The sequence below is a fragment of the Ylistrum balloti genome, unplaced genomic scaffold (assembly GCF_031769215.1).
Source record: "Ylistrum balloti isolate Yb309-2 unplaced genomic scaffold, AGI_CSIRO_Ybal_v1 Utg370440, whole genome shotgun sequence".
Classification (NCBI taxonomy): Eukaryota; Metazoa; Mollusca; class Bivalvia; order Pectinida; family Pectinidae; genus Ylistrum; species Ylistrum balloti.
Window position 1 is genome coordinate 178,215 of NW_026782294.1, and position 61,786 is coordinate 240,000.

Here is a 61,786-nt window from a genome sequence, read left to right on the forward strand (position 1 = left end):
TAACTGGGTCTCCGTGACCAATTATACCGGGAATGATAACCGGGTCACCATGACGAATTATACCGGGAATGATAACCGGGTCACCATGGCGAATTATACCGGGAATGATAACCGGGTCTCCGTAACAAATTATACCGGGAATGATAACCGGGTCTCCGTGACCAATTATACCGGGAATGATAACCGGGTCTCCGTGACCAATTATACCGGGAATGATAACCGGGTCACCATGACGAATTATACCGGGAATGATAACCGGGTCACCATGGCGAATTATACCGGGAATGATAACTGGGTCTCCGTGGCCAATTATACCGGGAATGATAACCGGGTCACCATGACGAATTATACCGGGAATGATAACCGGGTTACCATGACGAATTATACCGGGAATGATAGCGGGGTCTCCGTAACAAATTATATCGGGAATGATAACCGGGTCTCCATGACAAATTTGGACGGAAATACTTTCAGGGTAACTGTGACAAATTAAAAGGGATTGATAACGGGGTCTCCGTAACGAATTATACCGGGATTGATAACCGGGTCACCATGGCGAATTATACCGGGATTGATAACCGGGTCCCCGAGATAAATGATAACGAGAATGATATAAAGATATAAAATAAAACTAAACGGAATTAATAACCAGGTCATCGTAACACAGTATATCGTGAATACTCACCAGGTCATCGTAACACAGTATATCGTGAATACTCACCAGGTCATCGTAACACAGTATATCGTGAATACTCACCAGGTCATCGTAACACAGTATATCGTGAATACTCACCAGGTCATCGTAACACAGTATATCGTGAATACTCACCAGGTCATCGTAACACAGTATATCGTGAATACTCACCAGGTCATCGTAGCACAGTATATCGTGAATACTCACCAGGTCATCGTAGCACAGTATATCGTGTATATACTCACCAGGTCATCGTAACACAGTATATCGTGAATACTCACCAGGTCATCGTAACACAGTATATCGTGAATACTCACCAGGTCATCGTAACACAGTATATCGTGAATACTCACCAGGTCATCGTAACACAGTATATCGTGAATACTCACCAGGTCATCGTAACACAGTATATCGTGAATACTCACCAGGTCATCGTAACACAGTATATCGTGAATACTCACCAGGTCATCGTAACACAGTATATCGTGAATACTCACCAGGTCATCGTAACACAGTATATCGTGAATACTCACCAGGTCATCGTAACACAGTATAACGTGAATACTCACCAGGTCACCGTGATAAATTATACCGTGAATACTCACCAGGTCACCGTGACGAATTATACCGGGAATGATAACCGGGTCTCCGTGACGAATTATACCGGGAATGATAACCGGGTCACCATGAAGAATTATACCGGGAATGATAACCGGGTCTCCGTAACAAATTATACCGGGAATGATAACCGGGTCTCCGTGACGAATTATACCGGGAATGATAACCGGGTCTCCGTGACGAATTATACCGGGAATGATGATAACCGGGTCTCCGTGACCAATTATACCGGGAATGATAACCGGGTCTCCGTGACCAATTATACCGGGAATGATAACCGGGTCACCATGACAAATTATATCGGGAATACTCACCAGGCCATCTAAACAAATTATACATATTTCAATTGTTTTAAATTATTTACTTTTTAAAATACTTTAACGAAAATTATGTTAATTTCATTATGATAAACCAAATGAAGTGGATTTAAATGAGGGGAGGGACGAGGAATGAGTGTTGAGTTATACAGACATGATGCAGTTACTGGTCGTTTTGAAGAGACATGGCGAATCAATGAAGACGCCCGGATTTATGAAGGAGGCAATAACACCGCGCCCCCTGACGAGTCTTTTTCATTCCACTAGATGGGTCCCTACGTGTAAAGCACAATAAGTCGTGTAACGGTCTATTTGATGTTTCATATATATTCGTCAATTAAGTTGGGCAGACAAAAATGTTAAGCATTTTATGTAGAACAGGGAAAAGGGTAATTAAAAGAAACTTGGAGTGGTAATCTCAAAGGTACTGTATATAACAAATAGTTTTCTGAAACGATATCGATTTCAAATCTTAAATCGAAATCACTCAAATGATATATTCTTAAATTACATACTGGGGTGAGGATAATCCAGTAGTGTATTACATGTCTGAGAGCGAAATATCCCTATAATGTTTACTGTCTGTTAGTGAAGATATATTTATAATGTTTGCTGTCTGTGAGTGAAGATATATCTATAATGTTTACTGTCTGTGAGTGAAGATATATCTATAGTTTTTACTGTCTGAGAGCGAAATATCCCTATAATGTTTACTGTCTGTGAGTGAAGATATATCTATAGTGTTTACTGTCTGTGAGTGAAGATATATCTATAATGTTTACTGTCTGTGAGTGAAGATATATCTATAATGTTTACTGTCTGTGAGTGAAGATATATCTATAGTGTTTACTGTCTGTGATTGAAGATATCCCTGTAATGTTTACTGTCTGTGAGTGAAGATATATCTATAGTGTTTACTGTCTGTGAGTGAAGATATATCTATAGTGTTTACTGTCTGTGAGTGAAGATATATCTATAATGTTTACTGTCTGTGAGTGAAGATATATCTATAGTGTTTACTGTCTGTGAGTGAAGATATCCCTGTAATGTTTACTGTCTGTGAGTGAAGATATATCTATAGTGTTTACTGTCTGTGAGTGAAGATATATCTATAGTGTTTACTGTCTGTGAGTGAAGATATATCTATAATGTTTACTGTCTGTGAGTGAAGATATATCTATAGTGTTTACTGTCTGTGAGTGAAGATATCCCTGTAATGTTTACTGTCTGTGAGTGAAGATATATCTATAGTGTTTACTGTCTGTGAGTGAAGATATCCCTGTAATGTTTACTGTCTGTGAGTGAAGATATATCTATAGTGTTTACTGTCTGTGAGTGAAGATATATCTATAGTGTTTACTGTCTGTGAGTGAAGATATATCTATAATGTTTACTGTCTGTGAGTGAAGATATATCTATAGTGTTTACTGTCTGTGAGTGAAGATATCCCTGTAATGTTTACTGTCTGTGAGTGAAGATATATCTATAGTGTTTACTGTCTGTGAGTGAAGATATATCTATAGTGTTTACTGTCTGTGAGTGAAGATATCCCTGTAATGTTTACTGTCTGTGAGTGAAGATATATCTATAGTGTTTACTGTCTGTGAGTGAAGATATATCTATAGTGTTTACTGTCTGTGAGTGAAGATATATCTATAATGTTTACTGTCTGTGAGTGAAGATATATCTATAGTGTTTACTGTCTGTGAGTGAAGATATATCTATAGTGTTTACTGTCTGTGAGTGAAGATATATCTATAATGTTTACTTTCTGTGAGTGAAGATATATCTATAATGTTTACTGTCTGTGAGTGAAGATATCCCTGTAATGTTTACTGTCTGTGAGTGAAGATATATCTATAGTGTTTACTGTCTGTGAGTGAAGATATATCTATAGTGTTTACTGTCTGTGAGTGAAGATATATCTATAGTGTTTACTGTCTGTGAGTGAAGATATATCTATAGTGTTTACTGTCTGTGAGTGAAGATATATCTATAGTGTTTACTGTCTGTGAGTGAAGATATATCTATAGTGTTTACTGTCTGTTAGAGAAGTGTTTACTGTCTGTGAGTGAAGATATATCTATAGTGTTTACTGTCTGTGAGTGAAGATATATCTATAGTGTTTACTGTCTGTTAGAGAAGATATATCTATAGTGTTTACTGTCTGTGAGTGAAGATATATCTATAGTGTTTACTGTCTGTGAGTGAAGATATATCTATAGTGTTTACTGTCTGTGAGTGAAGATATATCTATAGTGTTTACTGTCTGTGAGTGAAGATATATCTATAGTGTTTACTGTCTGTGAGTGAAGATATCCCTGTAATGTTTACTGTCTGTGAGTGAAGATATATCTATAGTGTTTACTGTCTGTGAGTGAAGATATATCTATAGTGTTTACTGTCTGTGAGTGAAGATATATCTATAGTGTTTACTGTCTGTGAGTGAAGATATATCTATAGTGTTTACTGTCTGTGAGTGAAGATATATCTATAGTGTTTACTGTCTGTGAGTGAAGATATATCTATAGTGTTTACTGTCTGTTAGAGAAGATATATCTATAATGTTTACTGTCTGTGAGTGAAGATATATCTATAGTGTTTACTGTCTGTGAGTGAAGATATATCTATAGTGTTTACTGTCTGTTAGAGAAGATATATCTATAGTGTTTACTGTCTGTGAGTGAAGATATATCTATAGTGTTTACTGTCTGTTAGAGAAGATATATCTATAGTGTTTACTGTCTGTGAGTGAAGATATATCTATAGTGTTTACTGTCTGTGAGTGAAGATATATCTATAGTGTTTACTGTCTGTGAGTGAAGATATATCTATAATGTTTACTGTCTGTGAGTGAAGATATATCTATAATGTTTACTGTCTGTGAGTGAAGATATCCCTGTAATGTTTGCTGTCTGTGAGTGAAGATATATCTATAATGTTTACTGTCTGTGAGTGGAGATATCCCTGTAATGTTTACTGTCTGTGAGTGAAGATATATCTATAATGTTTACTGTCTGTGAGTGAAGATATATCTATAGTGTTTACTGTCTGTGAGTGAAGATATCCCTGTAATGTTTACTGTCTGTGAGTGAAGATATATCTATAATGTTTACTGTCTGTGAGTGAAGATATATCTATAATGTTTACTGTCTGTGAGTGAAGATATATCTATAGTGTTTACTGTCTGTGAGTGAAGATATATCTATAATGTTTACTGTCTGTGAGTGAAGATATCCCTGTAATGTTTGCTGTCTGTGAGTGAAGATATATCTATAGTGTTTACTGTCTGTGAGTGAAGATATATCTATAATGTTTACTGTCTTTGAGTGAAGATATATCTATAATGTTTACTGTCTGTGAGTGAAGATATATCTATAGTGTTTACTGTCTGTGAGTGAAGATATATCTATAGTATTTACTGTCTGTGAGTGAAGATATCCCTATAGTGTTTACTGTCTGTGAGTGAAGATTTATCTATAATGTTTACAGTCTGTCAGTGAAAATATATATATAGTGTTTACTGTCTGTGAGTGAAGATATCCCTACAGTGTTTACTGTCTGTGAATGAATATATATATATATTGTTTACTGTCTGGGAGTGAAGATATCCCTGTATTGTTTATTGTCTGTGAGTGAAGTTATATCTATAATGTTTACTTGAAGTTTTGAATGATGAAGTAGTACCGGTATGTGCCGTAAATTGGTGAAAATTTACCTCGTTGTTTTCTAACTCTTCTGATATGGGTAGTACATTGTTTACATAATAAACAGCAAGGGTTTAATTGTTTGCTATTAAATTGTTCTTTGCCACACGAAATCATACAACGTAAGCACGGTGATATAGAAAAACATGAAACAGGATATATTAAATAGTGGTTGACCTGTGAAAGAGCCGTACCATGAACGATAATGACAATACCACCTACTGGGTGGTGGCGTCTCCAGGTTTTCTAATTTGTGGTAGAATTTAATGTCTCATCCGTATAGTGGCTGATACTGTGTGTACAATTTCGTTATTTCGTTATGAAAGAACGCTAGTATCATCTTTTTTCTGTCTTTTCGTAGCGTCAAAACGACACAAAGAGCGGATCAAAGTACCTAAGGTCGCTAAAGGACGACCTAATTAAAACGATATTGCTCTGTCGCTGCAAACTGACAGAAAGGAAGACAAACAAACATATCACGATTATCGAATCCGTGATAACAGAGAGTATCCGAGATAATAGAGAATATCGGAGATAATAGAGAATATCCGAGATAACAGAGAATATCCGAGATAACAGAAAATATCAGAGATAATAGAGAATATCGGAGATAATAGAGAATATTCCAGATAACAGAGAATATCCGAGATAATAGAGAATATCGGAGATAATAGAGAATATCCGAGATAACAGAGAGTATCCGAGATAACAGAGAATATCCGAGATAACAGAGAATATCCGAGATAATAGAGAGTATCCGAGATAACAGAGAATATCCGAGATAATAGAGAATATCGGAGATAACAGAGAGTATCCGAGATAATAGAGAATATCCGAGATAATAGAGAATATCGGAGATAATAGAGAATATCCGAGATAATAGAGAGTATCCGAGATAACAGAGAATATCCGAGATAACAGAGAATATCAGAGATAATAGAGAATATCAGAGATAATAGAGAATATCCGAGATAATAGAGAGTATCCGAGATAACAGAGAATATCCGAGATAATAGAGAATATCGGAGATAACAGAGAGTATCCGAGATAACAGAGAATATCCGAGATAATAGAGAATATCGGAGATAATAGAGAATATCGGAGATAACAGAGAATATCCGAGATAATAGAGAATATCAGAGATAATAGAGAATATCAGAGATAACAGAGAATATCCGAGATAATAGAGAATATCAGAGATAACAGAGAATATCCGAGATAATAGAGAATATCAGAGATAATAGAGAATATCAGAGATAATAGAGAATATCCGAGATAATAGAGAATATCAGAGATAATAGAGAATATCAGAGATAACAGAGAATATCCGAGATAACAGAGAAAATCCGAGATAATAGAGAATATCCGAGATAATAGAGAGTATCCGAGATAACAGAGAGTATCAGAGATAATAGAGAATATCCGAGATAACAGAGAAAATCCGAGATAACAGAGAATATCCGAGATAACAGAGAGTATCCGAGATAATAGAGAGTATCCGGGATAATAGAGAGTATCCGAGATAACAGAGAGTATCAGAGATAATAGAGAATATCAGAGATAACAGAGAATATCCGAGATAACAGAGAGTATCCGAGATAACAGAGAGTATCCGAGATAATAGAGAAAATCCGAAATAATAGAGAATATCAGAGATAATAGAGAGTATCCAAGATAACAGAGAGTATCCGAGATAACAGAGAATATCCGAGATAATAGAGAATATCCGAGATAACAGAGAGTATCCGAGATAATAGAGAATATCCGAGATAATAGAGAGTATCCGGGATAACAGAGAAAATCAGAGATAACAGAGAATATCGGAGATAACAGAGAGTATCAGAGATAAAAGAGAGTATCCGAGATAATAGAGAATATCCGAAATAATAGAGAATATCCGAGATAACAGAGAGTATCCGAGATAATAGAGAATATCAGAGATAATAGAGAATATCGGAGATAATAGAGAATATCCGAGATAACAGAGAATATCCGAGATAACAGAGAATATCAGAGATAATAGAGAATATCAGAGATAATAGAGAATATCAGAGATAACAGAGAATATCCGAGATAACAGAGAAAATCCGAGATTACAGAGAATATCGAAGATAATAGAGAGTATCCGAGATAACAGAGAATATCAGAGATAACAGAGAATATCCGAGATAACAGAGAGTATCAGAGATAATAGAGAATATCCGAGATAATAGAGAATATCCGAAATAATAGAGAGTATCCGAGATTACAGAGAATATCGAAGATAATAGAGAGTATCCGAGATAATAGAGAATATCAGAGATAACAGAGAATATCCGAGATAACAGAGAAAATCCGAGATAATAGAGAATATCAGAAATAATAGAGAATATCCGAGATAATAGAGAATATCCGAGATAACAGAGAGTATCCGAGATAATAGAGAATATCCGAGATAATAGAGAGTATCCGGGATAACAGAGAAAATCAGAGATAACAGAGAATATCGCAGATAACAGAGAGTATCAGAGATAACAGAGAATATCAGAGATAACAGAGAATATCCGAGATAATAGAGAATATCCGAGATAACAGAGAGTATCCGAGATAACAGAGAGTATCAGAGATAATAGTGAATATCCGAGATAATAGAGAATATCTGAAATAATAGAGAGTATCCGAGAGTACAGAGAATATCGAAGATAATAGAGAGTATCCGAGATAATAGAGAATATCAGAGATAACAGAGAATATCCGAGATAACAGAGAAAATCCGAGATAATAGAGAATATCCGAGATAATAGTGAATATCCGAGATAATAGAGAATATCCGAGATAATAGAGAGTATCCGAGATAACAGAGAGTATCCGAGATAATAGAGAACATCCGAGATAACAGAGAATATCAGAGATAACAGAGAACATCCGAGATAACAGAGAATATCAGAGATAATAGAGAATATCGGAGATAACAGAGAGTATCAGAGATAACAGAGAGTATCCGAGATAATAGAGAATATCCGAAATAATAGAGAGTATCCGAGATTACAGAGAATATCGAAGATAATAGAGAGTATCCGAGATAATAGAGAATATCAGAGATAACAGAGAGTATCAGAGATAATAGTGAATATCCGAGATAATAGAGAATATCTGAAATAATAGAGAGTATCCGAGAGTACAGAGAATATCGAAGATAATAGAGAGTATCCGAGATAATAGAGAATATCAGAGATAACAGAGAATATCCGAGATAACAGAGAAAATCCGAGATAATAGAGAATATCCGAGATAATAGTGAATATCCGAGATAATAGAGAATATCCGAGATAATAGAGAGTATCCGAGATAACAGAGAGTATCCGAGATAATAGAGAACATCCGATATAACAGAGAATATCAGAGATAACAGAGAACATCCGAGATAACAGAGAATATCAGAGATAATAGAGAATATCGGAGATAACAGAGAGTATCAGAGATAACAGAGAGTATCCGAGATAATAGAGAATATCCGAAATAATAGAGAGTATCCGAGATTACAGAGAATATCGAAGATAATAGAGAGTATCCGAGATAATAGAGAATATCAGAGATAACAGAGAATATCCGAGATAACAGAGAGTATTAGAGATAATAGTGAATATCCGAGATAACAGAGAATATCCGAAATAATAGAGAGTATCCGAGATTACAGAGAATATCGAAGATAATAGAGAGTATCCGAGATAATAGAGAATATCAGAGATAACAGAGAATATCCGAGATAACAGAGAAAATCCGAGATAATAGAGAATATCCGAGATAATAGAGAATAACAGATAATAGAATATCCGAGATAACAGAGAGTATCCGAGATAATAGAAACATCGAGATAACAGAGAAAATCCGAGATAATAGAGAATATCCGAGATAATAGAGAATATCCGAGATAATAGAGAGTATCCGAGATAACAGAGAGTATCCGAGATAATAGAGAACATCCGAGATAACAGAGAATATCAGAGATAATAGAGAATATCCGAGATAATAGTGAATATTCGAGATAATAGAGAATATCCGAGATAATAGAGAATATCCGAGATAACAGAGAATATCCGAGATGATAGAGAATATTCCAGATAACAGAGAATATCAGAGATAATAGTGAATATCCGAGATAATAAAGAATATCCGAAATAATAGAGAATATATTTAAGTCCCGTGGGACAAAAATTACCGACGAAAATAACAAGAAATGTTTTGGTCACTTAAGACTGACCTTTTTTTGTTATCTTTCTTCTTATTATCCACGTGTTAAGGTTATTACAATCTGTCATTGAGGAAAAACGATTTTTTTTTCTGTTTGCTAAGAAAGAAAACGAAATGACACATATCATTTACGGAGTTAGAATATATCCCCACTGTCCCCCAAGTGTACATCTATGTGTGTGATTGGTATCCTGCCCAGGTAAGATGTATCTGATCGGATGTGTGGATGCTCATGAAGATAGTTACATAATTAATAGGTACATGCCACCTTAGTGACGTCATCAAAGTACATAATTGTAACCAGCTCTATAATTTGTTCTCAACCTGTGATGTATTACTATCACCATACCTTGTGATGATAACGAAGAAATGTAATGATAATTGTGTAATCAAATCATATAGCTACATGTATCAACATCATGACGACATTAAATTAACCATGTGACGACAGTACAATCCCGTATGACGTCATGGATTACAATTTACCTTGTTATGACACAAACATTCCCAGCGACAAAATCGGCATATAGTTATTAGTTTTATAAAACTTGGTTTTACCATAAAGGTATGTTATCGTTGCAGATGTTCACAGAAAATAGAGAACATCATTGCTAATGTTGCTTTATAGAAACTTCTTTATACTCTGGTCTCGGCATCTATGAGAAGTTACAAAATGTAGGCACAACTTCTTAGATTTGTATAGTACCGTGCAGCACTGTTATTCGTTAAAAATATTTGCACTTTCACCTAATCTAACGTTATATGTTTGCCTTGGTGCTTTACTTTTGCTCAGTATACACAGCTGATATCTCTCGGATCTGGCATTTTTATTTGCCTTCATCCCTCTGGACATTCATACCTAAATACGAAAATAAATCGCGTGTTATGGATCAATGCTACTGGAACGTGAATTTCCATGGAAACATCAAATATACACCAGCTGGCTATATCAGTGACAAGATAGCAAACAAATACAGCCCAACTGCACATCTATGGACAAGTCCAAATACAAACAGAATTATCCTGACCCATATACGACAAGGCTGGCTGAAACTTTGAAGATTCGTTAAACGACGATAATTGTTCAATGGACAGACGGACTACTGCCATCAAGCACTCTCCACAACATGCTTTCCCTAATTAGTAACAAGCCATATAACAGAAAAGCGTTGTCTCGACCCGAATGACTCTAAGCGTTACACTAACCTTGTCTTATGTGGAGTAATTCGTCAGCGTAAATGGTTTTATATGCTGATGTGATGTCTGCATCCATCAGGAAATCGAAAACACCTGTTAAAATATTCATGATGTGTTTTATCATTGCGAGCCCTTGGGTATGGAGGAGTCCTGTACGGACGGCCTTGTGATGGCACTTCTATGATAACTGACCCAGATGTCAATGTCTCTCGTTGTACCAGCTGCAATACGCAGTGATGTGCACGTTATCGGTGACGTAGGAACGGTCAGTTACATGCACTGGAGCGTAGTCCGAAAACGATATTATACAAAAGCTTTTATAGCTGGCATTTCATAACACTGCGAACGTGATGCGGAGATAACGATACGGACATTATGGCAGATGATGGCGTTGCTCCGGTTATCATACACAATCGCCATTTTTCATAAACTGATCATTTGTCCCATGTGTGTCCTAGAATTCCCCTCCTGTGTTCGCCTCGCTTGTTCTGTAACAAGTTAAACCAAGAATTTGCTCTTTTTAAATATCATTATATACGTACGCACTACTGGACATCAAATTACAACAGCTCAAGGTATATAGATTTTCAGATGAGTTACTGTTCAGCTTTACCAGGCAGGTTGTCACACCATAACTTTTTATATTCAGAACTGTGTTTACACTTAGAATCCATGTCATGGTTCCGATAGAAAGCTTGTGATATTGTATTTAATAAATAGCGTAATTGACGATGATGACACATACATTATAGTATGCATGCTAATTATGTCCTGTTTTAAATCATATGAGCCCGTTGATTAATATTGGAAGAGTATTGTTTGTGACCACGTGATAATGAACAATTTTTATTCTGTAACAATATCTCTCAAAAGGAAAGGTCAGACAAACAGATCGATATCACATTAAACATAAATAAATTGATCTTTCACATCTAAAACTCGGCGATTCTGCTTTACTTGATGTGGGTTGATTGTCATTTTAATGCCGTTTTTAGTTGTAAATTTACTTTTTCACATATGTTCAGTGTCCAATAGCATGTCTCATGGCTATTAAATAAAACAGCTCCGGCTTATGTAGGCCAAAAATTATGATGGAGTCGCCTAGTTCACAATTTGGTCAGTTTTTAATCTCAATAAAGCACAAACATAGTGTAAATATCTACATGCTCTCTGTTTTGTGATTAAGTACCGACGGAGACAAAGATACAGTGGATGTCTGCACTCAATGATGGGCACGCCAACCGTTTATGATATTATAGCATCGGGCACGACACTTCCGTTTTTTTATTATGACAAATGACGAATATTGACAATATAAGGAAGAATGATCTATGTATTGAAGACTGCAAACTACACTACAGTGCTCGCTGTCAATGTAGTGTCACATCAACCATCACCAGGATCACTGTACATGGACAACTGGCTTACGTCAACGCTCAAAGATAACTTAAATTAGCTAGCGTCATCAATCGGTAATGACTTAAACATAACAAGTTTTTCCACAGAGAACAATGTTCTTCCTTAAAAAGGGAAAAAGGGAATTTATCTATGGTATGTATGATTTCTTAAGTTATCGATTATAAGAAGTCCATACAAAAAGGTGGAAATATATCTGAAGTGAAACTGGTCAACAACAACACCCGATTTATATTTATCCCATGAAGCAACGACATCACCATATTAAATATGACAATATCAAGAGAATGAACATGGTTAAACCATAACACAAATTAAGGGGTAAACCATAACAGCCGATTCATAAGAACAAAAGGTAAACCTAGAATGGCACTGCATTGCTTCCTTTCACTTCCATCTTATCACTAATTAAAGATAATTGAAAGGTAATGTACAATAAAGTGCAGAGTTTATTGCAGATAAAGTTAAGGATTTATCTTTACAAAAGACTCAGAAGTCTCTTTTTCTGTTCATGTATATGAACTTTGCCGTGTGTCTCTATAGAGCTGTATGACCTCTGGCGAATGTTCCCAGGATTACAGAAACATGAACCAGGGGATCTAAAAGTGCTTTAATAATTGTTTTCGGCATAATATATCTTTATCTAGACAACATCCGTCATCACAACATCCTTTTTTTGTATTTAAAGGAGGAGTTCCTGAAAATCAATTAAAGACCGGTTGTTATTTTGTTATTTTTCGTACATGGACTGATAAAAAAGAATGCGAAGTAAACTGCAAGCAACAAAATACGCAATCAATCTTAATATTTTAATCAGCTATTTCAAAAGCCTTTTCAAAATCTCGCCACTCGAATGCAATCTCAATTGAACCGCAGTGCTGCGTAGTAATACATGTATCACATTCTCACTTTGTTGCAGTTATCGTACATGTGTGCACACATACGGAACAGCTGCTAGCTAGCTCTATACGTCACCTAGCAACAAAATATCCTTCCGAAGCACAAGTTTAACTTAATTATTACAAAAATGCTTAAATCAGGTCTTCAGACAATCACTTTCATTATCATTGAATAGGAAATAAGATATTTAATATGAAATAGGCACTGCCTAAAACATTTTGAACTGCCAGATCCATGTCTGCACTGCAGCGTGTTTTTAAAATTTGTTTTATATTTCGCAAGATTTTCACAAAACATCGGCACATACACATGTTTCATCATCATCATAATCATCATCATCATCGTCGTCGTCATCATCATCATCATCATCATCATCATCATCATCATCATCATCATCATCATCATCATCATCATCATCATCATCATCATCATCTTCTTCTTCTTCTTCTTCTTCTTCTTCTTCTTCTTCTTCTTCTTCTAAAATACAATGCATCATCATGATTAGGCGGTGGTTTGGTGGCACAGTTGTAACACACTGGTCTTTCACCTAGCCGTCATGAGTTCGAATCCCTGAAGGGGTACGGGTTTCCTCCCACAGTTAGACTCCTCGCATGCTTAAAAAGTTTGATTTTATAAGTTGAAATATTAAAGTTTCTATATGTAAATAAGTCATGCAAATATAATCATACAACATGAAGACAAAGAAGAACAAAAAAGACAATATAACGCAAAGCGTGACATTATCCCCGTGCCCCGTTGTTTAAAAGTTTTGAGTAAAGGGTAATTACCTTGAACGGTTTAGAGAACTGGTGTGAAAAAAGGTAAACTTGGCTTATCAGTTTCAATGGTAACAGAAAAAAGGTATTTAAATGGTGAACTTCCCCAAAGCAAAAATACTATTTGCTTAATGAGTGTAAAAGTTTTAAGCAATTAGCTTGAATGATTTCAGAGCATTGGCCTAGAAAAACTGAAATTTGTTATGAGGGTTATCTGTTTCCATGGTAACAGTAAATGTATGGATAAAGTCTTTGACAATATATCTTGACTATAAAAAAAAATGATAAAAAAATATCTTGAAAATAAATGTACAAGATTTTTTCCCTTTCAGAGTTACACGGATTGCAGAGAGGACATTTTATCATCTTTGCTTAAAAAAAAGAGTTTGTAGTCAAAACATAGTGAAAGACAATTTAGTTTTTAGTAGGATTTGTCAAGGCGGTGTTTATATGTTTAACCAGTTTTCATTATTGAAATTAGAATGCTCTCATCCATCGTTTTCTTTTCTTTGCCATTGAGAATTTTCGTTTTGTTAATTAACAAATCATAAAATGCTTTAGAACCTTTTAGTTTTTAAGCAATGCTGACTTGTCTTGTAAACAGGGTAAAGTTGTAAACACTGCTGAGACTATTCTGTTAAACATTATAATTCAGAAAATTACCATAAATATATATATAAATGAAATTCTTATCATTGTATCTTAAAAGTGTTTGCTAGAAAATTTTTAAATATTCAAATGCTTAATTATAATTAATTTCAAACCGTTATCGAAGGAACATCCACGTCTGGCAGTTTGAACGTAGTTAGGAGACGGAACAGGTTTTACGCCAAATCGGGATCTTTCGGCTGCTTCCGTGTAAGAGACGTTGTATTTCTCGATCACGGATTGTGACGAAAGCTCCCGAAGGTTAAACCGGAAATAAGGTACATCAGAGAACAAACATGCTCTGGGCCAGTATTCATGAAAACATACTCATACTCAAGCATAGATTTTGTCCTCAAACAAACTTTTTTTATAATTCGCCCAAATCATATAAAATAATACAAATGTCAAATATAAACATGGAATATAACTTTGACTTGAAACGCCTTCAATTGTTTTTGTCAGTCGTATTTACTCATTTTTAACTTATACAAGACATAAGGCTTGAGCACAAAATTCTTTCTTGAGCATGATAATGGTTTCATGAACACGGGCCCTGATCTTGAATGGAAATATTTGTTATAAGCGTTTAAAACCATTAAATTATATGTTTGTTGAATTAATTTGAACTATCTAAGACGTTTAGGATGATTTCATTTCCACAGTCATGAAAAAAAGGATACTTTGTCAGTCAAAATCATTTTAAATCCATTCAGCTGGTCGACTGTTATCATTGCGTGCTGTGGTAAGTGAATTGTGGGTAATGAAGTTCCAGCCAAACTTCCGTTTAAAGTTGATCGTATGGGCAATTTGTTGTAGATGAACTACCACACACAATACCACAAAGCGTTCGCTGCGCTCGCTATAATGAACCATTTTCGAAAGTGTTCTTAAATACGTGTTGTATCGTACAGCTATTAAAACACTGCGACTTTGTAACTTGGTCAAACCTGAAGCGTTTCACATAAGGTTGTCAGATCTACCGTTTCGAAAAAAGGACACGAAAATGGCAAAATGTGAATAGAATCATACTCCATACTCCAATTCAATAAAACTAGGACAGAATATGAACAAAAGGGAGCTTTACACGAAGACTCGTGAATGAGTACATGGAGAATAAAGCCGGTTGTTCAGGAAGAGTAATCATTTTCAATTTCGTCGAAGACATTCGCCATGTTAATTTTGATCAATTCAACCAACAAACTAGTTTCAAATAGCGCAAAGAAGTAGAATATTTGTTAATGAAATATATGTGACGACAGTGAAACTACTCCATGATTGACATCAACCTGAATTTCTCAAAACCCTGTAATGTAACTTTGGTTTTCAGTTGTCGACATCTTGGGACTCCTTTAAATATCAAATTAATTACAACATCATATATTGGGGACGAAGGGTGTTCTATCAAAAAACGCACACAAAATTCATAATAGGGAAATTGAAATGTTCAACGCTTAACATATGGGTTGATGGAAACCTGTTCCTGTTGTTTTCGTCGTAGGAGAATATCGAGATAACGACTGGTGTAGAAAAGACTATGTGTCTTTGATTTCCAATTCTGGTGGGTATATATTCTGTACGTGGACAAGGTCAATAAATCTCTTATTGTTTAAAGCCGACAAGACGTCATCAATACATCTGAAAGTGAAGGACTTTGCGAGGTCTTTAATACGTTTTGATAAGCTCTTCGACAAAATGAAAACAAAAACAAGTCAGCCGAAAGAGGATCACAGCTTTTCCAATAAGTATAGCAATAATCTGATGGAAGATCTTTCAACCAAACTCGAAGCAGATATTGTCGGATAATTTTCATGATTTCGTCCTCCGTATATTGGAATTTTACGTAGCCTGTAGGCTTAAACAAGATGAGAATGCTGACATGAAATCTGAAGTGAAAGTCACGACACAGGTTTCAACACATTACGGTAGGGCCAGGAAGCCTGGACCAAACTCAGCACTGGATGCTAATTCGCCAGTGGCCGGCGGTTGATTTGTCATATAATAATGCACATGGCGTTGAAGAGATTTCAGATTTTCTTACCACTCCTGGACATTTTTTGATATTATAAATCTGACTGATAGAGCATTTTACATAAAATCTGATATGTAAAGATCATGTGTTTCAAAACTGTCTGCATTATAATGACATTCTCGTGTTGATATATTAAAGAGTTGTTTTACGTGTAATATGCATCACATGCAAAGCAGACATTTACAGCAATGCTATAAAGCGATGCAACATTCAATCTTTTCCCTCAAAGCAAAAGCACACGACCCTCTCTTTTAATTTGGGAATGAAATTATCGGAGTTAACTAATTACATTGAGTCGGAATTACGTCAACATATGATGGCTCGCTAAAATCGTGTATTTGTTTTCTTTTTCAATTATCGTATTATAATTGTTTCAAAATTACCATATCATACAGGTACTATTGTGAAAGTTTCAAGATTATAATACTTGACCGGACAGAGATAAAACATGGCCATCAGGTAGAGGATTACAATCTGGCGATATATCTCACCACTAAAACGAAATAGTAGGAGAGTAAATCAGGTGTGTGTGGACACATCTTATATCGATTGGTATATGTCTTCTCCCACAGTGTCCTGAAATGTCCTAGACAGAGAAAATAGTTTGTTACAGTTTTTCCACTGAAATATATAAGAAATATCACAGTGATAAATGTGGGTTTTTTCACTTGAGAAAAATATCTTATTTTTGCTTTTTCATAACACTTATAAATTACATCAATGAAAAGAGAACAGAACACGGAACATTTTATAAACTGACAAATCGTCAAGCCCGGTAAAAAAAAAAAAACACCACACATACACTTATATACAAAACCAGAAACCTTAAAGGGGCGTTTTCTAATAACACGACCTTCAGTTTCATGATAAATTTTCATTTCTATGGAAGTCAGCAAACTATGAAAGCAAGTGATTCAAATGCACTCGTGAAAAATACTACAGTATTAGATATACTTGTGAAATATATTTGTTATTACTGAATACAATATTAAATATTAATATGTGTATCATTATAATAGTGAAAACAATTTGACTGTTTGTTGTTCTGAACCACTAAAACAGTACACCCAGTATGCAGAGATCAAAACAAGAACCATTTGCGCCCTTTATAAAAAGTTGTCCACCATGCTAAGGTAGCATGCTAAAATCAATCATTGGTATTAAAGTTGCTTATCATCATCTCGGCTAGTTATTAGTGATGATGATTAGGGTACTAAAATAAATGTTTCAAGAGCTTTACTATCGCTAGTCGTGCTTTCGTATCAATACACATTAACCATTTATAGTCTTTTACTTCAGAGTCGAGTTTCATAGTTGGTGTACACATCTGATTTTGTCAGTAACAAGCTTAAGGAGGAATGTGAAGGGGTTTAAAACAATGTAAGCGAACGAGATGACAGGGACGAACAATTGTAATGATGATGACAGGAAAGATTTGTTGTCATTGAGGAGCGTGGAGAAGAGCCGTCAGGGAAAATGAGTTATTGGGAATGATTGTTAGTTTTATCATCACCATATCATTTACATAAAATAAAAAAGCACAACCAGTGGCTCGGTCAGGTATTTTTCATGTAAAAATTTAGGGATTCAACATGATATTGATATGAATTCGATTTTTTATTATTTTTTTTTAATCTCCAAAGTAGCATTAAACCTATATTTTCTGGTGTATCTGTACCTGGAACATGTACCACTGTTTCTTGAGAAACTGCTCAAACAATGCAAAGAATACATTTACATCGACCTGATTTACATGTAAATATTCTATAATCAAAACATAGCACCCATGATTACGTTGTCTGTATGAAAGGATATTTAGTGCCTAATACAGTTTGTGAATCTGTCATTACAAACTACAATGGTAGATAGACTTTCATGTATTCCACTATTGAATATATCTGAAAGTATATTACAAGATACATATAAGGAATTATAGTGATAAGTGTATGACAGCAAGGAGAAGCCGACATCAAATCAAAGTATATAATTTGCTATGCACACTGACAGCAACATATATCTATAATTAAAGGCGTAATATCAAAGATCTGCGTTTTGACATACTTTGTTACCAATAATGGTACTTTCCCCCCTTAAGTGGAGCGAAAAAAGGTTAACGTTTATTCATTGCTATGATACTTCTGTTGAGTACCTCTCAAGATTTTGACACAAACAAAATTTTGTATGAATTATTTCCCTATATAACATTAGGGTAAAAATAAGTACATCAATCTCTCTCAATTCAAGTATGACAATAATTTCCAAATACATATTTGCAATCAAAGCATAGAGTCACTAAAGCAGTTCAATTTCGGAGCATTGTCAAAATAGGATTGAAGGATTTTTTTTATAATTCCTATATCTTGGTTGTCATGAGATTTGATGCTATCAAAACAAACTGAAAATTTACATTTTGTATTCTTTTTTCCTTGTTATTATGTTACTTTTCAAATAAAAGTTAATTTGTTGGTAACAGAAAATAACCAAGATTACTTGTTATTCACAAACAATTAATCAAAGAAATGTTTGGCCTTTGAGATTCAAACATCCTTAATTCTATAATTTCATTTTTCGTTTATTTCTCGTTGCGTTGTGTACATGATTTAGCATTAAGCCGCGCTGAAGAGTCTTAGAAGGACGAAACAGCTGTGCTATGCAGTTTAATTTATTATTTGGCCTTATTTTATCCGAATTCTAAAGATGTATTCATATAAACTCTATTTCATTTGTGTTCATTGTACACTCCAGTAAGAAAATTACGTTTGTATGAGAGGGAGGGGGGGAGGGATCCAGCATAACACCACAACACTGATATAAAAGGGAGTAATTATTGTCAGCTTGATGTTCAAAACTATGAAGTCATGTCAATAAAAATCGTGTTTTCGAATGAACGATAGGAGGAAACTATACTAAAATACACTAGTACAGAAGAGCATTGCCATTATCTCCGGTAAAAGCGAGAGCATTGCATACCTGCTGTTCAAATCTTTAGTACATGAGAAATTCGCAGCATTTTCTTCAATCATTTCCAAACAATAGTACTTCAATTGAATTTGTCACTTCACTATAAACACTTTAACGATGTCGAGAGAAAAAAAGGACAAAAATGTAAGAGGAAGTGTTGATTGGTTTCATTCCCATCATCACATGTACATCGCCCTATTCTCAAATTGGGAGAAAATAAATATATAAAGTTTGGAGACAGAATGGTCAAAAGTAAATATTTTAATGTACAGTATTTATTTTCGTTGCCTTTTTTTAAATATAAAGTTAGCATGGTTATTCCAATATCCATTACTTGAAACAGTATACTGAGATGTACCACGTGACTTCAGTAATGTTAGTGTTATTCATAGTTTTCTTTCTTACTAAAATTAAGTTCAGTTTTGTTAAAGATTAAAATCGAACATTGATGGATGTTGTTAATGATAAAAATGGCAAATATCAGCATCTATTGCAAGGATATCAGTTTTAAAGTAGAGTATCAGCTGCAAATAAGTTTATGATAGAGTTATTGTTATATTATCATTACTGAATATGAGGAACAAAAGAGGACCAAGTGTAGAACTTTGTTGAACACCAGCATTAACGTAATAGTAATTTAAGGGTTTTTTCATTAATAAGAACTCGTGGTTTCCTGTTACGAAGATAATATCCAAACTTTAAAAAGTAAGGACCTTCAAAGCTAGAAGACATTGTCATAAATCTTTATGCCTAAACCCTGATTGATAAGGTTACAACAGCGAATGGGTATGTACAATGTTGTAAACATAAAAAAAGCAACTCAGTGGTTTATTTAAGTAATATTGTCGGAGATGCTTATAAGTCAATTCTGTGCTACTTACCCTTTCAATGTCTATGTCAGCAATGCTACTTGGACCTCGACAATTTGTAGTTGACATGGGCTAATGTGCGGCTCCTACTGAAACATAACACATTTTAGTGTGCCAGTTGTATCATTTGTATTGCTGTGTTAAATGTACCTTTGCTACTTATTGCTGTGTTAATTGTACCTCGGCTACTTATTGCTGTGTTAATTATACCTCGGCTACTTATTGCTGTGTTAATTGTACCTCGGCTACTTATTGCTGTGTTAATTGTACCTCGGCTACTTATTGCTGTGTTAATTGTACCTCGGCTACTTATTATTATGTTAATTGTACCTCGGCTACTTATTGCTGTGTTAATTGTACCTCGGCTACTTATTGCTGTGTTAATTGTACCTCGGCTACTTATTGCTGTGTTAATTGTACCTCGGCTACTTATTGCTGTGATAATTGTACCTCGGCTACTTACTGCTGTGTTAATTGTACCTCGGCTACTTATTATTATGTTAATTGTACCTCGGCTACTTATTGCTGTGTTAATTGTACCTCGGCTACTTATTATTATGATAATTGTACCTCGGCTACTTATTGCTGTGTTAATTGTACCTCGGCTACTTATTGCTGTGTTAATTGTACCTTGGCTACTTATTGCTGTGTTAATTGTACCTTGGCTACTTATTGCTGTGTTAATTGTACCTCGGCTACTTATTGCTGTGTTAATTGTACCTCGGCTACTTATTTGTGTTAATTGTGTTAATGTGTTAATTGTACCTCGGCTACTTATTGCTGTGTTAATTGTACCTCGGCTACTTATTGCTGTGTTAATTGTACCTCGGCTACTTATTGCTGTGTTAATTGTACCTTGGCTACTTATTGCTGTGATAATTGTACCTCGGCTACTTATTGCTGTGTTAATTGTACCTCGGCTACTTATTGCTGTGTTAATTGTACCTCGGCTACTTATTGCTGTGTTAATTGTACCTCGGCTACTTAATCGTGTGTTAATTGTACCTCGGCTACTTATTATTTTGATATTTGTACCTCGGCTACTTATTGCTGTGTTAATTGTACCTCGGCTACTTATTGCTGTGTTAATTGTACCTCGGCTACTTATTGCTGTGTTAATTGTACCTTCAGCTACTTATTGCTGTGTTAATTGTACCTCAGCTACTTATTGCTGTGTTAATTTTACCTCGGCTACTTATTGCTGTGATAATTGTACCTCGGCTACTTATTGCTGTGTTAATTGTACCTCGGCTACTTATTGCTGTGATAATTGTACCTCGGCTACTTATTGCTGTGTTAATTGTACCTCGGCTACTTATTGCTGTGTTAATTGTACCTCGGCTACTTATTGCTGTGTTAATTGTGCTACTTATTGTACCTCGGCTACTTATTGCTGTGTTAATTGTACCTCGCTACTTATTGCTGTGTTAATTGTACCTCGGCTACTTATTGCTGTGTTAATTGTACCTCGGCTACTTATTGCTGTGTTAATTGCTACTTATTGCTGTGTTAATTGTACCTCGGCTACTTATTGCTGTGTTAATTGTACCTCGGCTACTTATTGCTGTGTTAATTGTACCTCGGCTACTTATTGCTGTGTTAATTGTACCTCGGCTACTTATTGCTGTGTTAATTGTACCTCGGCTACTTATTGCTGTGTTAATTGTACCTCGGCTACTTATTATGTTAATTGTACCTCGGCTACTTATTGCTGTGTTAATTGTACCTCGGCTACTTATTGCTGTGTTAATTGTACCTCGGCTACTTATTATTATGTTAATTGTACCTCGGCTACTTATTGCTGTGTTAATTGTACCTCGGCTACTTATTGCTGTGTTAATTGTACCTTCAGCTACTTATTGCTGTGTTAATTGTACCTTCAGCTACTTATTGCTGTGTTAATTGTACCTTGGCTACTTATTGCTGTGTTAATTGTACCTCGGCTACTTATTGCTGTGTTAATTGTACCTCGGCTACTTATTGCTGTGTTAATTGTAACTTATTATTATGTTAATTGTACCTCGGCTACTTATTGCTGTGTTAATTGTACCTCGGCTACTTATTGCTGTGTTAATTTTACCTCGGCTACTTATTGCTGTGATAATTGTACCTTCAGCTACTTATTGCTGTGTTAATTGTACCTTGGCTACTTATTGCTGTGTTAATTGTACCTATTGCTGTGTTAATTGTACCTCGGCTACTTATTGCTGTGTTAATTGTACTACTTATTGCTGTGCTACTTATTGCTGTGTTAATTGTACCTCGGCTACTTATTGCTGTGTTAATTGTACCTCGGCTACTTATTGCTGTGTTAATTGTACCTTGGCTACTTATTGCTGTGTTAATTGTACCTTGGCTACTTATTGCTGTGTTAATTGTACCTCGGCTACTTATTGCTGTGTTAATTGTACCTCGGCTACTTATTGCTGTGTTAATTGTACCTCGGCTACTTATTGCTGTGTTAATTGTACCTCGGCTACTTATTGCTACTTATTGCTGTGTTAATTGTACCTCGGCTACTTATTGCTGTGTTAATTGCTACTTATTGCTGTGTTAATTGTACCTCGGCTACTTATTGCTGTGTGGCTACTTATTGCTGTGTTAATTGTACCTTCGGCTACTTATTGCTGTGTTAATTGTACCTTATTGCTGTGTTAATTGGCTACTTATTGCTGTGTTAATTGTACCTCGGCTACTTATTGCTGTGTTAATTGTACCTCGGCTACTTATTGCTGTGTTAATTGTACCTCGGCTACTTATTGCTGTGTTAATTGCTGTGTTAATCGGCTACTTATTGCTGTGTTAATTGTACCTCGGCTACTTATTGCTGTGATAATTGTACCTTCAGCTACTTATTGCTGTGTTAATTGTACCTCGGCTACTTATTGCTGTGTTAATTGTACCTCGGCTACTTATTGCTGTGTTAATTGTACCTTCAGCTACTTATTGCTGTGTTAATTGTACCTCGGCTACTTATTGCTGTGTTAATTGTACCTTCAGCTACTTATTGCTGTGTTAATTGTACTGTGATAATTGTACCTCGGCTACTTATTGCTGTGTTAATTGTACCTCGGCTACTTATTGCTGTGTTAATTGTACCTTCAGCTACTTATTGCTGTGTTAATTGTACCTTCAGCTACTTATTGCTGTGTTAATTGTACCTCGGCTTCTTATTGCTTTGTTAATTGTACCTCGGCTACTTATTATTATTTCAATTGTACCTCGGCTACTTATTGCTGTGTTAATTGTACCTTGGCTACTTATTATTATGATAATTGTACCTCGGCTACTTATTGCTGTGATAATTGTACCTCGGCTACTTATTGCTGTGTTAATTGTACCTCGGCTACTTATTGCTGTGTTAATTGTACCTTCAGCTACTTATTGCTGTGATAATTGTACCTTCAGCTACTTATTGCTGTGTTAATTGTACCTCGGCTACTTATTGCTGTGTTAATTGTACCTCGGCTACTTATTGCTGTGTTAATTGTACCTTCAGCTACTTATTGCTGTGTTAATTGTACCTTGGCTACTTATTGCTGTGTTAATTGTACCTTGGCTACTTATTGCTGTGTTAATTGTACCTCGGCTACTTATTATTATGATAATTGTACCTCGGCTACTTATTGCTGTGTTAATTGTACCTCGGCTACTTATTGCTGTGTTAATTGTACCTCGGCTACTTATTGCTGTGTTAATTGTACCTCGGCTACTTATTGCTGTGTTAATTGTACCTCGGCTACTTATTGCTGTGTTAATTGTACCTCGGCTACTTATTGCTGTGTTAATTATACCTCGGCTACTTATTGCTGTGATAATTGTACCTCGGCTACTTATTGCTGTGTTAATTGTACCTCGGCTACTTATTGCTGTGTTAATTGTACCTCGGCTACTTATTGCTGTGTTAATTGTACCTCGGCTACTTATTGCTGTGTTAATTGTACCTCGGCTACTTATTGCTGTGTTAATTGTACCTTCAGCTACTTATTGCTGTGTTAATTGTACCTTGGCTACTTATTGCTGTGTTAATTGTACCTCGGCTACTTATTGCTGTGTTAATTGTACCTTGGCTACTTATTGCTGTGTTAATTGTACCTCGGCTACTTATTGCTGTGATAATTGTACCTCGGCTACTTATTGCTGTGATAATTGTACCTCGGCTACTTATTGCTGTGATAATTGTACCTCGGCTACTTTTTATTATGTTAATTGTACCTCGTCTATTTGTAAATGCGGAGACATATTGCAGTGGTAATTATACCTCGCTTTGTGCTCGTACCTGTAATGTTGGCATAGCATTTAGTAAAGTGATTGGCTATGTTTTAGGAGTACCAGTCTTGTTTACGGAGACGCTTAAAGGCTGTCATCATTATAGTAAAATATGGCCAGGATATAGATAACAGTTACCGTTTTTCTGTGTAAGACATCCACTGATACTATCTAATGTTGATCGTGTATATATTATCTTTATATATTCCCATTTAATAGCGTCTTTGTGTCGAAGAGGACAGTATGACATGCAGTTCCAGAACACATCGTAAAATAGCTACAATCTAGATTATCAATAACGTTTTCGTTAAAACTATCTTCCTATAAATATCACTGACATTAGCAGAGCCATCGCAGGATTCTTATTCGTTTCCATAACGAAATTAGCGAAGTAAGACGGGGATGTAATGGAGGTGGTAGGACGAGGGTATAAATCCACATCAATATAGAACACCAGCTCGGCACGCCGCCTGTACAGATCATTACCGTGGAATATAATCGCATCAATTTCAAACCAAATAAACAGGAGAATCGGAAAAACAAATCGGAAGAAACACTACAATGATTCAACGAGGTCATTGATCGATTGTTTGAACTTTGAAAAATTCCAAGAGTACAAATTCAAGGTTGTAAATACAATTGTGTGTGTTAGTTTGTTAGCGACGATATTGTTAGGGCAATGGTGGTAGTCCCCGGGGGGGCCGGGCCACGTTATGTGGTCATAACATAGCGCGTTACCTCCCTAGAGAAGGAAGCAAGACGTATTAACCTTTTATCGAATGCATTGTTAACAGTTATTGTTCGATCGTCTTTGGAAATTGTGTTACAAATCTTCCCGCTTAACATCCAAGTGTCGACACGACGGGTCAAGTGTACAGTTCACAACCAATCATGGGCAGATAAAAGACGGTAATTAGGAAAGAGAGTCAACGTTATTAGAATTTATAGCTGAGTATTGACGAATTAACTAGGACAATATAGAGAACATTAGCCAAACTTCTTAATATAAATAATGTGAAAATAAAAGGAAAATGTCAGCAATGCTCTTTTGATGAATTATATAATGTTTTCGTCTAGATTCAAGCGTTACCTCTAGCAAACTGGTGTAGATTTCTAGTTCCACAGTTGTATTATCATTATTGAATTTAGTATATGTACCTTTTAACTGGTTTGGATTTTTAGTCACGCAGTTGCGTTCAATAAATTAGTATGTGTATCTTGTATATTGTGTGGATTTATAGTATCACGGGTGTGTTGAGCAATTTAGTATGTGTAAATTATAACTGGTTAGGATTTCTAGTTTCACAGGTGTGTTAAACAAGTTAGTATATGTACCATGTAAATGGTTTGGATTTCTAGTCACACAGTTGTATTTAACAGGTTATATTTATATGGGACTTGTTCCTAGTTTTAAATAGGCACCTTTGTTTGAATATAAAATGTTTCAATTGATTTAAATTTGAAATAATTTGTAATCATGTGATGTTCAACTTTCTGTTCCCTAGTACTTCAATTGTGTTTGTGGTACGCTATGTAATACATTTAATGTGCAGACAGATAATTTGATTAAAAAGAAGTATACATGAATAATTTGAAATCTCCTAAACCTTTTCGTATGCTTTAATGATAATAGGACTTGTAATAAATTACTTGATCTTTATCTGTATCGATCGCAAGCATGAATATAGGTAAGATTTATCTCCAAATGTAGATGATCTTGGTACCGTGTTTATGCTATATGCCGATGACAGAAAATAACCTGTTGGTTGCATTTGATTGCCACATTCAGATAAATGGACCACAATTTAGGTTTTTATTTCTACAGACCTTTGATATTGGCATGAAGTTGTAACAATAGATTTATCAAGGGTAATGCGTTATCCTCATCATTCTATTTCTTATTTTCCTTTTCTTTTTTTAACGTTGACAATGACTCAATTATATATTTTACTTGTGTACGCTATTGACGTTATCGCCTTCATTGGTTATTGTCACTTTGACGTTATACCATTAGTGTGACTACGGAATGCCATCTTCTAAATCCCAGGGTTAAAAAATCACTTTAGTAAGGACACGCATATCAAAAATAAAATAAAAAAACTGGTTCCTAAATTCGCTTTGAAGTTGAAATAGAAAACTGAATAGGTTGAGTATATAGCTTAGATTAATTTTGGAGAAAGAATGTCTTCCGATTCGATTGCTGTGATATCTTGGCCTACTACAGGGAATGTAGAATGCAATACTTTATATTATTTATTAAAATTTACATCATTGTTGAAATGTTGGCGATTCAATTCCACTTGTATGTTCTTTCATTAGCATACGTACTTTCAAACAAGATTGCAGAGGAAACCATGATGGTTTCTCACCGCTCAGAAGAAGATGATGTTGCTAACCTAATGCGGGTTTACGACTTTCTCATAACATTCGTCGCATCGTTGTCCCTTGGGACACATGACAACGGAATCGCATCTCCACGTTACGATCTCCAACTAAAAAAAAACTTCTCCAATTGCGGTGTTCGCACTGAGGACATGTAGGCACTTTAGTGAACAGCAAAGCATTCATAAAATAAGAAACATTTTTTTCACTACAGAAATAGTGTGAGTGAAGAAATCCATTCTCAAGACCCTCCGTTCTCGGTAACATCCGTCACAACGAATGTGAGTACCTACACACCGTCGCCATCATCGTATCAAATTGTAAACATGACAACATTAGCAAAAAATTAGCTAAGTTGTAACCAATAAAAACAACCAAAAATAGTTTAAGGATAATTCGAACATAAAATATTAAGTATTGTACAATTTTATGTCATCATGTACATTCAAGTCATGTTTATCAATGAAACTGAATAGTAATGAATAACTGTATTTATGATAAAAAGCGCAAGATTTTCTTTGGCTACAGTCATGTGTGTTTCTGTTCGTTTATTGTACAAAACATATCGACGTCTTATTCCATCTGCATTCTTTATTGGTATTTTATATTGCTTGTTTCCTTATCTTTGTTTTCTTTTTGTATCATGTTGTATGAGTATAGCCGACTCCTAAATTATATGTAACACTGAAGTTTAGATAAATAATATTTCTAGTTGATCTGTATTCTCCGCATTGGATTTGTCTCTACATCTGTTTAAACGAACTCGGGAAGAGAATGGACAAACCATTAATATCTCTCGGCATTTTAAAAAAAAATAATTTAATTGAGTGAAATCTCTTGAATATTTTTGTCGCATGGGATTGAACTGAAGAAGGATTTTCTTAATTTGTTTAAACAATCTCTTTATAATTAAGATTGAAAAGAGGAGAAAGAGATGTTGATGGTGATTATGTTCAAGTCTGTGAACATCGCTCCCAGGGATATGTGTTTGATATAATGATAGTGTTGGATCCACACAAATAACTAAGGGTCAGTTTATTGAGAACATTGTTAAGCAGAGAAATAGCAAAGGTTTATAAAGCCATTTAAACATAGTGGATATCTAAACAGAAAGCTTTATGTATGCAAATGTTGGAATTAATAGAAAACGAAATACGTTGAATCTTTTAAAATAAAAAAAAATTCTTTTTGTAATTTTGTTTTTTGTAAAACAGCAGTTCGAGATTAAACTAAGTTATTAAACAGTCAAAAAAGAGCTGTTTATACTATAAACATATAACATATATTGAATAAAATTGATAAGTTTTAAAAAATGCAACTAAACCTTCAGGCAGAAACGAAAGCGTAACAATAAATCAAATGAAAGTATTAGAACCAACATCGAAGTCAAAATAATATCATCACCGACAGATATAGTTACTGACAAATTCAAGTTTCGGGTTCAAGTTTAGCTTAAGCAATACATAGAACTTTCTACAGAATGAAAAGTGCTACAATAAATGATGGTTTTAAACGCTTTTGGTACTTTGTCTTCATAAGAGACAGAATTATTGTAATAATTCAAAAGACTAAAACCCGTGTATTAAATATTCCCTTCTTTACCAGGACACATTAGTGGGAAGGCATATGTAAACAAGAGGTAAACGAAGTTAAGTATCCAATATAACTCACTACATTATCACACACATAATCTTATAATCATAATATATTTTTCTATTTGTTTATTTCAATAATATTTCACATTTGAATTTCTCAAAAAAAAAAAAAAAAAAAAACAACTACTACTACTTCTTTGTTTCAAATAAGATATTTCAAATTCAGTTAAGAAGGAAATATTTGGTTGGAGGTATACTTTCATATTTGTTACGTTATGATTGCTACATAGTAACAACTTATACCTTGAGAATATACGACAGGAAGTAATTTCTAAAACCTAAAAGAATATATAGAAATATGTGCATATGCCGGCCTCCTTCATGTTCTACTTTCGGATGTGCGACTATTTTTGAAGAACAAAACCTGGATTAGAGACGTATTATCATTAGAGCAATGAATGTATTTTTTAGCCTACAATCTGTAAACAGTTTACAAGCATTCGAAATATTTTGTATGAAATACAAGTATATTTAGTTTGAAAGCACTTGCTGAAAAAGATTTTGAAGCATGTTAATTTTCTAACATGCATAACAATATAGATTTGTATCGATTTATTGCAAAGTCGACTTTTCATTAGACATTTAACAGAGATAATACTTTTAATCTTATATATAATGTATTTCAATTTATTTTCGATGGTTTTATTTCAGTATCAGAATGATAATATTTGATAGAGGGTTATTCAAATTAGTAGGATTGTACAAACAATATCTTTTTGATGTAAATTCTTAAATACTCAATGCTCAACAGAAAAAACATGTTTCATACAAGTTAAATGAGGCAATTGGTGAAAAATGCAAAAAAAAAAAAAAAAAAAAAAATGATATGGAACATACACTAAGGGCGAACTGTTATCATCTGGATGTTCACTCATTCTAAAAGTGAAAAAAAAACCAATAAAATCTTACATGTGAACAGAATCATAATCCAAAATAAGTTTCAATTCATCTCAAAATAATTATATAATAAAATAATAATACAAAGAGATACATAACACAGGAACTAATAGCAATGCTAATGAATGAATATAAAAACAAATAAAGGAAATCAGATCTATAGCATTAGAGTTGCGATACCTATCACAAATGTGTATACCATACTTTCAAAATTAGAAGTGTGGGTTTCTATTGATATCTTAAATAATAAGAAAATTTGAAATTGCCAAACGTCTCTCCTAGTGATTTTATAAAAACTAATTGGATCGTGTTGAATAAATCAACAACTGATAATCTATTGAGTGGAAAGTACTGTCTCCTCTCTCTATTAGTTTTATCATTATACAATTTAAATTCTACATTAGCAAAATAATAAATAATGGGTTTATAGTAAGATTTTCCATGATGTAAAACGTGATATAAAAGACAAGGGAAAATAATGACCATGTTCTTATATGTTTTTGGACATTGCAACACAATTAAGGAAGTAAGACATCTTTTAACTCGTGCCCTGACCGGGCCTCAAACGCATGATCTACGGCACCAAATCACCTAGCCAAGATATTCCAATGTTCAACTGAACAAAATAAGAAAGTCGCAAGTATTTTAATTATCATCATGCACTCCAACACTTAAAATCTTTTGAAAAAAAGACGACAAATGTTTACCTTACAATGTTCCTAAAATTTCAATTTTTTCACATGATACCCTTTGTTCTATTTCACCAATAAGACGACAACCCGAATTAAAATTGGTCATCAATATTAAACCCATATGGCTAGACGGTATTTCGTTTAAATATGCAACCTAGCGATAAAAAAAATGGTAACAGGCCTTCTGAATAAAACGGTCACACGAGAATAAATGTTCACAAATAAATTTTTGTGTTCTCGGACATCAGTTAAATAAAGCCTTAATTTCTTCGTTTCGCTTAATCTTTCTTGGATATTGAAAATTTCAATATCTCACATTTACCTCAAATTTATTCTTATTCTGAATCTGGTTGGAATTCGACTATAAATTAAGACTCTGTTGACACGATGTTGTTTTCTCTGTTAATTTTGTATTCAGTGTAAGGATATCTAAAATTAAGTATATGTAATAAGTAGACATTGCATTATTTCAAGAACGTTTATTCTTTTTACTTTTTTTGGATTTTACATCACCTTTCAAGAGAAGCCGTTTTCATATAAACGAAACAGTACATTGTATACTTAACATCGGTTCATATTATCTTTGATATTAGTGTCGAAATTGAGATCGAAATAATTTGTGATTTGAAGAATTAATCATTGAATTGTTTCACATTTACAGAAATTGCACTTTACCGAGAGAGAAAAAATACAAAGGTCATCTTATAGGTAGGAAAGTGTCGTTTTAATTATCATTAGAAGAATCAGTAATAAATAGACTTTTGGAACCACTCCCTACTGTTGTGAAGAATCAAAATCTTCCTTAGATTTTAATTTTCTTAAGAAAAGCATTACAGTATTTAGAAAAATGATTACCTTAACTTCAATTTGGTTTTTTATGTTAAAACTTTATCTAAGGAATTTTCTCAGAAAAAAGAACGTTCATGATAGATATACTTTTGATTAGAATAATGCAGAGCAATAAAGAAACATTATAACTATGTAATTAATAGCTCTAATTATTTGTCGACCCAGTGAAAAAATAACGACTTATAACTTTATGTCATTTTAAAATTTCTCTATAAAATGTTTAACACCACGTGCTTGAATTATGAGGATTTTTTTTTCTTTCGATATATGATTTCCGTTTTCATATTTTGTGCAGGATGTACTGCCAAACAACCACTTTCATGCGATGTTGGTATTATATAAAGTAGAAGCGCTGTCCATTATAAATCTCGTTATTGATACAGTCGTAATATGTCTTACTAAAAGTAAACGGAATTATAAAATTGGTTTGTCCATCTGGGGATTCTTTAGTGATGATACCGGACTAAATAACCAAAGTCGAGAAGTGAAAAATCTAACCTGCCCTAAATACGTTCTGTTATAGATGGTAATGTGCACGTCCCATAATTAAATCAATTTAGAGGTTTTGGTCAGTTAAAAAAGGTAAAAGATAAATAAATAAAATTACTGATATTTTAACTTTAATTTTATAAACAATTGTAGTATTTGTTTCCCTCGTCAAGAGTAAAACTGTTGCCTTGTCCTCCTGAAATGTTTTAATAATAATATGGACCAAAAGGAAGGGAACCAACAGTTTAGGAGAGGAAATATCTGTTTTATAAAAATGTCGAAATATAAGTCTTCCATGAGATATATATTATCGATATGCCTATCAACTTAATCGGTAAAAACACAAGGAATATCTTACGGACGTTTTTAAATGTAAACATGTTGTGGTAAATAAATAGCTTCATTGTGAATGGTTGATGAAAAAGCAATCTGTAATACCGTCAAACGAAATAAGATATATGCAGGCTATGGAAACGAAGACGGTGCGAACTCCCATTTTCAAGGATGAATTGGTCAGTAAATCAGACAACGATGTAATGACGTTAGCCTGTATTTGAATCAGCGATGGAATACGGTAATATGTTGCCGATTCAAACATGTCGTACATTACATAGAAGCGATGAATGCCGGTCTCAGTTTAATCTTAAAGGTTCTAGACACGCCTGATTTACATCGGCATCAGTGAGCTTTATCCTGTTCTGAGGTTTGATAGAGTTCTTAAAAGACGCATGTATAGCGCGTAACTGCCATGGCCAGCCGTAAGAATCGATACGAGCCCCTCTCCAGGGGCCAGTATAATAGTTATAGCTATAAGGTTTTGTAACTCCCAACCTGTAAGTCTTACATACTGAACACGGATAATGTAACACTATAAAATCAAAATAACCTCAACTACGTCTAGTTTCAAAGTTGCTACCGATGTTAGAATCCCCGTTGCTAGGCAATATTGAAAACAAAAACCGACACGATTGTCACAAGCTGATAGGTAAAATGGAATGTCGAGAAACTGTTGACACATAATTATTCAAAATAATAATATTTTGGAGATAGGTTCTTATATCATATATCTATACTAACGTGTTTTATAATAGCAATACATACAGCTAAGCAATGAAAACATGCATATAGAAATATTGCATAATTTTGTTTTCAAGTATAAATTATCTTGAATGTTACGAAATGTGAAATATCTAATTATCGAAGTTATATTCATATACCGAAAGCCGTATATTTGTATCTAAATGCTTTGTAGACAGTTTTGAATGCATTGTAAGCAGATTTGAATCCACATTAGAAATAGTATTCTTGGTAAATAGCCAAATGAAATATGATACAACACAATTTCTATACTTAAGCATATAAATATTGATACAAATATAGATAGCGTGATAATAGTAAATTGATGGATTAAATTCCACAAATACCATTGAATATTTCTAAAATTCTCAAAAATATAATTTCAATTTTTACTATGACCTACCTCATACTTGATTGGTATGGTAAAAAACCAAGACTGTAGACTTTACTCCTGTAAATGCAATTCATATTGACAATGAGTTAACTGAATGTCACATAGCAAAATTTTAATTTTAATTTAAAATTTAATAATTCATTAAAATATAATCTTGACTCAACTTTTAAAGATGTTCCCTATTTTCTGGAAAACTTCATCGGCAAAATAAAGGACTTTATCTCATCTGAACGTATATAATATAAATATAATGCGTAGTATAACATGTAATTAACTTACATTTAATTTTTATAAATGAAAGACGATACAAAAGACACACAAATGGAAAGCATCTTTCCATACAAATTTAAGAATTAGTAATTTAATTTATTAAGTTGAATCATACCATAGTTCCGTCAGTGATGCTAAGGACCTATTTCTTTAATTCTTAGAGATGACTGAGAAAAACCCTACGTGATAGGAAGAAATGTTAAAATGTAGATTGATTTGGTTAATAATTTAATCTATCTCTTATTTATTCCACGGAAACCTCTTTTTCTGCTCATTATTTTGATAATCAACAAACCAGAGTAAATTGGCTTAATATACATTGAATTAATGCATGATGTTGTTCAAAAGTCAGTTCTATTCAGTGTTTTGCAAGTGTTAATTTCTTAAATATGCGCTTGAAATAAGGGAAAGAGGAAAATGAAAAAATGCAATATTTTAAATAGAATACCGCATTGATATTTATATTTTCGTTGGTTAATCAATTTCAGACGGATGTCATAATTCCTGCACAAATTATAAAACACCAATTTGATAGTCCTATGAAGAAAATAGCATTAGTTTTTTGTTATGCTTTTGTACATTTCTATATGGTTAATATAAACTTTATTTTATTCCATAACAACATGCGAATAATACATAGCAAAGTATACAGAGGAATTGGAATTGGAAACAAGTTAAACAACTTATATACATCCTTTTCTATATGGTTGGCAAAACTGTTCGCTCCTTAAGAATATACGTCATGCGGATTTTGAAAATTAAAATTCCATTTGTCATACACGTTCATTATAGGCATAAGAGCGATGTACAAGATTTATTGTTCCAATTGATCCTAAGGATTGTTCAAAAGACACACAAGTGGACATACCTTTCGATATAAATTTAGAACAAGTACAGACTTATACACATGTAATGATTTAGATTTAACTTTAGCAAGGTTTGAATAAAATGTTTTTGAATTACTAACATAAATACAATCACAAGCCTCTCTATTTCGTGAATTCATTTATAACAAATGTAGACCTAATGTTACATCATCATTTGCTGAAAAAAATAATCTTTACCATAGATCTGAATATTCCGATATTTTGGATTAATAAAAACTTTATTTTATTCCATAAAAACACGCTTATAGCATATACAATATAATTTATTCTTATTATCTTTATATAATTTGTTTACTCTTTTTTGCGGCAAGTTTAGGATATATCAGCATAAAAGGAAGTTTATTTCACTGCTACTTGAATTGTCAATCTTGAGACATATAATTTCTGTTTTGCTGATTTTAAAGAAACTGTCATTAGAATTGTACATTGAACTGCGAATGCAACTTGTGAGCTATTCGATCGTTGATTGCTCTTCTACATGTTTGCTTTACAAAATTTATTCAGTCCCAAACAAGAGTAAGAATAATGGTTTGTACAAGACAGTTGTGAAAAGCACATGCAGCATACATAGACACCTCAACGACGCTATAGGAGAAAAGCGTGGGAAATCGAAATACATTTAAAAAAGCTGATCCCTCATCCAGAAATATTATCTAAACAAATTCTGTAGAGAATTGCAATGAGTTTTTCTTTTTTGAAATTTTTTGATTTCGGTCTCTTAATTTCTGTTTTCAATTGTATTTCTATTTTTTTTTTCTCAAATTGATTTAGCTTACTTAAAGATCACTCTCTGTTTCTTCTACAATTATAAGATGTGTTTACCAGATGTGTGATTATATGATGCGATGTTACGAGTAAAACCAAGTTCGAAAATAACAACAAATGAGAGGTAGTTTGCGAGCATTTATATCCTTTTTATTGAGTGATGGGCGTGTGGTGTCTAGTACTGTATGTTGGGATACAATACATATAGGCGTAATTGATATATTAATTGTACATATCCGTGTTCGTTTGTGTATGTATTAAATGGGTTTTTTTGCAAAATACGCGCATGTCATTTTTTCATTTCCATAGTTAGTCTTTTAGATACTAAAACAATATTGATAAGATAAAATAATACTCGATAGATTATCGAAATAAACAAATAGAAAAGATATAATCATAAATTTATTGAGATGTAAAAGCCCAGCTTAAGTTTCTGATTAATGAACTTTATTTCCTACAAATATAATACATATGTATGCGTTAGATGAACGTAAAATGTATTGAACAACAAAGAGGTATAGAGTTGCATTTTACTTACATTAGATGAATGCATGCGCTTTGCTATTGTTCATATTTAGTATAGGATAAAAAGTGAGAAAATGAACGATTACCAAAGGAAAAACTGAAAATGCTATGACTCCACGTTGAGCATTGACGTCACATTTCATAATAAAAATGCAAAATATGAAACCAATACTTAAAATAAAAGATTATCGATCTACTCTCCTTAAAGAAACAAAATAAATAAAAATGATAATCAAAAAAGTACAAATAAGAATAAACTGTTATTTGTAACCTGGTGTTTAGTTTAAAGGCATTCTAATGGTTATACCACAGAAAGTGTTCTTATCTTAGTGATGTCATCTTCTCAATACATAATTTGTATATAATACATAATCGACAGTGGCAAATATCGTATAACAACAGCTACATGGTACGTGTTTAAGAAAAAACTTTGATAAAAAGGACGAAGCATGATGAAAGAAAAAAATACAGGATAATTATCATGTAAAAGTTGACTTTTGGTTTGGAAGTTAGAGTTAAATTATTTCAATATATTTCATTTTCTATATCTTTATAATATAAAACTTCATTTCCAAGTCTATGGCGTTTAATGAACATAACAAAACGTATGCCCTGAGAAATGTGTACGACGATATTTTAATTTTGCAAAATGAATGCATTTGTGTCTCCTTGTAGCAAACTAACGGATTATTGTCATTACACTTATAAATAACGATAATCATTGAATCTTCTAATAAATCACAAAAATTGAATATACAAACAAGTCAGGAAATTGGCATCGAGGGTAACCTTATAACGATTTTAATATTTCAATGCTTGAAATTTATTTTACTAAAAAAAAATCCTTTAGTCATAAATATATATATATATATCTACCGCCAGCTCAATAGTGGTTTCGTTAGGCATTGTCTACATTTTTTTTTCTGTTTGAGTATCCAACTTGTGCTTTAATGCATATTTGCTGCTTTGATTCCGGGTTAAATCTCTGTGTTTTCTTCATTATGCATACGTATATTAGCCAAATATGTTTAAAGGGACTTTGATGTCTGCAATACCAACAAACATTGTTAGTCGAATGTATCAGATGAAAAATCAAATGTAATATTGTTCAGTGTTACATCAACGATCTGGCTATTTTTATTCTTTTATGCGTTAGTCGTGATTTGACTAAACAGTATACTCGTGATGAGAGTCGTCGGGTAGCTCAGTACAGCTAAAACCAGATGTTTAGATGATATTCTACAAAAACAACAAGAAAATGCTTAGGTGTCAATCATATTCATAAACTCGAAATCAATACATTTAGGGCATAATATTAACAAATAAATTGTTTTAACGGAGAAGATCAAGAAAAAGTTCAATGAGAATAAGACCTAAATATAGCGAGGGATTAAAATGTAATAGTCCAAAGTGCCCTCACTGACCATGCGAGTAACAATTGGTACCAGCCTAATGAAGAATAATTGTGATATTGTGTGAAAATGGGATGTTGGGATTACGACGCCAAATATCTTATTTCAATCCTATTCAGTATTTTTACGTACAATGGATACAAACTATTTACGGTGGTTGCTAGATGAGGGGTGTTATGACAGATTAAGTTAAATATATAGGCTGACGTTGTTGATATTTTCCCAGACATCACGGGTGATGTACATCTTTTCAGGTAGTGATCATGTGGTATCTACACATCACTTGCCTGTAACGCGTATTCCTCACTACAGATGTGGGGAGAATTTGTAAACTAATTGGCTGGGTCGTCATGGTGACAAGCGATATACGATACCATACACAGGTAGTGTTATTGTACGAATGTTAGCGCCAGCGAATTAAACCAGGTACGAGTCGTCTATTGGTCATGTTACGCAAAACCACGAGATCCGCTCGTGACACCCGTTTCTTTCTGATTATATTACTATGGCAACTAGGAGACGAGGGAAGAGAAAATGATATCTATTCTTACATATGGAAAGGCAGAAATACGACCGAGGTTCACTTCAGAACGCAGCTGACGACGCTCTACTGAAGGATAAGAGCACGAAACAGCAATAGCTTATGAGTGAGAGTTCTATTTGCTATTAAATTGCCAACTGAATTTTGCAAATAGTTTTCAAGTATCGAAATGTCAGATAAGTTTTGTGAATAAATACAGTTTCGAATCTAATTATCTTGTATAATTTTTATCTCTTTGAATACTGTAAAATAATATATATATAAAGGTTAACAACAGAAGCAGAGAACACGCATTGTTTCCTTGTGTAACTTAAAAACTTCTTTTGAAACGTTCAAAGGAGATACACGTGCATATCAAAGCTAAAACAGTATTTACAGTGTAATACAGACATGAAAGTCCTGCATTCCGTGACAGACGAAAAGTCGTAAAATGCACAACATAGCATAAGCTCTCTAGTTTGCCATTGAAAATTCTAAATACTTACAGAGCTACATATATATGAACATTGTATACACATGTAATATATAGCGAACACCTTGGAGTTTGAAGGTGAATGACAAAACCCATTATGATAACGATGATGTACACGGTTGAATAGGTGTACAAATCTAGAATAAAAAACTGAGTTTGTTATTCTTTATTATATCATAATCAATGTCATTGCAAACAACAAACAAGCAGTTGTCTGCTTTATTTACGACCAAGTGTAAGACGTTGCTTTTATAATACAAAATACATACACGTGTGTTATACCATTTAAACTCTCAGACAGTCTTTCATCTGCAAATAGCAAACCTTCAAAAACCAGTATGCAGTATATGTTGATAAATGCCTATAAATATTCCAGTAATTATCTTTTAAGATTGTAAATAATTGTAATCTTCTAATGAGCCTTGTAGCTCTGCTCTCTATACACGCGTAAGGACAATAATTCTGTACAGGAAATCTTATTTGCTTCCTCATTAATACCGATCGAAACGCTATATCATTATTATGATAACAGCAATGCGACAGACAGACAGAAGTATGAGATCGTTTTTCTGTGTCTGATTAATAAAAATATCCGTGAACAATCATTCCTACAGGTGATTTTACCTCTCGGTATCATCGACTCTCATAACGCTAATTATATTCACTTCCATACAATTACAAGGTACCCTTCCAACAGCATGACTATTTTCCAACCTACGAATACCGCACGGAGTTATACAATAGACACCACCATACATACCTTCCGGCGTAATGAGCGGTCTTTCCGGCGTTGCTTTGGCTCTTTCAAAAGCCTACCTTGATGATAAATGTCTTTAAATTGGAGATAAGGTCACGAAATTATGATTTCTCAGATTCTGGATTCTAATTAAGCTGTTTAGTGCAACATTCAAATCGTCAGTACAGCACAATGACATCGTACAGAGAACGTCCACCTGAGAAATCCACGCTGACGTCATGTTGATTTCCTATAGGTGCTTCATAATAGGTATATATCAGACTGACTCGTCAAATCTTCAGCAAATGGTATACTTAAAACAAGAAGTATCTCGGAGATATTTCTATTTCATCAGTGTCTACTGTAAATCATTGAGAAATCATAAGATGGCGTAGAATTTGCAAGCTAAACAATTTACGATATTACATGGAGTTTTGAGGTTTGATAACACCTTATTTTGACTTAATTTGTTAATACAATAAACATCCTACACAATGGAAATAAAAATAGGTGTCTAAGGCACTAACCTTTATGTCCCACTCGATATTGTATCCATGATAACACCTTTTGTATTTACGTACTTCTGTATAGCAATGATTGGTTGAATTATTGTTAAGCTTTATTTTCTGTTAACAGGAAATTTGAATAATTCAGTATTGTACATGTCTTCCTGTCAGATCAGCTTTTAACATATAACTTCATTTATGTGTGTACATCTTGTTTCCATCCATTGAAAGAGAATTATCGTCAGGTAGTAATAATTCAACATTATTGTTAAATGATAAACCGTGTAAGAACCTGTTATATTTGTGACCACGTATACCTAATTCGGACAGGACAATATCTCGCCAAATAAATAGTCATCCAAAGAACTGCACTGCAATAGTAATCGGACGAAATATATAATTGATCTTTCGGGTACTAAAGTCGAAATACAGAGGTGTTTCCTATCTGTATAATTCTTTGTTTGTTCAAGATAGGACTTTAACAGAGAGATGGACAGAATTGATCAAGCATTTAGTGTAAGGGTACCTTATTTGTCAATTTAAAAATGTCATAAGTGATTGCTGATCGTGAAAAGTTTGCCTATATAGTGATTGATAAAGGTTTAGTCAGAATTCCTGGTAACGATACGCTACTCAGAGGATGATCGTTATACACTGTATAAACATTCTGATGTATATCGATAGGAGATTGTACAAAAGACACACAAGTGAATATTACCTTTCAATACAAAGGAAATACCTGTATTAGATAAAATAGGAACAAATAATGAAATACACGGCATCGTCCAGCTATTTCGTCCTAGTACTCGTCAGTGATGCTACTTCATACAGATGTTTCATCCTTCTAGGACTCATCAGTGATGCTACTTCGTCCAGTTGTTTCGTCCATCTAGGACTTGTCAGTGATATTGAGGGTCCACATTCTGATACCTTGGAGGCAAGTGAAGAAATTCAAAACTGATCGAAAGAAATGTCAAAACCTAGATGGAAAGGTGCACTAGTCCCAAATATTTCAATGAATTTCGTAGTTTCCATATATCTGATATTTTAAAAAGTAAGCCAAGTGCAGATGCGTTTATAAAACTAGATCGTTTTAAGAGCTTGTCTCCCATAAAAAAATAATAAAAAGTAGCGCTTATGACCTATTATTGACGGTAAAGAATTATATATATCACTTACATCATAGGGACTTGGTAACAGTTGGGACTTCCTGCCAAATCCCTGTGGATCATATCATTCATAGAGACCAGGGATACTGTATAGGGGTACCAAAACGTTAATCAGTGTCCAGTTAAACGGGAGTTACTTAAGGAGTGAATTGATAAAGGAGAAATACATATTTAAAGCACGGGCGTGATGGGCATTTGAAAAAGGAGTGTGTGGGACCAAATGGGAGTTATGGACCTTGTGCTTGTTTGTTTGACTCAACATCACCTCGGGTATGAATTCATTTTCAGAGGTAACATGTCATGTTTGATGTTATTTAAACCTTAATGTTGTACATAATTGTTTAACTTGTAAACATGTACATGTCTTCATATACAATGTATGTCATTTTGTAACCTTTCCAATCTGATTTGATTGCAAATCTATATAAGGATGTTAGTAAATGTTATCATGTACATGTACAACTAGATATTTAATGATGGGTATGTTGCACTAATCTGTCCTTCTGTGAACGTATACATTACTTTCAAACAAGTATATGGAAAATTACACTGCTTATTGTCTGTTATTGAACCCTAAGCCTAAGTAAGGCACCAGATTGTAAATGCCATGGTGTAGATGGGATTAATCACTCCTGCAATCCACCAGTTCTATCACATAATCCACCTATGAATTATGACACAATAAAGTGATTTGTAGCAAATGATTTCGACATCCATTTTTTTTTACATTAAAACCCGTCAAAATGTCATTTTACTTTATGTGATTAAAAAGATTAATTTGTTTTCATTTCGTAAGAGTTATGAAATTCGTCTTGACATTTTAGTATCACTTTTCCATCTTCATGTTTAAGTTTTCTCAATCATTCTTCTTGTCCAAATGATCATCAAAATGAGGCATGTTGTTCTTAATAGTATAACTCCATTTTTGACTCAAGTCTTATATACAGTTTGCTTAAAATAGTTTTTTCTTTTCTCGTGTTTTCATATACTGTAGAGACATGTTGGGCCACCAAATATTTCTTTGGTGTTCTGTAGCTAAACTTGCCATGTAAGCTAAACATTAGGCTTTATTGGATCTCATACAATGTATATAATATAAAGAAAATAAATAAAATAAAATAATGCAACCGAAAGTATATGGTAGCAGGAAACAGTTAATTTGCATTTTCCCTGAATTTATTGGTCATGCTTGAGATATACAGGTACAATAGTTTGGTTATGAAAAATACACCATTACATGTATATATATATATATATAAACTACATAAACTACATAACAATTACATTAACAGTAGAGAGATAAAATTTGTGTAATTCAAAACTTTCTTCTGTTTTCTGACATGCGATTATCATGGTTACCAACTGAAAAAATGATAAAATGCAAAAATACTGATAATTCAAGCCTAACACTACAGCTTTATAGAAGAAATTTATTTCTAAACACCTGTCTTAAAATCAATAACACTGTTATGGTTACAAACTACTTATACTTCAGCAAATTCCAACTCGGAAATCCTTCACAACATGACCACGTGTATACACTATAAAAATCACTGCTTTTAAAGCTAGTTTTCGGTGCGTAGACACAGATTCGTGACTGCCCAAATAGTAATCTCTAACAGAAAGCTAAAATTTTACTTTGAAGAAAAAATGAAACTCCACATTGTCAACATCAACATGACAAGACCAATTTTAGCAAGGATATATTTTTTTAGATTTTAATTAAAACCTTTGTATTGGGGTAATTTAATGAACAAAATTATCGCCATGGCCACACAGAGAAACAGTGTACTGCTATCTATGTAGTGTGTCATCGGGAAAATATGGGTCTGATCTCCATTTTTTCTTATTTTATATACGGCGCGCGTACAATTGTAATATTCGCCGTACACAAAATCCGTGTAAGGTACATGTTTCCTATAACTGATATTCTTGTTGATTTTTTAACTAAAATGAAGCTTAAAGGAAAATGGTACGTGTATAGAGTATTGATAAATGCTGTGATTTTTTGGACAAGCGATCATTTTGGTACAAACGTGAACCATTTAGAGTTTGCACGTGATCACTTTTACATGTTATGGTTTACCGGTATAGGGATTATTATAGTTCCTCTATACCGCACTCTGTATCCACACATAGAAGATAACACAACCAAAAGAAGATTTAATTGTAACGTTTCGACAACAACACGGTAATCAACTTCACCAGACAAATGAGCAGCGTGAAGCTCACAATTCCTTATCTCTATACACTATTATTCGCATTGATCATGTGTCTGATGAAAGTGACCGTGTAGTCATAGAAACGACACATTAATCTCCCACTTGTTGTATTTTAAGAACTTCTATTTTATTGACATCATGAACCAGACTGAGAAAATGATCCGCAACTTCGTATATTAATTGTTTTATCATTACAAAAGTTGCCATTATATTTTCCATGCTTCGACCCTGGCCCAATGCATACCATTTAAAGATAGTTTTTGTTTGGGACGATACAACTTTTTTTTTTCAGGGAGACTTTCAAAGTTTTGAAGATCTAATGGTAAAAATAATGTCACTACATAGTGTAGACTCGGTGAAATTGATCTCGAAAGATACTCATAAAAGATAAAATATTCATTAATCTATTCTTGCTTAAAATACATAGACCCAGCTAGGACTATTTTTGTATTTCAACAACAATATCAAAGCGTTCCATTTCATGTGTATAGAGTCAGGTTTTTCAATGTACATACACCTGTACCATAACCAATATGATGTTTTCCGGAAAACAGGGCACGTTACTGCTTTCTGACTTACACTACAAAGTCTGAGTTGTTTCTGCGTTTGTTGTTGAAACAAACGAGACGTAAGCGTTTGTAAAACATTGAAAAATTGAAAATTTCATCAGAACTCTGCACATTGAGGTGCCTAGCATACGAAGTAAATATTACAGCTGTCTCTCTCTCTCTGTTTTCTGCAAAAGATCTAAAGGAGAGTAAGTTTCCATCATCAAGGTATATATTTTAGATGACTATGAAAATGCTACAAACTATTTGATAGCAATCGATTATGTTAGGGACTTTTCCTTTAGCTATTTGTATGAAAGTTAGATCCTAGTGCCATTTAAAAAATAATAAATTATGACAAAGATATCAGTCGTTATAGATGTGAAATTTATATGACTAATTTTAGACCGGGCATGTCCGAAACAACGAAAAGAATGTAGCGCTTGAACAGACACTGATAGGTACTGTCATATGCTTGCTACGCTGTGTGATGTTTTTCTATTATTTTCTTTTACACTTTTAATACGCAAACTATTTCTGTCTAACGCTTAGTTATGCTACTTTCATTGACATGTTATAAACAAATAAGTACTTTGTATTTACTTTAATTTTCACATTCCAAACTTTGCAAAAATATGACATGTGTCCGTTTACTTTACAATAAGCTTAAACAGGTTATATATATTGTATGTTGAGGAAATGAGAACTGAGAAACAAAAGTGATATCTTTTGGATGTGGGCATTATGCCAAATTGTGTGGTCTTTAAAAACGATTGTGGTGAATTTATATATAAAAAAAAAAAAAAGAATCATAACAATCAAAGTATACTTGAATTTCCACCTTGTTTGGTGATTTGTATATATCTTCCAGTTTGGAAGGCGAGAAAAAATACGATGTCAGTTCATATTGTATGCAAGTAAATCCATCCTGTTTTAACAATAGCTTTCACATGCTGTACATCAAACTAATAGCACCATTGCATTGTCACTACTTTAAAGGAATGATTTCCTTTGAGAAACCATATGCCTTTGATGGTGGATCTTTAATCAGCCATACATGATACTTTACAATCTTGATCAAGTATGTATTGGAAATAAAGAAAACACCGGGTCCTGTACTTGTGATTACTTTTTTCATAAATATAACTTGTGTATATATATTTTTTTATTATTTATACGCACAAATGAGATAGGCATAAATTACTTCTATCCACACTTATATACACACAAACACTAATGACAGTTGTAATCAACATGTACAGTGTACATTAAGTAGTGATAGAGTGACTGGCTAGGGACTGAAGAATTACTAGTCTAACCACAGTGGTGACAGGCTGTTTTTCATGACTCCTTCCTATTACACTAGAACTGAAATGATTGGTAAGGATATTTCATTGTAATGATAACATCTGTTTTTGACAGGTATTTGAAATCACAGCTATCAATCTTTAGATGACTGCCATGGAGTTCCAACCTGTTATTATGGCTGCTGGTCGTGGGACAAGAATGAATTACCTTACCTATGCCAAATATCCGAAGGCCTTGCTTCCAATCGGCAACCTTCCTATGATACTGTACCCTGTTTACATGCTAGAAAGGGCTGGCTTTGAGGGTATGTGTCTTCATGTACACCATGTCATTTCTGCATTTTATCAGATTTTTGGCTTAATATATAAATACTGTTAAATAAATATTCAAAATTAGGAAAAGAAACATATTTTTTTTAAATAGAATCCTGTAGATATTACATAATGTAAGAAAGAGATAATTTCCCAAAATGGTTAGTTACTAAAGATGAAATGAAGGAAGAGACAAATTGTCATATTGTACTGTATTTGTCAAGAAATCTCTATGATATAAAAGTGTGTGTATATACATATTTTACCATTTACAGAGGCCATTGTTGTAGTCCTTGATTCCCAGGCAGCAGAAATACGTAAAGCCTTAGTTGGAGTGAAGCTCAGATTAGACTTGGTGAGCATACCTGATGCAAACTTCTGGGGCACTGCTGACTCCCTGAGATACCTCAAGGACAAAATCAAGGTAGTCATTCTTTCATAGTATTGTACCTTATAGAAATGATCAATGAAATCTGACACCGTAATTCTGCTAATGTTCCCATGAAAGTTTTTCTTTGTAGTTTAATATAGGTACATATGTACATGTGTTGTAGCAGCACATTTTCATGTTGTAAAAATCAATATCCTTTATGGTAAGGTTCAACAATAACTAAGTAATCATTTTTGTTAAATTTTAATTAAGACTTAAATATTTTTGATAATATTTGAAACATATCATAAAAGAATTAAAAGTAGTGATTGGACAATGAACATGTATAATTCATTAAACTAATTGTTAAATCTCAACTGATCAATGATTAATTATAATTTTTATAATCAATGATCAATACTTTTAGGCAAAACAAATTTCATATTACGCATAAAAAAGATGCACATTTCTTATTGAAATTCTGGGTTAGTGAAATATTTTAGATGGATATTACAGACATTGAAATATTACTGCAATGGAGAAAGCATTCACTTTTCATGGATATCAAACACACAGATGATTGTTTTAATAATCGTCTACATTGGATAGCCTATCCAATTCTAGTTATTAATAGGAAATGGATTTGTATTGGATTTGCAATAATCAATCAGATAAAAACAACAGCATTACTAATGGTTGATGGTGAAAAAATATATGTCTTGGTTGATCATGGATAACAAGAGTCTTTGCTTTTGGAAAACAAGGTTATCATAATCAATTAGAAATACCAGCTAGGTGTATATGAAGGGAAAAATCAGATAAAAGTTAATCACAGTGTAAGAGAATGCTGCTATAGTCTGTTTTATGTATGACTTCACAGAGAGACTTGCTGATCATCAGCTGTGACCTGATAACAGACATTTCCATCCATAAAATAGCCAACATCCACAGGAAGTATGATGCAACAGTGACTATGTTGCTGTCTCCAGTTCCTTCACAGTACAGAGATGTTCCCACCCCTGGGCCAAAGGCAAAGAAAAGATCAGGTACCAACAGAATGGTCCACAATACTTTCTTTCCGAAGCTAGTCATAGTATACATGTACATGCGTTATAAATGTATATGTATGCAATATCTATAAGTAATGACATATTATTAATATCGTTAATCTGAAACATTAGGCAACAGAAGGCTAATCTACTTCGGGGCGGGGCCAAAGAGGGTTATTTGGTAATATTGATTAATGCAACTTCTTCTCTGGAATTAAGCCATGAATATCACTTATATTGGACTGGAAGCATTACTGGGTAATGGGAATTCAAAATTGTACCAATGATGGGCTAACCCCTCAGAGTACTTAGGGTTGGGGCCAAAGGGGGGTAGTTTGGCTGTGTTGCTGTGAACATCTTCTTCAGTAGACTTATGCATGGTATATCACTCTTATTTTATAAGAAATTTTCAGGGATGGTAGAGATTGATTCAAAACTGTACAGATGAGGGGTAAAGGGCACTCAGTTTTGAATGTAACAGTTTGAAGTGAAAGCTTAGATATCCAGGTGAGCAATACTTGCTCTATGTGCCTCTTGTTTACTGGAAGAGCTTCCTGAAAATCATAATCACTTGAATGATTTACATGAAGCTATGATAAGTGTTGTCAGAAGCAAAAGCATTGACATGATTTAGATCAACTTGGTGTCAAAATGATCTCATTGTCTTGTGATCTAGAGTGTATCTACACTTCAGTGATTACAATCAATGGGAGACCATGATATAAAATGTACAGAATGTAAGTAAATATCTAAAATATTTTTATACTTAATATGATGTTTTTCTTTCAGAGCGAGATTTCATTGGTTTTGATGAGCAAGGGGATAGAGTTTTATTCATGGCATCTGAAGCTGATTTAGATGAACATATAAAATTTCGAAAATCAATGTTAAAAAGGTGAGAACTATCATTGGAGACCACATTTTAGAGGGATAGCTTGTATAATATATTTTCCATCAACATTTATGGTACATTTTGTTTTGTGTATCTTACTTAAAAGTTGGTACCTATTGGAAAGGCTAAATTTAATTTGTTGATATATGAAAGTATAGTGCTTATAATTAATATTATTGACATTGAATCCTGTTTTTTACCTCGATGAATTTGATATTGTCAACTTTTAAACGGTCTTTTAGATCCATGTAGCAAGATGACTACACAAATATACTCTATATGTATATACACACACCAATTAGAAGTGTTTATCTATAAACAAAAGGCAAATTTAAAAAAGTTATATATAACTGTATTATGCCAATGGGTAGGTGATTACAGTCCTGAACAAATTATGTGTACAAACACCCAGAAAAATTAAGGATTCTACAGTATGTTGTAAGTATGTATTGAGCCTAGGTGATCATGTACATGCTGCAGTTAGTAAAGTATAAACAAAGAAAAATTTAATGACTGTTGATTTGTTTACAGACATCCCTGCCTGAATATAAAATCAGGACTAACAGACTGCCATATGTACCTTATGAAGAAATGGGTGGTGGATTTTCTTGAATCGAGGTAAATTTATTGATTTAACTTGTACCATCTTCATTTGCATTACATGTTTTTGTCACCTTTGTTGGAAGGGATTGAAAGAAGACAGTCAGGTAGATACCCTGGTACCTGTAAGTACTGTAAATTCAGGGCTATTTCTTTTGTGTGAATAAGGAAAGATTAGTTATTTTCATCAGATAGATAACTGAATATGTGCATCTGAGGTAAAAAAAAAGTGCTATGATTTAAGCTATTTACCTGGACAAAGTTATCAAATTGTTTGTTTTCTGTCTTCCTCAACAGTAAAGCTATATCATCTATCAGAGGAGAACTTATCCCATACTTAGTTAAGAAGCAGTTTTCCAAACCGAAAGCCAGTTGTGATATGGAGAAGACCAATATGTCGGTTGTGTCAGAGGATGTTCGACCAGGTATGGTTTTATATACCCACAGGTAAATATATTAAGTAAAAATCTTGTGCATGGAAAGTGAAGTTCAATACTACAGACAATAGTTTTCTTTTACAAGTATAACATGCTACCCAGTCCTGGATGAATGGAACAAAATTGATCCTTTTGGTTAGACATGGCATTCTCTTTACCCTTGACAGATGTGTATGCACTTTTTTTTACTGTGAGAATTCCTGGTTTGACTTAAGGCCATGTCACATCAACAATGTAAAATATTGGTATAGTAACAATACATATATGCACAGGGTGAGAGAACAGAAAAGCATCTCAACCCATGGGGTAAGATCATGAAGGTGCAATCATTTGGCAAACCTCATGTTGGCCTGTTGGGTTAAGATCACACTTCCTCATTGTCATGGGGTGAAATGTTTTATTAACCCCTCGCTAGTAAAAGTATGGATGTCTCTTTCTATGAATAGATTATTTTCTGTCTTTGCTATTACTCAGGCAGTATTCATAAGTGTGTCACAGGGGAGATAAATAAGACAAACTGAAGTATTTTATAACCTAAAAGTGCTTATAATTTTCTTTAACGTGATGTTGTTACAGTCATGCTTCAGAATAGTAATTGATTACCTAAGTGTATTTGAAATAGATTTTTCTGCTACCAGAAAATATACATGATTTGCTCTACAGCACACATTCTCTTCCAACCTGATTGCAATCCTATCTCTACATAACATGAAATTTAAATACTTCATAATTTATTTTGTAATGTGGACTTTTGTTTTGTTTTAGATATATTCACATTTTCCAAAGTAGATGAAATAACTGAGAAAATAAGAGAAATGTCAACGTGGATTGATCATAGAGGTGACATGGAAGATTGCTTCCATCAGAACCCAATCAGATGTTACGCACACATACAGACAGATGGATTCTGTGTAAAGGCCAACACAGTAGCTGCCTACAATGAGTCCAATAAACAGGTATGTCACACAGTATATATGTGACTTACTAATTTCTACTGGAAAACACATAGTAGGCTTGAATGTTTGAATTTTGAATGGGATTGCTATATTTCAAACAGAACTCTAAGTAATTAAAATTGTTTCTTTAAAAGTAAGGGATGGATCTTTCTCAAATTTCATATGTAGGTTCCCCTGGTCTCTTGATGTGCCAATGTAATTTTTGCACTGATCAGAAATTAAAAAAATGGTCAAAATGGATTTTGACTTTGATAGTTTGTTATCGCTATTTCTTGAGAAGTACTAGATGGATTTTTCTTAAATTTCATATGTATGTTCTTATTTGTGTCTTTTTGATTTTGGGTTCGATCAGAAAAACAAAATGGCTGACAGTAAGCCATCTTGGATTTTTACTTTGAAAGATTGTTATTGCTACTTCTTAAAAAGAACTGAATGGTTATCTCTCAAATTTCATATATATGTTCCCTTTGGCCTATCCTTGTGCCTGTTTGCATTTGGGACTGATCAGAAGAAAACAAAATGGCTTCAAGGTGGGCATTTTGGATTTGGCAGGTAAAGATTATAATCGCTGTTGCTGCAAAGGAATGTTCAAATGTATTTTCATTAAGAGCAAAAACAGAGAAGAGGAGAGGAAAGAAGGGAAAAGATCCAACTTTCAAACTTATAAAGATCAAACAATGATGGGCACCAATATCCCTCTGGGATCTCTTGTTTATTATAATATTTAAAGAAGTTGACTTTTTAAAATCAAGAATAAACAGGTGAGGTATTTATCTTTTTAGCAGTTTGATATGTAACTGTACCTTGTACTTTTGAATTTTTTGTTCATTTCCAGTGGATGTAACTGTCAAAAAGAGTTATGTTAGCATTATTTTCTTATTGTACCAGGCCCCACTTGTATAAAACATCTCAACTTGAGATTTCCTCAAGTCGAGATTTTCCTCAGCTGATATCTCCTCAAAAACGGCTTGTATAAAATTTTCTCAAGGAACAGGAGGAAGTCATCGGCTAGGATGTCCTGAAATTCCATGAGGAATTTTCATACAAGATATTTTCAAGGAGATATTAGCTGAGGAAAATCTCGACTTGAGGAAATCTCAAGTTGAGATGTTTTATACAAGTGGGGCCAGGTATATGAAATTATTTTCTTATTGTGAAAGTGTAGGTCTCTTCTTCATGCCCTTTCTATTTTATGGGGGAGAATGTGGTGTTAGACATGTCTATCTATCCCAATCTGCCCTGTTTAAATTATAATGTCATACCTTGAACCTCTCAATTTGGTTTAAACTGACCTCATAGCAACATAAAATCAATTTCTACACCTTACCATTCAGTTAGTACTTGATCATGTTAAAAGTGTCAAAGTTCATATTTGACACTTTCTCCAAATTCATCAAACAATGATACTTAAATGCATTGGAGTAGGGGTATTCATGTCTGGTAAACATTTTCAGTTTCTTTTAACCATGATTTTTCTTTTTCTTTCTTGTAGGTAATATTTTGTAAATCAGAGTTTTAGTCAATTAAAGTTTCATAATATATTTAGAATTATTGCACTTGATTAAGTTTTTCTATAAAAAAAAAGATGAGTTCCATCTGCTTTTAAATTAGATGATAAAATTTATTATTGATCATGTTTCTTGAACGTCTTTGGTAGATCCCAAGGGTTTTAGCAGAGTTAACTTGTGAAAAGGAGACTGTTGTGACTCATCCATCTACTTCAATAAAGGGCAAGTCACAGGTTAGTATGAACAATCAAAATGTCTCCTTCATTCTGGCTGATGAGACAATAATGTCAGTATATATGTAATGTCTTTTTTTCCGGAGATGCGAAATTATAAAACCAATTAATTCTCGGTAAATATGAATAATCAGACCATGTCTCCTTTGTTCTGACTGGTGAGACAAATAATGTTAATATCTGAATTGCTTATTGCTCTTCAGATGTGAAACCGATCAATAATAAAACACTCATGGAAACTACATATACATGCAATTACTGTTACTTATTTGTCAATGTGTTGAGATGTTACTTTTATTTTGAATGACACATGGCATTACATTACATTACAATACATTACAATACAGGTAGGTAGGTGGGGTCTTACCTCAATGTATAGCCAGTTCTTATAATTTTACTAATTTCTTTGATAAATAGGGTATAGGAGATGTCAGATATATGCATGAGTGATAGAGAATGTGATTTAGATATCAAATAATAGCAAGTTAAACTGCAGTGAAGCTGTTGCACCTACATGTATATTGGAATTGTCTAAACAGTCATGTACTTGATATCAATATTCATTAATTGATTATCCAAGTACAAGCATGACCAGGTGTCACAGTTTTTGTCATACTGAATTATTTTGTCGTATATTTTATGTTGAAATTGTAAATCAATTATAGAAAAAAAATTAGATATTGATTTGTTAAATATTTGAAGGTTGGAACAGACTGTTTGGTTGCTGAAGGTGCTCAGATAGGGGAGAAGACTTCAGTGAAGAGGTCCATTATAGGCAAACACTGTACAATTGGAGACAAGGTCAAAATTGCCAACTCTGTTATCCTAGATCGTGTGTCTATACTGGAAGGGTAAGACATCATATTGATTGTTTCTGTACAACATAAAATGTATGTGACCTATGTTAATTGTTTGGAGATACAATATCATATATAAATGGATATGATATTGTTGTGACTAACTCTTAAGTCTCCAGCTTTGCCGTTGAACATCAACATCTTTCACAAGTATCTACCTGGTAGTTCTAACCCAAACTGCAAGGTGAAAAGTAGCTGCTGGTGTAATTAATCAGATAAAAATATGATTTGTACATGGTTAGAAGTTCGTAAGGAAGTACCAAGGAAGAAATTCTACCAAATTAAAACAGATTAGTCAAACAGAGAGTTGCATCATGGGGCATGATTAAAACAGTGAAAAAGAACAAAAGGCATACTTATTCAAAAATCTAAATGTCATTCAAGAAAGCACAGCTTAATGTTGAGATAATATACTTTATAGGATGATCAGTTCCAAAACTAAGAAATTTCCAAATGATAGGAAAACTCCATAAAAGCTGTCATATCAAAATGCCATTTAATGACAGCATCTTGTAAGTAAATCTTCCAAGTAGTTTCTAAGAGATTAGTTGAAAACCGAGAGGAAATTTCTTGGTCAAATTTTGCATTGGTCATGATAGGTTGACGAATCCTTACATAGCATGTTACATCCTGTCAGAAGATTTGATAGGGTTATAGAAATTGAACTGTGCATGTAGTATATAATTAGACATTAATTTTCATGGTGAGATTTGATTTGTTCTGTTAGTAGCTCATATGTTTGACTTTGCAGATGTTGTAGGCTGTATGATGTTTGACTGGATTTCTTTCTTGGAAAAATGAATTATTAGCAGATTCCTTTCCTTGAAAACAGAATCTTTGACTAAGCTTCTTTCCTTGAAAGTTGAATGTTTGAATGGGCTCTTTTTCCAGTCCTTACAATGTTAATAGCGTTTTGGCTGTATTCCTTACAGTATCTTTACGAGAGCTGAATTCTTGGACATTCATTTAAATTATGAATACCTGCTTGATGGTGAACAACTTGTATATCTCAGTCTGATAAATCAGCTAATGACCTTTGCTGATATCAGTCAAGAAAGAAATATTATCTTAGCAGAGATATTGAATATTTTCAGTTAATATTTCAATGTAAATTTGTATCAAAGTGTGTTCAGAAGCAAGAATGTTACAAATGTTTTGGATTCTAAACATAAAATAGCTTTAATTTAATACCTTCCTCCAACAAGACATGTAAATCAAAAGTGAAATTTTATTCTGTTACATTTTTAGATGCAATATTCAAGGCAGTTTGCTTGGTGCTCGGTCTACAGTGAATGAGAAATGTGAACTGAAGGATTGTATAGTCGGACATGGACAGGACATAAATGCAATGGGCAAGTTATATAAATTACACTGATCCTAATCTGAAGTATGGTTCTGATAACATCTGAAACATGTTAGCAATAAAATCCACTAATTCCTGAAATCCCTGGTGATGATGTTCCATCTCCTATTTACGTGTTATAATCTTTTATCTATGAAAGGTCAGTCAACATAATTTGTTTAGTATCACAGTCTTTTGTTTCTGTTACAGGTAAATTTACAAATGAGGCAATAACTGGTATCGACAGAATGATGGAGATCTAACAGGTGTTGTGTATTTGATGTCATTATGCTATAGGAGAAAGCTGTGTACAACCAGCATTAAGAGACTCAATCTACTGGGTATCTTTTTCAGACTTGTCAGGTGTCATTTACAACAACTAAGAATGAGAACTGTGAAAATATGATAGCGTTTTGAAAGCTCAATAAAGTGAAATTATGATAGTCCATTTGTGTATGGCTCTTTTTGAAGTGTTTAATAAAATTAATATTCAAAGATTCACTAGAAAATCTCATTACATTTACACAGAACGAATGTAAAATTGAAAAAACAAGATTTTTGATTATACATTTATCATTTTAATATCAAAACAAATCAACAAATAATAAAAGATTTTGCAAAGTATAACAGATATGAATGTATACATAGAAGATGAAGAAAACAGAAGAGATTTCTCTTGATATACACAGTTACATAAAATCCACCATTTTCAAAGGAACGTTTATATAGATTTGTCACATGCAGAAAAGTTTTAGTTGGTTTTTGGTTAGTAAAACGAGAATCAACATACAGTGTCTGTACTAGGCACAAGACAAAATGATTGGCACATTTAATTTGTAAAGTGAACTGGGTACCTGGTGACTTGACTACAAACATAAAGGCGACAACACTGACCAGGGGAGATAATCAGTCACTGTGTATATTACAGTACAAGGGTGAATTTTTTTAATTGTGGTATGTAGACTTTAGAGAAACAAATGTTTTATCCTTTCCTAAAATCATACAGTACCATCTGGTTATAAACTATGTAACTTGATAAGCTGTCAACATCTGAACTCTTCACATCTCTTACATTGTATTTCTAGAGTGAGCTGGAAAATTGATCCTCATATTCGAACTTGAAATTTAAGGTTTTACTAAAACTGTTTTGAGTCAAATGATCACTAGTGGTGTAATATCTGAATGACAGGTTGTTATCAATGTAATGATATTAAACTGATAATTTATTATCATATACATGCTGGTACATTTTTTTTCTAATCTTTAACAGAGGAATAAAGATTTCTATCAGAGTCATGCTTTCTCAGAATACGTCAGCGTATGAAGACAAAGATGTCTACTTTGTTTGATTGTATTGGTATTCAATACAAAGAATTTGAATCACTCAAATATATCTATTAGGTGGACAAAGTTCTGTTTCTATTTAGTGTAGGCCATATGCTGTTTGCTTCAATTATAAATGATCTGGTTCATCTTATATAAGTGTGTATAACAAAAATAAACTATCAAAGCAAATGTCCATTTTAGACCTCAAAGTTGTAAGCATTAGCCAAAACAATTTGATAGGTTAATCTGAACAGACATTCCTTTCAGTGAATACTTCTAAATACAACCAGTAATATAGCCAAAACTAAGCTGTAAAGTACCTAACTGGGATCTGCCACACTTCAATGTATTTACTTAGTTCTCTTTTTCTGTCTAAGTTTGATTTTATATACTACATTTATATCTTGTAAATAAAGCCTAGGTCACAAAATTTGGACAAATTTCCAAAAATACTAACTTACCAACACCTGAAATTATGGACTTCGGTCAGCTTGGGGTTTTTTTCGGGCATTTATGAGTGTCAAAATAAACTAAGTCAGTATGTCAACATCGCAACATTTCTCTTTAAAGAAATGATTGAGAAATTGGTTCCTTTTGGCATAAAAAATGTCTCTTTTTCCTTATCTAGTACAGCATAATTGAAAGAGTGAGATTTTCAATGATGCCTTAATCAGTTTAGGCTTCACAAGAAATTATGCTGAAGTTGATCGTTTTTAGCACTGCCCATCAAATGTCAACAAATCTGTGGTCCATGTTGAAAGTATACTGTTGCTCTACGTCATAAAATACCTAACATTTGAGTATATATCCACTGCTCACAATAAAGATGCTGAGTGGTTGAAAAATCTGTGTCTCTCACATCATATCGAGCAGAAAGTGATATTGCCAGTTAACTGTGGTTTAACGAAATCTAACATCGTGGTAGAATCAGACAGTGGTTTGCTAATGGTGGTTTCCAGTTGGCATCCTTGAAGTCCAGAAGAAATTTGTTAAATGTCAAACTGTCAATATTCTTCCCTGTTCCACTCTTCCTTTCTATGTACATACCTGTGGAAACAGAAAGACAAAGAATAGCATAATAAACAGCTTGTAAAAGATGAACTCTGATATTTTTCATATAGCAGATAAGATCAGTAGCTGTGTAAATTCAAGTTTTAGGTCATAAATAGACATGTATAAAAGACTATTACCTAATGCTGTTATTATTGATCTTATGTTTTCATTCATGACTCAAACTCTCGGGCCTTTATCTTCAGTGGTCAGCCCTTTACCTTTAGGGGTCAGCGTATTTTTCTTCTACTTTACTAGATGTCATGAAAATTTGGACTAAATGTACTTTATCTTGTTTCCTTATTAGTTAGCTAAAGAAAATTTTGATTATATACATAAAGTAACATGAAATGTTCATTGGAAGTATCAAATCAAATTCCTATGTAGGACTCTGCAACACTGAAAACTTTCCAATGCTTTTGCACTGTGAAACTATGAGCTTGCAACAACATTATTTAGTTTCATTGTCGTGTACAATTATTTTAAGTGACAGTATTATGAAATCAATCTTTCTGTACCTAAGTCATTGCGAGGAGGCAGTGAGATGCTTCTTGTCCAGTCAGGCTCCTCTAGATTCAACATTTCACGAATACTTTTTGTGATTATCTGAAAAAGACAAGGAAACATGTGTAAAATGGTGAGATATAAGAGATATATTCGATTGGGAAGGAACAAATACCACTAAACAAAAGCAAAAAAGGAGGATGTCCATGAGAAAGCCAAAGGCAGAAAGATTCTGCAGACAGTCTTGTGTTCTTGTTATATTTTTGTATATACAGCTATGTAATGGATAGATTAAAATCTCTGAATATCCATTGATATTGCTACATAAATAATATCAATGTTAAATGAACTCAACATTAACATTATTACAGAAATGTGATCTTCATTTACATTGTTAAGGCAATGTAATTACATGTACTTTAAACATTGTGACAGAAATGTAATCTTTGCTAACACTGGTTCAGAAATGTGAACTCATTCAGTGTGGTAAACATCCATCTGAATTTCCTTGCCTCAAACTTGTAATATGAACCTTCTCTGTGTGTATATAGTGGCAGTACAATACCATGAAAGAAATTTGCTAAAGTTTATTGTAAAATTAATGTGAATATAAAGATGATTCGTCGTATTAGGATGCCTGTCCAGAGGAACACTGTGAGAAGAAAATAAATCACAGATAGAAAGAAAGGAAAACATCGGGGATGAAGAATTAATCTAGTCTCTGCAATATCACCTTTATAGTCGACAAAGAAGCCCTTGATTCTGCAGAGGGCCCACTTTTTAGATGCCTTCCATGACATGAAGTGGTTTGAAATACAGAACCAGACCATATTTTTGGACTCTCTGATATCCCCTTAGCAGAGGAAAACAGAGATGCTGCAACCTGCATGGGCTACCACACAATTAGTTGCCTCTTATAGAATGTAGTGAGATGCAGCATGCATGCTCTTTCCCTGCTCCTGCACAGGTTGAATGAACTTTACTGTACTGTAAATTTTATCATGCATTTTAGATGGATATTTCATTCAAACTGTAATGTTATGAAGTGTAGATGGAGAGTAATGTAAATATCAAAATGGATATTTAACTGTACTTTAATGTTCTTAAGTATACATGGATGTTACAATTTCTCTCCATACATTGATAAAGGGTTAAATGTAATGTTTTTCCTATAACGCAATGTATTACTTTCCTTACCAAATGCCAAACTACAACATCAGCTGAACTCAAATCCACTATTATAGATTGCTGCTCAATGCTCCTTACATCTATTGTGATCGTAGGTATGAGTTTCTTATGAGTCATTTAATTGAACAGATTAATTTTTCATTAGTTCTGATTAACGTTCATTGACCGAGAACAATGTGAAAACGCTTATAGAATGTTGAAATAAATCAGGTTTAGACTAATGGCTGATTGTGGTGTCGAGTAGTTCCAATGTATTTCCCAAGTGAGTAGCTCCCCTGTGGTGTATGGAAAGAGTGCATTACTATTTAAATGCTTCTTTGAATGACAAGAAATATCTAGTTTAATAGGAAATGTGTGTTATGAAATTTATATAAGTGTTTGTTTCATGTGCATTTGGGTGAAATAGTGAGTTAAGTGTAACCCTGGTAAAATACTAGCCGCAATATACCACTCGGCTAGAGAGAACTTCTCTTTAGCTCGATTGGTTGAGCATCAGACTAGTACACCTGGGGTCCCGGGTTCGATTCCTAGCGGATGCATTAAAATAAATAATGACCTCTGTTACATAAGTACATTCCATGATTTGTCTGGATAAAATTTAATGATTCATTCCACTTCCTATTTCCTTCAGCTAATGTTTTAAATCCAAGACTTAAAGGTAGTTTGAGTGTATCATCATTGTTTTTGATTGTTTTGTATAGTATATACTGTGTATACTGTCATCTGTGAAATGCCTTACCATCACATGCATTTTGGAAAGACGTTTACATTTTATGTATACAAACAGATTCCTTGATGTCTTACCTTGATATGTTCAAAATCTGTGATACCAATATTTGGTAGAGCTTTAGCCTCGATATTGACAAGTTTCCGTCCATTTATCAAATTTGTTGCAAAGCAAGCCTGTAAAAAGAGACGAACAAAATATCAAAATGAAATGAAACATTAAAAGCCTGCAAACACCGTTTTCAAAATAATACATTTAGTCGAACTTTACCGAACAGTGATGGATTCGGGGGACAGGTATTTTTGCATATAAACTGCAATTTCACTGCACTTGATTATCACTTTACAACCACATGATTGCCATGGTCTAGCATGAGGTTGTTCCCATATTCAAACTGTATCTCAGATTATGTTTATTGTATTGCATCAATATACTGATGTTTAAGTACATCATAGAGTCTAGATAAAATCTCGTCGAACACTAAATACTGCGACGATACGGTAAACCACCAGGAGACGAGCGGCAAACTGGAAAGAAAAGACTTAATTGCTCAGATCACTAGTCAGTAAGGAGCTTCGGTAGAATGGTGTTCCGTATTTATTTTATGAGAATGCCTCATACTCTTAATACTTTTACTCGTTTAAACGTGTATTACCTTATAATACGGAAATCCTAAGTTATCTATCCAGTCCACAACTTGATCTACTGTCCAGTAAAGGCATTGTGGCACTTGCTCATTCTTCAAATCCTCAACGGTGCTTGTCATGGCAGCCATGATGTATACGTCTCCATGGATCGGTCACGTGACATAGCTGACCAGAGTTACCTCTCTTCGATCAAGATATCGAAGTCAAGCTGACAATGACTTCCCACCGATTTGTTCGTCTTTAATCTACAACGATAAATGACATGTAAATTACTTTATTTTTCCTCCGAGTTTTGACAAAAGACGAAAGTCATATTGCTTTAAATTGTTTGGGTTTTTTTTTTTATTCAAAAGGAACTTCTTTTTACTTTTCTATTTGTTTGACCACAGAAAAAAATGCCAACATGTCAGCATATATGTACTCGTAATCCCAACATAAATTCAATAGAACTAGGGCAAGATCTGAAATTTGAGTATTTGAAATTTGAAAAAGTGCAAGAAGAGCAACACAAGTTGTTCCGGAAGAGTCTGCAACACTTGCCATGTCAATTAATGTCACGTTCTCAAATGAGAACATGATATATCACAACGGAACCAACAAGCCAACTAAGGACCATCAAACACGTCTGTTTCACATTGCACAAAGAAACAGAGTGTTTCTCAGTGAGATCACTATGACGACCGTAAAAAAAAACTCATAATTTTCATCGGCCTTCATCACTTGAAACCTTGTGTTATGAGTTTGTCCGTCAGTTGACGACTTGTACGAAAATCATGATAGTGGGAACAGGCATTCGATATAAAATCAGCTGCGACAGGTAAACACCATAGGGTAGGGACACAATCATATAGCGATGCAGAAACGGAAAATTCACAATAGGGAAGTCAAAAGCATCACGCTTTGGTGGAAAGCTGTCCATGTTGGTTTCGTTGTAGAAGATCATGACGAGCGGCTAATTTAGAAGAGTCTGGCGTGTCATTGATTTCCACATATACAATGGATATCGTCAATGATTTTTTTTGCTTAGTTCTGAAGGCGAAATTAAACGACTTTGAAAAGTCGCTGTTACCTGTTTTGATAAGCTCTGCGGTAAATTCAGTCTCGTATGAAAATACAAAAACAAGTCAGCCAGCAGAGAGACACAGTTAGTTCCCATATTCATGCCATAAGTCTGTTGGGAAATCTTACCACCAAACTCGACGAAGATGTTGTCAACCAGAAACTCGATCATTTTTATGATTTCGTACACCGTATATTTCGTTTTTGATTTGGGTTGGGTTTTCTTTTACGAAATACGCTTGGGGTAGTAACAAAGTCTGATATATGGTCCGTTGTTTGACCTCCCACAGGTTAACCAATAATTTGGAAATGAAATTTATTACTGAACTCCCGATTTTCCCACTTTCTTTACGACAAAGAATGATGTTGAATGATTTCGCATCCCATTTAGTTCATTTACGGAGTAGAAAAGTAGGTCTTATATCATAACCAGTAGAAGATTAGAGTGTGACGTTTCGATAACTACACGGTCACCTTCATCAGACAAATGACCGGTGTGGATCGTACTAGCAGTGGTATCGACCAACCTTTTCCCGACTTCTGTTTAATCCTGTGTACACTGATTGAACGAGACTGTTAATAGATTATAGACCAAAATAAACACACAAGATGGTAACAATGTACTGTAGTCAAATCGGCTAGGTTTTGTTTAACGCTTGGTCATAGATGTGCGAGAGTCTGTGGTCCCCTCTTCAATGTTAAGTACTTGCCCGCTGCGGCGTATCAAAATGGCTTCCTTAACCAGTTGCCTGAAAAAAAAAAGTTTTTCTAGTGTAGCACAGTCGGGCTTTAGGGTTTTCTTCAACAACCAACCGAACCAGACGATATCATTCCATATTTAGTTTAATCACAGTACACGCATGGCTTTCGAGATCCTTAAAACAATACCAATAACATATTACATTACATTGTAAAACTCGTATTAGAACACATCCTAAAGCAAACACACTTACGCACAACATACAGTGACATTCACATTCACGTTACTGAAAATACATATTTGCTCTGTAGTACAAAAACTGAACAATAACTCTAATACGTAGCTGATTACAAATATGCTACACACTACTTTAATTTACATGGGACATAAATTACCTAAACCAAGATCTAAATAGAAATGGTGGATTGCATATCGTACTCGATCAGGTGAAAATATAGATTAATCTAAAATAATTGAATAGCTGCTTTGAAATAGATTTATAAATTATCCTTATGAATAATTTGTATAGATATAAACAATTTGCAATATAAATGGAAGACTGACCCCGTGTATGGCACGACGGACATCAAAGTAATGTAAGAAGAAGACATGTCTTTCCGGAAAAAGGAAGATAGAATTGAACAGCGCATGTCACAGGTCAAGTGGTCAGTCATAGTCCAGAACATGTACAATATGTAACCAACAATAGTATGCCTATTCCGGGCCTACTAGATATATACATTTGACAAAACGAAAGTATCCGATGCTTACGCGAATGGACAAGAAAGTAACCGAGCTTGCACAAATGACAACGAATAAAAGATAGCTATAATAACTAAAACAATCAAATGTATTACAGGGTGCCACATTAGTCTACTATTTCGGAATTTTCCCAGTCCATGATATGATTGTTAACTCATTCGAGATCTTATTGATGGGAGGCTGCATACCAAGTTGCATAAACAAATCTCTTCACATTTACTATAGTTATCGTGTTCTCAAAGAACCACAACTCTGCATCTAACAGTTGAATCGGCACCATTTTCGAACTCATTTGAGATCTGGTTTATTTAAGGTTCCAGACCAAGTTTGATGAGAGTCCGTGTTTGTTTAAGTCAATATACGACCCACGACGACAGGTGAAGAATAAACGCTACCTCAAACGATTTCCAAAAGGACCTCTTTGTAAAATAAGTTTTACAACAAGACGGGATTTCTTATATACTAAACAAAAAAAGAAAGGTAACACTACTTTAGTCTGTGATTAATTAATTAATCCCTTCATAAATCCTTACCAATCATGTACGAATAAAGACATTGATCAATTCTGATAAAACTGCAGTCATGGTTCATTATAAAACTTTGCGTTCAGTTGATTTTATTCGACTGTAAAGGACGTTGGGATCAATTTCAAAGGTAACACCATTAGTAACGGGTATGGCCACCGTTTGCGAAGTAAACAACATTGCATCGTCGTCGCATGGAACTCGTAAACCGGCGGATAATTCGAGGAGAGATGTTGTTCCATTCAGCGATCAAGGCTTGGGTCAGCTCCTGCAAATTTGACTGCTGATTTTGACGTTTTCTCACGCGTCGCCCAAGA

General features: G+C 33.8%; 2 protein-coding genes across 3 annotated transcripts; one reads left to right on the forward strand and one right to left on the reverse strand.

Moving 5' to 3' along the window:
- Window positions 1-43,258: 43,258 nt before the first annotated feature.
- LOC132554746 (translation initiation factor eIF-2B subunit gamma-like) lies at window positions 43,259-53,428 on the forward strand. 2 transcript variants are annotated; one of them, XM_060219057.1, is made up of 12 exons: window positions 43,259-43,347; window positions 44,542-44,731; window positions 45,014-45,162; window positions 45,989-46,154; window positions 46,947-47,052; window positions 47,581-47,667; window positions 47,947-48,074; window positions 48,852-49,042; window positions 50,700-50,783; window positions 51,486-51,634; window positions 52,889-52,992; window positions 53,193-53,428. In XM_060219057.1, exons 2-12 carry the CDS (start codon window positions 44,572-44,574, stop codon window positions 53,243-53,245), a joined length of 1,377 nt encoding a protein of 458 aa, XP_060075040.1. In that variant the 5' UTR covers window positions 43,259-43,347; window positions 44,542-44,571; the 3' UTR covers window positions 53,246-53,428. The 2 variants fall into 2 exon arrangements, with proteins under 2 accessions (XP_060075040.1, XP_060075039.1); XM_060219056.1 differs by having other exon boundaries at window positions 43,266-43,328.
- Window positions 53,429-54,556: 1,128 nt separating this feature from the next.
- LOC132554748 (sterile alpha motif domain-containing protein 15-like) lies at window positions 54,557-58,552 on the reverse strand. The gene is made up of 4 exons (XM_060219058.1): window positions 58,433-58,552; window positions 57,855-57,953; window positions 55,877-55,964; window positions 54,557-55,355 (listed from the first exon to the last, which is right to left on the reverse strand). The coding sequence occupies exons 1-4, from the start codon at window positions 58,550-58,552 to the stop codon at window positions 55,219-55,221; spliced, it is 444 nt and encodes a 147-aa protein (XP_060075041.1). The 3' UTR covers window positions 54,557-55,218.
- Between the last annotated feature and the right edge of the window lie 3,234 nt (window positions 58,553-61,786).

Coding starts and splice junctions, on each gene's coding strand:
- LOC132554746 (XM_060219057.1), top strand. CDS start 44,572: ATGACTGCCATGGAGTTCCAACCTGTTATTATGGCTGCTGGTCGTGGG. Junction 48,075..48,851: donor GTCAGAGGATGTTCGACCAG/GTATGGTTTTAT, acceptor GTTTTGTTTTAG/ATATATTCACATTTTCCAAA. Junction 50,784..51,485: donor CAATAAAGGGCAAGTCACAG/GTTAGTATGAAC, acceptor AAATATTTGAAG/GTTGGAACAGACTGTTTGGT.
- LOC132554748 (XM_060219058.1), bottom strand. CDS start 58,552: ATGGCTGCCATGACAAGCACCGTTGAGGATTTGAAGAATGAGCAAGTG. Junction 55,965..57,854: donor CAGATTTTGAACATATCAAG/GTAAGACATCAA, acceptor TGTCTTTTTCAG/ATAATCACAAAAAGTATTCG. Junction 55,356..55,876: donor GCCTCCTCGCAATGACTTAG/GTACAGAAAGAT, acceptor CTGTTTCCACAG/GTATGTACATAGAAAGGAAG.